The 69,402-nt window shown below is 41.7% G+C and overlaps 8 protein-coding genes and 1 long non-coding RNA gene across 13 annotated transcripts in view; 2 read left to right on the top strand and 7 right to left on the bottom strand.

Annotated features, from left to right (window-relative positions):
- The window catches only part of LOC133899957 (sister-chromatid cohesion protein 3-like), a 13,714-nt gene extending 1,303 nt beyond the window's left edge, over positions 1–12,411 (bottom strand). Inside the window, exons 1-19 of the mRNA XM_062341005.1 lie at positions 12,251–12,411; positions 11,994–12,144; positions 10,980–11,092; positions 10,802–10,894; positions 10,460–10,623; positions 10,144–10,380; positions 9,716–9,860; positions 9,442–9,620; positions 8,164–8,309; positions 7,943–8,067; positions 7,664–7,837; positions 4,655–4,816; positions 4,369–4,569; positions 4,160–4,297; positions 3,867–4,067; positions 3,482–3,626; positions 3,222–3,328; positions 2,929–3,069; positions 1–7 (exon numbers count right to left, since the gene is read on the bottom strand). The exon at positions 1–7 is cut by the window's left edge and continues 259 nt beyond it. Of these exons, the coding sequence (XP_062196989.1) occupies positions 1–7; positions 2,929–3,069; positions 3,222–3,328; positions 3,482–3,626; positions 3,867–4,067; positions 4,160–4,297; positions 4,369–4,569; positions 4,655–4,816; positions 7,664–7,837; positions 7,943–8,067; positions 8,164–8,309; positions 9,442–9,620; positions 9,716–9,860; positions 10,144–10,380; positions 10,460–10,623; positions 10,802–10,894; positions 10,980–11,092; positions 11,994–12,144; positions 12,251–12,283 (2,662 nt within the window). The 5' untranslated portion in view covers positions 12,284–12,411. The remainder of the gene's footprint in view (positions 8–2,928; positions 3,070–3,221; positions 3,329–3,481; positions 3,627–3,866; positions 4,068–4,159; positions 4,298–4,368; positions 4,570–4,654; positions 4,817–7,663; positions 7,838–7,942; positions 8,068–8,163; positions 8,310–9,441; positions 9,621–9,715; positions 9,861–10,143; positions 10,381–10,459; positions 10,624–10,801; positions 10,895–10,979; positions 11,093–11,993; positions 12,145–12,250) is intronic.
- A 2,279-nt stretch (positions 12,412–14,690) lies between these two features.
- LOC133900333 (sodium/hydrogen exchanger 1-like) lies at positions 14,691–20,176 on the bottom strand. Its single transcript, XM_062341423.1, has 13 exons — positions 19,552–20,176; positions 19,348–19,466; positions 18,780–18,877; positions 18,642–18,701; positions 18,316–18,557; positions 18,198–18,244; positions 18,001–18,067; positions 17,800–17,900; positions 16,883–16,990; positions 16,641–16,779; positions 16,495–16,557; positions 15,511–15,594; positions 14,691–15,281 (listed from the first exon to the last, which is right to left on the bottom strand). The coding sequence occupies exons 1-13, from the start codon at positions 19,705–19,707 to the stop codon at positions 14,940–14,942; spliced, it is 1,626 nt and encodes a 541-aa protein (XP_062197407.1). The 5' UTR covers positions 19,708–20,176; the 3' UTR covers positions 14,691–14,939.
- Positions 20,177–31,743: 11,567 nt separating this feature from the next.
- Positions 31,744–35,638, bottom strand: LOC133900840 (kinesin-like protein KIN-14O). 5 transcript variants are annotated; one of them, XM_062342091.1, is made up of 12 exons: positions 35,174–35,638; positions 34,968–35,031; positions 34,533–34,763; positions 34,352–34,435; positions 34,117–34,278; positions 33,940–34,046; positions 33,656–33,843; positions 33,401–33,565; positions 33,094–33,300; positions 32,915–32,952; positions 32,682–32,809; positions 31,744–32,595 (listed from the first exon to the last, which is right to left on the bottom strand). In XM_062342091.1, exons 3-12 carry the CDS (start codon positions 34,642–34,644, stop codon positions 31,969–31,971), a joined length of 1,818 nt encoding a protein of 605 aa, XP_062198075.1. In that variant the 5' UTR covers positions 34,645–34,763; positions 34,968–35,031; positions 35,174–35,638; the 3' UTR covers positions 31,744–31,968. The 5 variants fall into 5 exon arrangements, with proteins under 5 accessions (XP_062198075.1, XP_062198077.1, XP_062198074.1 ...); XM_062342093.1 differs by having other exon boundaries at positions 34,533–34,760; XM_062342090.1 differs by having other exon boundaries at positions 34,533–34,746.
- Positions 35,639–48,650: 13,012 nt separating this feature from the next.
- On the bottom strand, positions 48,651–49,209 carry LOC133901004 (uncharacterized; the record flags this gene model as incomplete). Its single annotated transcript, XM_062342297.1, has 3 exons — positions 48,651–48,690; positions 48,848–48,959; positions 49,047–49,209. Coding segments are annotated over 3 exons (315 nt in total), but the record flags the coding sequence as incomplete, so codon positions are not given.
- On the bottom strand, positions 49,210–49,978 carry LOC133900966 (uncharacterized). The gene is made up of 3 exons (XR_009906630.1): positions 49,690–49,978; positions 49,339–49,424; positions 49,210–49,251 (listed from the first exon to the last, which is right to left on the bottom strand). It is a non-coding gene; the product is annotated as an uncharacterized LOC133900966 (long non-coding RNA).
- Positions 49,979–53,635: 3,657 nt separating this feature from the next.
- Positions 53,636–55,250, bottom strand: LOC133900680 (CASP-like protein 1U1). Its single transcript, XM_062341891.1, has 2 exons — positions 54,940–55,250; positions 53,636–54,859 (listed from the first exon to the last, which is right to left on the bottom strand). The coding sequence occupies exons 1-2, from the start codon at positions 55,110–55,112 to the stop codon at positions 54,622–54,624; spliced, it is 411 nt and encodes a 136-aa protein (XP_062197875.1). The 5' UTR covers positions 55,113–55,250; the 3' UTR covers positions 53,636–54,621.
- A 4,382-nt stretch (positions 55,251–59,632) lies between these two features.
- Positions 59,633–60,623, bottom strand: LOC133900905 (CASP-like protein 1U4). The gene is made up of 2 exons (XM_062342186.1): positions 60,368–60,623; positions 59,633–60,264 (listed from the first exon to the last, which is right to left on the bottom strand). The coding sequence occupies exons 1-2, from the start codon at positions 60,553–60,555 to the stop codon at positions 59,877–59,879; spliced, it is 576 nt and encodes a 191-aa protein (XP_062198170.1). The 5' UTR covers positions 60,556–60,623; the 3' UTR covers positions 59,633–59,876.
- Positions 60,624–62,898: 2,275 nt separating this feature from the next.
- LOC133900707 (lipase-like) lies at positions 62,899–66,439 on the top strand. Its single transcript, XM_062341924.1, has 10 exons — positions 62,899–63,089; positions 63,841–63,920; positions 64,237–64,302; positions 64,412–64,459; positions 64,552–64,619; positions 64,855–64,927; positions 65,032–65,193; positions 65,527–65,721; positions 65,829–65,917; positions 66,006–66,439. Exons 1-10 carry the CDS (start codon positions 62,924–62,926, stop codon positions 66,193–66,195), a joined length of 1,137 nt encoding a protein of 378 aa, XP_062197908.1. The 5' UTR covers positions 62,899–62,923; the 3' UTR covers positions 66,196–66,439.
- Positions 66,440–68,002: 1,563 nt separating this feature from the next.
- LOC133900868 (glutaredoxin-C10-like) lies at positions 68,003–68,564 on the top strand. The gene has a single exon (XM_062342126.1). The coding sequence runs from the start codon at positions 68,060–68,062 to the stop codon at positions 68,378–68,380; it is 321 nt and encodes a 106-aa protein (XP_062198110.1). The 5' UTR covers positions 68,003–68,059; the 3' UTR covers positions 68,381–68,564.
- Positions 68,565–69,402: the final 838 nt, after the last annotated feature.

Raw genomic sequence — 69,402 nt, 5'->3', positions numbered from 1 at the left:
CATACGCCTATTTGGATGCAAAATAAAGAATGATTTACACAAGAACAATCACAGTTCAAAAACATCAGTTAACAGAAGATAAAGTAACAAATGCAAAAGCGAGCTAAAGTCAACCTCTGTTAGCCTGTAACATTCATAAATTCATTTCAGCAAATATCTAAAACATTGTAAAAGATGAAACAAGAGTAAATACTCCCTCCAGTGACAATAACGAGACAATGGAGGCATATGCAAATAACAAATCAATAAGATGAAACTTTACAACTATTTTTTTTGTATATTCCACAAAAGTTGAAGTGTGCGCCTCATCAAATATTTACACATATCATTTTCATATATCCGAACTACATATTCTAGTCAATATATTTGGTGAAAATTAATACAGTTTGGCTGCAAACATTGGGTGTCAGTTATTTTTTTACTGCAGGAAGTACCTCATAGGCTCATAGACAATCAACACAACAATTTTAGTGAGAGATCGACTTGTTTCTTGGTTCCATTCTTCTGTTTTCCTGGTTTAGATGAGTTAATTTCCAATCACCAATGTACATCCCCAAGTTTACCTGGCTTACAATCAGTAAAGTTTCAATCACTAATGTATGTCCCTGACAGTGCCGGAAGGGACGGATTTTCTGATATTGTTATTATGTAATATTTATTCTGGGAAGTGGGAAGTGCTACTGATTATACAACAAAACAAAAATGACTACTCATGCAGAGAAGACACATTATTAATAATTAATATCAGCCTCACACGGATTATGAATAACATTGTATGCATTGAAATGACAAAATATTTATGTAATACTGAAGTTTGAAAAAGAAAAAAAAAGAGAGAGGTTGACCAGATCTTTGACTTTTTAATCCGTCGCTCGGATGACCGATCGGAGACCGCGGTTGCGTTCATCTCGTCGAGAAGAACCCATTTTGCTATTCATATGTCCGTTCCGGGCACTCTGGAACCCGTAGCGAGCCCAATAAATTTAGACCGTCCGTTGTTTTGGAAAAAAAAATAAAAAAAGAGGATAAAGCCGGATGGGTCGGTCGTCACCCCGACCCATCCAGAGTATTCGAGCCGTGACTCTCTCTCTCGTTTGTCTCTCTCTCTCACGAACACTCTCTCTCTCTCCTGCCGAGCCGCGCCCAGCTGCCGCGCCGGCTGCCTGCTCCGGCTGTCGCAGCCCGCCGCCGGCCACCGTGCGCCAGCTCCTGCTGCCGCGCCGGCCGCCTGCTTCGGCGCCGCCGCAGCCCTCCGCCGCAGCTCGCCGTCCGCCGTGCGCCCGCCGCCGCCGGCCGACGCTGCTGCCGCCGGCCACCACCGGCCCCGCCGCCGGCTGCCTCCCCCCCTCTCTCTCTGTTCTGCCGGGCGGCCAGAGCCCCGCCGGCCGAAGCGGCCAGCGCCAGGCAAAGGAAAAAGCCAGGAAGAAGGAAGAAAAATAAAAGGAAAGAAAAGAGAAGAAAAGAAAAGGAAGAAAAAAAAAGAAAAGAGGAAAAAAGGGGGAAAAAGTTGGAAATTTTGGAATTTCGTCGGATTCGTCGTCAAACTTTCGAAGGCGAATTCTCGGTAATTTCTGGACGTTTGTGGTTGGATTAAATCAATCAGTTAATTCGTGTCGTATCATTTCATGTGATCGATAGTTCGATTCTTTTTTATAACCGAGGTTGACTCGAAGATACGACATTTGAGTTGCAGTATTCAGTTCATCGAAGTGCAATCCAAGTAATGAGGATTTTAGTTCAACCCTAAATTGGAAATAGTGTATCATTTCATGCGATACAGCTCTCTGTTCAGTTGTCTTAAATGTCGGCGTAGACGCGACATTACCCGACGTAGGGTTGACGTTTCATATTTTATGTGCTTCAAATGTGTTTTAGTGCTAATAACATACCTGTACAGGTGGTACCTCTTCTGGGCGTCCGTGATTGCTTTTGCTTCATCGCTTTTGGTAAAAGGCAAGTAACTTGGGGGTGTGGTTCTATGCTATGTTTATATTCATGTCTTACTTCTTTTGCAAACAGAAATTGAAGTATATGGTTTTATTTTCAAATCCATTTAAATTATGGATGTCGTTGCTTTTGAATTATTTAAATCAATGTTTTTCTTATTAATCTGGACTGTACCTTTATCTTCATGAAATCAGTTTGTCTTCATGAATCAATTGTGGTTTTCATCATGAGCTATTCAAAAAGAAATAAAGAATTAACGTCAATTCACATGCATACATATGCATTTGTGCACTTCATATGGTGATAAAGGCCGATCACTGCCATCGTGCGTGATTCGTACCGGTACATGGAGTTGCATGAGATGTTGGCATCGTCCAACTCTCAAATGGAGTTGCATCATGGCATTCATACATTTTTTTTATGATATTTGGAGAATTCAGCTTTCTGGGAGTTGAATGCCATATTTTGTGGGAGACTGGGGTTGAAGTTTGTCGTTACTGTATCGACAAAAATTCTGAAATAATAATCGCTTTAAAACCATGGGGTTTGTTCGGATTGCTGGAGGAAGAACGTTTTACTCCTAAATGCTTTCAAAATGAAGTGAGATGTGTTTATATACATAGCTGTTACTTGCTGAGCTCGTCTCACCCCCCTGTCAAATCTTTTACAGGTATGTTTGATTGCTGACGTGCATGTCGGGGGATGGTTTTTGGTAGTTGCACGCACGCCCTCATCACAAAGCCGATAGTCTCCCGGTGTTTGAGTTGAGCTTTGTTGATGAGTTGTCGTTTGTTTTGGTATATGTTGTGGTGAGACGCTGGTAGCGTCGTGAAGGTGATATATAAATGTTGGTTATATCTGTTTTTGGCTGCCTGAGATCTTATGTTGTGGTCAGTTATACCACTCTACAGAGGAAATTCTGCCAAAATTTCCTATTTTCAGATGATTAGGCTCAGTTGAAAGTAGGGTGTTACAATTTACCCTTCTCAATGCCTCAAAAAACAGAGAAGCAATGTCAAAGATTCCGTTTTTCTTTAGTGAGGCAATTAGATGTTTGATTATCTCCATTGTACTTGCTCCATGAGATACATAGTGAGAAACAATCTCAGGGCCAAGATAACCCTGTGACAAAAAGGAATGTTGAAACTTCAGTTGTCTCTCAAAATAAGATTTCAAAGTAACCACATTTGGTGGAACACATGATTAGTCTGCAATACTGTAGTTGGAAGAATATAGCTTGAGAACCAATCACAGGGAGAAAATGCAGCACAAACCTTTGATACTGTATCAGCAAGCACTAGCTTTGCTGCTGCAATCATGACAGCATCCCTGTTTGTGTCTTCAATATATTCTTCGTTTGCATCTTCATCTTCTGTTTCATCTGAGGATAAACAGTTGACCAATCTCAATTGTTAGAAACAAACAAGAAAAAACAAAATTAGAACTGCTAATATCATGAGAAAGCTCTATTTAGGAATCCGATAACTTATCATCTATATACATTTAAAGTAGAAAAGTGAGTGTGCAACAAGACCTGATATATTGAGCTGTTGCTCACAGAGTTTCCAAAACTTCTGAACGATATCTAATTGTGGGAGATAACCCAAACTTTCTAGTCTTGTTGAAGAATACTTTGATTTCTTAAACAAGCACCACATCTCTGCAGTAATGATGCAGACCTAAAAAAACAAAATAACAAGTCAGTTCAATGTAATCAAGGTACTCATCCAAGGAGGCATACCAACATTACAACAGCAACAGCAAACAATGATACGCAGCTCTCCTACGTGTTCGAGGAAAAAAAAAACAGCAACAGCAAAGCCTTCTGTCCCAAGCATTTGGGGTAGGCTAAAAGGCACACCACATTAAACAAAAAAATATATTCCTCTGTTTCTTACTTTTTAGTTCAGAAGACTCACCCTGCAAGAGAGTACAGTGGTGCTCCTTCCCTCTTTCTGGTAAGTAGGCAAAACCACCAAATAATAATAGAGTTGTTCGAAAAGAGAGCTTTGCTTGGATAAAAGTTCATCGATAGATGTTTCAGATGGGTTTTCACCATCAATTGCATGCAGGCACCATGCTACTTGAAGGTGCATATTGATGAGGAGAAAGCTCTTTACCTAAAATGAGTAAACTAGTAGCTCAGTATGTTATCAACAGTTGATTCCGCAGAGCAGATTAAAGTGCTAATAAAATGAAAGAGGGTTGATACCTCATTATCCATCTCTCTTAGATGACTGAGAATTCGGTACATATCCTCAAATAAACCGTCATTTTTAACAGGCTTTGACAGCTGAAGTTCATAAAGTCGCTTCAAATTAACTAAGAGGGAGTATTCATCATCGCCTGCCTGTAATGGTAATTGCACCATATTATCTTCATGGCTTCAGTAGAGAAACAAAAAACATGAATAAGACATACCTCAACTTCCTTGATTGCATTTTTTACTTTCAAAACCAATTCATCCTCAAGATTCTTAAGTTTATTTTCAGCATAATCTTTAAGATCAGCCTGGCACTCAGTGCAACAGAAAGTAATTGCCTTGATGCAAGATCTCAGGGTATCCTTCTCACCATGTTTGAAGAAGACATCAAAGATGAGATCTATGGCAGCCTTGAAATGCTAAACCAAGATACACATGAAATCTTTTAACAAGTTATAAGCAAAAGTATATGCAGAAGAACACAAAATGGCTTTTGCAACTGACCTTCTCTTGTCTTTTGTATGAGTACATCTCAAGTTTCAAAAGAATCATCATATCAACTAGGGGTGATATCTTAGCTTTGTCAGACATGTATTTTCTTAGAAGCTGTGGATACCTCGTCAGCAAGGCAGTTGTTATTTCACGTTTACTATTTTCCAGTACTTCCTGTAAAGCTTTTATGCATCAGCAATAATGCAAGAAACAATTGAACAATGTCAATTGTTCAAGAAAAATAAGCATTGATAAACACCAAATAGACATGAGCAACATTTAATCGAGAGTTGATCAAGAAATTTAAAGATCATCACAGATACAAGATGAATAATTCAAGGGAAAAGGGTACAAAGAAGAAATCTAAGATGGATGTATAGGATTTAGATGCTTTTAGTAAGTAATAGAAATTTTCCCAGTGATAAAGAATATGCATTCAATAAATAAGGTAATGTGTTTACTCATCCCATCTTGCAAACACAACCCAATTAGCCACATGGAGCTATATTTGATTGCCTCTCAGCATGATTTCTCTGGCACCCACGCTTCTCTAGTGAGAGAAGCTTACTTTGTGGGAAAACTCATCCCCTACTATTTAGGGGAATTCTTTTAACATCTGCACTGATGTTCCCAACAGCACAGCTTCCCCAACAATTAGTGCCTACTCTGGTGGTCGTGGCTTCATGACAGCATATAATTACAATCTCCAGTGGTGGCAGCAGCTTCCTTGGCACTGGGCAAGATGGAAGACGGCACCCTTGGTGCTGGTGATTTCATCACGTATGGGCTGCAAAAGGTCAATCAAATTTTTGTTGAAAGACTGCTTATGCTTTCCGTTTCCAAATGGAGCATTTCATACTTTTGCTTCTTTTTTCTCTCCCTTTTTCTCCTTGTGACTACATATTCGACAAAATACCGAGAAATGTCATGTGGTGGGCCTTGGAGAAACACAAAGTCCCAACAAAGTACATTACCCTCAACAAGGATATGTACAATAACGTTGTGACAAGTGTTCGGACAAGTGAAAGTGTCACCGATGACTTCCCGCTTAAAATAGGACTACATCAAGGGTCAGCTTTGAGCCCTTATTTATTTGCTTTGGTGATGGATGAGGTCACAAGAGACATTCAAGGAGATATCCCTTGGTGCATTCTCTATGCTGACAATGTGATGCTAGTTGACGAGAGTAGGATAGGGATTAATAGGAAATTGGAGTTGTGGAGATATAGTTTAGAATCGAAAGGTTTTAGACTTGGTAGGACCAAACCAAGTATATGAAGTGTGATTTCAGTGATACTAGGCATGAGGGAGAAGGTGTTAGTCTCGGTGGAGAGGTGGATCCTAAAAAGGATACCTTTCAATATTTGGAATTGATGCTACAAAGGGATGGCGATATCAATGAAGACGTTAGTCATAGAATCAAAGCCAGATGGATAAAATGGCGCCAAGCTTATGGCATCCTCTGTGACGAGGGTGTCACAAAAGCTGAAAGGTAAGTTCTACGGAACGGCGATTCGACCCGTGATATTATATAACGTCAAATGTTGGCCAACTAAAAGGCAGCATATCCAACAGTTAAGTGTAGCAGAGATACGTATGTTGCGATGGATTTTGTGGCTATACAAGAAAGGATCGGATCCGAAATGATGATATATGTGATAGGGTAGGGGTAGCGCCAATTGAAGAAAAATTTGTCCAACATCAATTGAGATGGTTTGGGCATATCTAACGGAGGCCTCCAGAGTCACCTGTGCATAGCGGGATACTGAGACGCGCTGATAATGTGAAGAGAGGCAGGGGTCGACCAAATCTAATATGGGAGGAGTCTGTAAAGAGAGACTTGAAGGAATGAAATATCCCCAAAGAACTATCAACGGATAGAAGTGCGTGAAAGTTAGTAATCCACGTGCCAGAACCATAACTTATACTTCAGTCTCCTTGTACCGTTATTACTTTATTTTTTACTATTACTAGTATCTTTATTATCGTTATTATTTTCTCGTCGTCTTTTTTAGTTGGATCTTGTGGGTTTCATCTCTAGCCTACCCCAACTTGCTTGGGACAAAGGCTTTGTTGTTGTTGTTGTTGTTGACTACATATAGACTATTCTTTTTTCTGTGAGAGGCCAGAGCTATTAATTGGCTAATCTAATACTCCCTCGCATTCAAGAATGTAAGGCGTATTTTGTTTCAAAAAATAAAAACTTCATAAGTTTTGACCAACAATTAGTTAAATTATATGCATGTTTAGTATACAAATTTTGTTTCAATAGGTTTGTATTTTAAAATACTTTTAATATGATTGATTTTATAGCAATTGACAACATATTATAATAGAAATTAATGGTCAAAGTTTACCTTTGATGACTTTTTCAAAACAAAATACGCCTTACATTTTTGAACGGATGTAGTAGTTCTTTTGAGAAGAAATCTAATAGGCCTTTAAGTAACGATTAAATGCAGTTATGGAGGAAACTGGATGGTGCATAGGTGCTGGCCCATTTGCACCACTGAAAAAGCCGAATTCAACTGTCCCAGCCAGGCAGGCAGTTCAGTACAACCAACCTGTTTTGCCCAGCCAAAACTGGCTAACCTGGAACCAAGGACTCCTCTAGGTTGGTTGCATACCCACCCTAACCAGCACAAACTGGCCCGTGTACTCCCCTAAAAGTAGCCATGTCGAGCCAAGGAAAACCTAGCAGATGTTCTGAAGTTCAGAAAATAGGTTCAGGAGTGCAATTTACATAATTAAATATCAGTTACAAAAGCATGGCTTTTAATGTAAGTCAGGAATCTGTTGTTCTGGAGCCAACATAAGATATTGCTAGTATTAAATGAAATGAACCTAGTTTCTGCACGATATCTTGGAGATTTAATATCTCACAAGCTGGAACTAGGAAATATTATTAACTTGCCCAACGCCATCATTAATTAGTGACACATGTTAACAGTCAAGAATGAAGCTTCTATCATTGACATTTCGTGGAAGCAATATATGATACCAAAGAAATGACATTGACACCTTTTGGGTTTTATTGTAGTACAGCTTCCTGTTGTCCATTGCAGGAACTATTCTTTCCCCGACAGCCTTCTTCGCAGAGGCTCGCAGCATACAAACTAGATTTGTTCCATCCATGTCAGTAAGCTCGATCGCCGGATTTTCATCCAGAAGCATGGAGACCATACACCTCCAGTCCTACAAAACAAAATATTGAGGTTGTAGCAGTAATGGACACTGATAGCAACATATGATAATTCTATCAAAACAAATAAAGTTAATAAACTTGTGGAGTATACCTACCTTCATGGCCTTCATGTCATCCCAAATATCATCAATGACGTAAGAACTGAGGACTGGGTCATCCGTAAATTCCCTTAGGATTTGCAGCATTCGACCAATGTGAACCTCAGAGGATTCATCCTCGTCTGGAATAAGCTAGTATAATTTATGATTAAACTAACCAAGTAGTTTGATAGCAATGTATGGTCGCACAAAAGTATAATACTTCCATAGGAAAGTACCTCTAGCTCCGGGATGAGAGGTCTTGATGTTTTGTGCTATTAGATGATCATAAACTAATTCTCCTATTGCACGCCTAATCATTGGAGGCTCATCAATTAGCAAATCATATAGTGGACCCAAATCGTCGTCACTCAACAGTTGATGCCTGCAAAAGAAAACAATGTATTTTCTGTTCCAAGCACAAAAAGGCTACGTTGTTCTCTTATTCACTTGCGCAAGATGATCACTTCCCCCATTCCTTTCCAACCTAAACTCATTATCACTCCAACACTATCGTATCCTCTTAGATGCAAGCTTTAATCCTAACCCTATCCTCTAAACTAGCATCGCAATTATCTAGTGTCCCTGTAACTCTTTCTACCATTCTGTACAGCACTTACTGGTCTCTGAACAAAATAATTAATGTGGATTTTTATAATAGTAAACTTGTTTGTTTTTTTTCTAAAGCCTTCTTTAGTGATAGGATAGTGGATGCTGAATATAACAAGCAAAGTTTTCTCAGTGTAAGTTATTAAAAAAGACTAAATAGTTTCTTTAAACTTCATTTTCTACAAAACAAAATTAGTGTTGAATTGAACCTACATGTACTGTTTTCCATAAGCATCTATTGTTATATTTTTTTTAACACCGGGCCCCTTTACCCGGGGCCTTCATTGGAGGCCAACACGGGATGCGACGCCGGGGGATCGAACCCCTGCGGGCTCGGCTCCACCACTGAGCTTTGCCACTGGGCTCCTTACCCGTTCGCATCATGCTATTGTTATTCAACAAGGTATGTACTAGTTGTTTCAAAATCCCAAGCTTCGTGCGTGTGCATGTTGAAAATATTTCGATAATGGTGCAATTAACAGATATTTCTAAATAGTGAATGTTGAAAATAGTTTTGAATCATCTATGTTGAAAACAATTCTAGAAATGTGTAACATTATGTCCAAAGGCGCGTAGTAATTGTGTAATACTCAAGTTTAATAGGCAGCACTCCCCTGCTCCAGAAATGAATTATCAGTGCTTCCTTTGTAACATTTGCTGATATGTAAATTTAATGAATTTTTTCACCGTCTTCCATAATAATCCATTATGCAAAAGATCCAAAAACTGAGTAAGCAGACTGCACAAATGAAATTTAGTTTTTTCAGGACATACAAAGAGCTCACTAGCAAGCCTTACATTAAATGCTATACATCTCAAACCATTGCCTGCTTAGGACCGCTGGCAAAATAAGCAAGTATGCCCTGTAGTGATCTAGAGAAGAAGGGCAAAAGATCTCGTCGACTCACCTCAGTAATTGCTTGATGAGTCCTATAGCTGACACAGCTACAGAAATATCAATATCATCAGCAAGGTTGATCATCCTTCTGTAAAACCTCTCAGTAAAGAGACCTAGAGAAGGTATGTTGTCATCCACTTCATATAGACTTTGCAAGGCAAGAACAGAAGTTCTTCTAACTCCAGCATCCTAAAAAAATGAAATGCGCAAAATAAAGACTTCTTGGTCACAGTAGAAGGTATAATAAGCTTAAAAGGATAAATGATCTAGAAAATGTATGTTACTTTGTCATTTAGTGTCCATCCAAGATACTTCAGATAAATATCTTGCAAGAAAAGTGATGGATATGAGACAACCCAAATACCAAGAGATTTGATGCATGACATCCGGATCTCAGGTTCAACATCACGATAACGGTGCATGAACAACCTGCAGATTGTAAACAGAAGTTGAGTAGCCAACTAAAGGGCATAAGAGCCAATTGATTTTTTGCCACCGCCAAGAAGTGGCTCCGCTTATGTGCCACTCTGGCCCACAGTTATTGACTCAGATGGTCCCACATTTCATTGACATTAGTAGCATCATAATCAAGGTGTCAATCTTATCAATGGCAAATCATCAATTTATTCGCAAGAAATAGTTTGAAAAGTGCTGCAAAAATGAATATGCACAATAAAGTACAAGTGCAAGCGATTTGTAAAGGAAATCTCACCCACTGAATATCTTCCGCATCAATTCCTCCAAGTAAGTAATGTTTTCATGAGTAAGAGCTAATCTTTTGTTGAGAGATCCAACAAGTGGTCCATCACTCTGCTTCTTCTTCTCTGCATTCAACTGTCTTTGAGTGGTCTCACGTTGTCCACTGAGAGTCTTAGCAACAGATATGAATGATGTTACAAGCTGGAGCCCAATTAATGAAGCTGTTTGACGATACACCCTTGGAGGAGTACTGAGGGACAACAAATCAGCATATTACTTACATGCGTACAAGACAGAGAAAAGCAACAAGGATGGAGAGGCTAAATTACCACGACAAAGCAACCACATAATCCTTTATTTTTTGGAATAAGGTATTATCAAACAATGGGCCATTCTGACACTCAAGGACCAAGTTATCCCAAAAAGAAGCCAGGTTCTCTTTGAAGTTCTTAAGTTCCTTCTGTTTTGAGTTGTAATTATCTTCCACCAGACCCTATTTTGGCGTTAAGGTCCAACAATCTCACTCAATAATCATTAGTCAATACAAAGCATACATCTCATTTTGAGGTTATGACAACCTATATGATCTAACATGATTGATTTTTGGATGATCTACAAGACTACAGATAATGATTATCCATTCATTCTTCTGAACTAATACAAAAGGATACTTTTCTAGCTAGCTCAACAAGGGAGAAAACAACTTCATCCACATCTGACTCATGAAGGTAGTCTGGATAAATCTCATGCTTGGCACCACAAGCCTGTCATAATAAGTTTCACAGGTTTACGAAATAATGCTGCGGCAACCAAACCAAAAAAAAAAAAACATTAAGAAGCTAGTATTACCTCAAACAGCATAGTCAATATTTGAAATGTCACAGAATTTTTCTTTGATTCATAATCCTCGACCAACTTTTTGACAGCATGGCTTATCAGCCTGCCATTATGTTTGATAATATCTGCAAGTTGCAAGATTGTTAGAACTAAGAACGTTTTCCAATGATGAAAGATAATATATTTGCTTAAAGAGAATTTAATTCTATTAAATGTTCAAATGGCAAACAGCTAACAGTTCAGCTGAAACCTTCTTACAATCCCCAGGCATCATGTTGAGGTGAGCAGCGGCAGAACTAGCGCGAGGCCCACACCAGATGGTGTCGTCAACATCTTCATAATCCTAACTACCAGTCTCCAACGCAATCCAAGGAAGCCTCACTATTGTTTTCTCTACCGTCTGTTATTATGCTTTCACATTCAAGCAGCATTCAACAAATTCTAATTTTACTACGAGTAAAAGGTATATGTACGGAAACTATTCCTATGAACATGCTACAAAGAGAACTATGAGTGTGATCACTGATCACCCACTTAATCATGCCTAATCAATGCACGTGCCTGTTTGAAACCAAACCAAAACTAATTAGGAAATGACAGCTGTTGTTCGTGGAGCTTTCATACAAAAAATTTGGTACATACGCAGATAAGACAGCTAGGATCAAACTAAAAGTTGTACTGAAATCAGGAGGCCACAAATTGAACACTGGCACTGCCTAGCAAATGGAGACAACTAGGTACCACAACCAGAGAGCTCAACAATTAAACTAACCCAACCACAGGCCAAGCAGAGGAACCACTAATTCATCATGCTGAGAGGCAATGAGACTAACGTATCCCGATCATAGAAGAACGCACTGCGCTTGCCCAACCATAAAGGCCAACTAGATCGCAGCACAAGGGAGGCTAGTTTTCCTGAATCCACCAGCTAAGCTAAACCCTAGCAGCAGGTTTCCAACCATGGCACCCCACGCAATTCAGAAAAATTGAAGAGAGAGAGGGAGAGAGAGAGAGATGGTCACTAACCGATGAGTGGCTGGTCCTCAAGCGCCGCCGCCGCGGCGGCGGAGGCCGCGCGCTTCCGCTTGGATTGGGGCGGCGCAAGCCCTTCCGCCTCGGCCTCCTCTTCGAACTCCGCGTGGTCCTCCTCCCGCGGCCGCGGCGGGCGCCCGCGCTTCTGCACCGACAAGCCATCACCGCAAAACACAGAAATCAGCAAAAAGAACTTGCCGGAATCCGAACAAACCAAGGGTCCAAGGGAAGCCCACGCAGTGTGTGATTACCGGGCGGCGCAGGGAGGCGAGCGTCTCCTCCATCGGGGCCTCGCCGGCTTGAGACTTGAGAGGAGCAAACCCTAGTAGAGATTTTGGGGGGTGAGTTTGGGAGGGAAATGGAATGGAAAAGGAAGGACGGGAAGAGAGGGGAGTGACGGAGGGTGTGAAGGCGTAAAGTGGCTCAACCCGTCTTGCCATCACGGATACGGAACCTTAATTTTTTATTTGAATTCATGCGCCGAAAATTCGAATAAAAGTTTTAAAGTTTGAATTAATGCGCCGAAAATACGAATAAAATTCCGGCCCAGTCCAAGGACTCGTAAAGGCCGTATGAGAGAATTTACCAACGTGGTGGACTCAGCCGATTAGAATATAGTGGGCAACAAAAGTTAAATAAAAGAGAAATTTCTAAACTTGCTGGAAATTTAAATATGATGTTCACTTCAAATGGATATAGAACTCAGAAAAAAAAGTTCAACATATTTTCTACAATAAACTATAGTGATATAGGCGCAGTAGAGCATGAGATCAAGTCAGAAGATATGTTGCATTTTTAATTAGGAGATAAGTTTGGTAATTTAGGATTTAATTTGTTTAGAGATAGAATTAGCTAGGAGATAGAGTTGGATTCGACTTAATAGTTAGTTATATTAGGATTGACACTCTTTAGTTGTTCGTGGAGCTTTCATGAGTCTTCTAGGAGATAGAGTTGGATTCGATTTAATAGTTAGGTAGATTAGGATTGATACTCTTTAGTTGTTTATGGAGCTTTCACGAGTCTTGTTCCTACGTCTGTCTCCATGTCTCCGTCGCCACCGCTTCACCAGCCCTAGCACACCCTTCACATTGTCGCCGCCCTCCTGCTACACCACACCGCTGCCGTCAACCTGTTGCGCCACTGTCACTGCTGCTCCCCACATCGTCACTACTGCCGCTATTGTTCCGTTTTCCACTGCTGCTCTACTCCATGCCATCTGCAACCGTCACTCCACCACCATTACTTTTGCGCCGTCGCTGCTCACACAGCCGCCCTGAACTCTCATCATGGATGATAATGCCTACACCATAGAACTTATCAGCAAGATGATAGAGAAACTTTTGACGAAAGTTGAAGCAATTGAGGCTCGTCAAGATGAATGGGAGAAGAATTTCAACATCTCAGGTTTGGCTTTTTCCGCCACCTCAGGTTCTTTAAAAGGCAAATTAGCAAGCTCAAATGACGATCATACTTGGGTTCTTTTAAGGGCAAATCAGCAAGCTGAGATGACGATTGGCGTGCTCCTCGCTTTCAATAAGCTTACCTTTCCCAATTTCGATGGAGAGGAAGATCATTTGCCTTGGTTGAACCGTTGTGAGCAGTTCTTTCGTAGGCAACGAACACTAGAGAATGACAAGGTATGGCTAGCTTCTTATCACCTGGTTGTCAATGCTCAACAATGGTATATGCAGTTTAAACGAGATCATGGCACAGTAAAGTGGTCTGATTTTTTAGCATTACGTCAACACGCGTTTCGATCCTCCAATTGGCAGCAATCCATTGGACGAGTTGGCTTCTCTCAGAAAGACGGATTCGGTGCATGAATATCAGAAGAAGTTTTTAGCCATTCTTTCTTGAGATACTCCATCTCTCGTATCCAAGCAACAAGTCAACTTATTCATTATGGGACATAGAAAACCTCTTAGTATCGATGCTGAGTTTCAGAATCCTTCTGATCACGAGGAAGCCACGAGTTTGGCATGTGCATATGAACAATGCCTCTGCGAAGAATCTGAAAACCCTTCTCTTCAAGGCTATTTTCGTCCAAGAGCAGTAGCAGTAGCAGGAACAACAACTACTACACCATAAGCAACAACAGCAATAACAAATGCAACAGCTAGCTTGCAGTTATCTCCAGTAGCCCATCATGAAGGTCAGCAATGTCGTCAATCCTCTCTAATTTTTGCAGTTCCTTCTTCCACCTCCACTCTTGGACAACATACTCCGTCTAACTACACATGAGATGGCTGATCGCCAAGCAAAATAGCCATGCTTCAATTATCCCGAGCTATTTTCTAAAGATCACCTATGTCAATGAAAGAAATTTAGTTTATGAAATTAGAAGAAGATATAGATGCATACCAATACAACGATAATGGTTGATTATTAGACGCAATAAATTCAGCTTGAGGATGAGTTGTTTCATGGCAAGGAGGAAAATGATATAGACACAATAGAGCATTAGGAGATAAATTAACTTTTTAATTAGAATATAAGTTTGGTAATTTAAGATTTGATTTGTTTAAAGATAGAATTAGCTATGAGATAAGAGTTAGATTTGATTTAATAGTTAGCTGGATTATGATTGTGACTCTTTAATTGACCACATATATAATTAGCAATAACTATACATTAGTGGAAGCAACTAAGCGAGATGATCTAGTTATCCTAATTACCATTCTACAATGTACAGAGGCTAATTTATCATCGTATAGAGAGGAAATGTAAAATAGATACAAAGTAGTTAAGAGTGTGCTTTGACCAGTGTGATTGATATATACAGCCATGCACAGGTCCGGCAACTAGGCTATATCAGCACGTACGTACTAGCTACCAGGAACACTACTACCTCAGATATACATGAATCATGCTAAATGAAGCTAATTTACAAAACTTTTTTTCCTTTTTTTGCTGGATTTCCCTCCCTTTTGCAACAGTCGTCTAGTTCTCAGTTCCAGGAAGCAATGGCACACTGCTTTCAGTAGGCGATCCAGGGACAAAGGGAACGAAGCCGCGGCCACCAAACACCGGCCTCATGAAGGCGTCATCGAACTTGCGCCAGTAATGGTGGACCGACCGTGAAGGGCCCTGCAGGAGTAGCCGGAGGCTTGTTGGGCGGCGTAGGCTCACGCAGTTCTCAAGATCGGCGTCGGGACTGTTTGCGATCAGCTGCTCAAGGAAGGACTTTGGGCTAGATGGTTCGGAGAGAGCGCTTGGCTCCCTTGATAGGTGCCTTGCCGGGATCAAGAGCCTGATCAGTGGCTTGGTCAGTAGCCCAAAGACCTGAGTGAACAAAAGATAGTTGATTGAATCAGAACAGGGTTGTAGCAGGAAAACAAAAATTGCCTATCGTAAGTCACGTTTGTGTGTTTGGTACTTGTCCGCGATATCAGCTTGAGTGCCAGTTAAGAGACAGTTTGTCATATTACGGTTTTGTTGGTAATAACCGTTTCTTTCTTTGTATGGAACTATGGAAGGATGTGACGGCATTGGAGATTGAGACAGAACTTACAATTGTACTGAAAAGAACAACACTAATTGTGCTGGTGATCATGATAGCATTGCTTGGGAGCTGAGTATGGCCTGAGCTTGCGAACTGCAAATGAGAAAGCTGCTGGTTAGATCAAAGCATGGATGGAAAACAACATGAACTCTTAACCTTCAAATGAGAAAAAAAAAGGAAAAATAAACGAAAAGAAAACCAAACTTTGAGGGAGCAATTTAGTTTACAAACAAGCCACCTGCATGTGCTGCTGTCAGAAACACATTAATTAAATTGCTCCAAATTTAACTCGAAATACTACATACTACATCCGTTCTTTTTTACTTATCATTTAGAACATCGACATGGTCTCCAATACACATGTTCTAACATTACCTTTTGTAATTATTTCTTAGTGAAATTTGTTAAATATATAATCACATGAAATTATTTTTCATGCTGAATCCACTCATATCATTTTCATGTGTCGAATCCTACCAATTTTGTGTGTATTAATGGTTAAAGTTTTTTAAGTTTGATGGCACGCATTCTAAAACGACATCTATTTGAGAATGAAGATAGTACCTATGAAGCGACTGTCTGAAGGTTTGAACTATGAATTGATGAATAGGTCGAGTGACCGGTTCACTCACTAACATCTAAGGATAATAACCAGTCATTATGGAGTTGAGTTGACATGACTACATAGTTTAGAACGCCTGAAGCAACTTTTCGCGGCAATCTGGTTGGCAACGAGAATGGGACAACTTCTATATAAGGGAAAGAGATTAAGTTAGGCAGATGGCTTGCATTAATATGTCTTAGCAATTTTGGTCCGCATTCCTAGCTAAGCCAATGACAATGGTACAACTGTTCCTAATATGCTCTGATAAATGATATGGCTTGAATTAGCATACAATATCAAAGCATGATAAAACTTCAATACTATACAAAAGCAGTCAAGCATTTACAAGTCAATGTTCAAATCAGACGAACTGGACACAAGGTTTTTACCTTATTGTAGGCCAACGCAATGGATACAGCACCTCTCATGAGACCCGCCCACCAAACAATGACCTGAATGACCAATATCATGTATGGAACACGAAAACTGCTGCAAGAGGACATAAGACTCTGATGTTGCTCAATAATATACTCACTTGCTGCTTAATAGAGATCTTCCCGCCTGGAGTTTTTTTGGTCCAATTTGACAGAAATGATAGCGGGAAAACAAAAGCAGCTCTTGCAACCAGTACCAAGGCTAAAATAGTGGAGCTCAAAGCAATAGATTTCATCGGGCTGCACATGATAGAAAATGTGTACAAGACTCAGAAAAATCTACTACTTGAGCAATGGGGTTATGCATCGCGCGCGGATACAAAGAGGGAGGGAGGGAGCATGCCTGTATGTTTCACGGACAATCTTCCACTTCTCTATATCCAACGCATCCATGCCAACGTAGAGAAAGAGAAAAGTCTCGGAGATAAATGACAATGTGGCAAAGGCATGCCTGACGTCCATAAAATAATATAAGCATCACCGTAGTGATCAATATAAGGAGAGTAAATTTCGCAAAACTATACTACAATCGTCAAAACTATATTTTCCCCTTCCTATTTCACAAAACCACACTTACTTTACATCACTTTATCACAAAACTATACTTCTTTTGGTTTAACTATCACAAACTACACTTTTTCCCCTCCTATTTCATAAAACCACTTACTTTGTATCACTTTATCACAAAACTACACTTCTGTGATCATATCTGACAAGATGGGCCCACGTGTCATACTTTGGATGGCTAAATGGTGCCATGTCAACCCCTATCAATGCCAATTTTTCGCGACTAGAAATTCAACTCGCACCAGATCGGTAGCTTCCAAGAGAAAGAAACCCAAAGACCATGTAGGATCTGCTAACTTGGCAAGCAATTGTGACATGATGTAATCGGCCACGTCAGCAAACGGTGAGGGCTGATGCATATAAGTATGACGTGTGGACCTATCTTATCAGATCTGTTCACAATAACATAAGTGTAATTTTGTGATAAAGTGATGCAAAATGTAGTTTTGTGAAATAGGAGGGAATAAGTGTAGTTTGTGATAGTTAAACCAAAAGAAGTGTAGTTTTGTAATAAAGTGATGCAAAGTAAGTGTGATTTTGTGAAATAGGAGGGAAAATGTGTAGTTTTATGATAGTTTTAACGATCGTAGTGTAGTTTTGCGAAATTTACTCTTATAAGGATAGACACGTTTAGAACCACGAAAGTTTAAATGAATGATCAGAGATTTGTTGAGAAACCATTTAGATACTTACTTGGTTGTGACCCTGGAGCTTTCTGTTACATTGTGCCAGGTATAGTGTGACATTACGATACCACAGAAGAACACTGTGAGAATACCACTCAAATCAAGCAGCTGCCATACAACGCAACCAGTCAATAACAATTACAACAGCATTTAGCTGCTGCTCTGAAATATGCAATATCTACGAGAGCTAATAATACAGGGTGCTCACCTCAGCTAGCATGTAAGATAAATAAGCCATAAGCATCATAATGGAAACTTCACGATCAGTCGAGTGCCTGAAACGAATGTTAAATTAGAGGAACAAGTTGTAACAGAATGGATAAGAAATTATAAACATGTATGATGAGTTGATGTCTTGATGAGACCAATATCAAGTACACAAATCTAATTGTGTCAAGTATAAACCTGCCAAAGTACAGCTTCTTGATGACATAAGCACTGAGAAGTCCAGCCTGTAGTCATTACATACTTTAGTAAAAATAAACTTTGGCAAATGTTTTGGCGGGTGCAGGAAATAACTTACGGCTACTCCAAGTATGGTGCTGCTGCTGAACAGATAAAGGAAGCTGCCAATAAATTTTAGTAATTTAGCGCTACTGATACTGCCGAGATCAAAATTCTGGATAGCATTGAACAGCACAACCGATGTTGCATCATTGACAACACCTTCACCAAACACCAAGCTGTACAGGAAGGGTGTCTCATCTTGGTTTAACACCTGTAAGGTGCATACAGAGTCCGTTGCCGAGAATATTGCCCCAAGTGCTGAAAGTTTCACATGCAGGAGTCAAAAAGCAAGAGCTGCAAAACAAGCAACGGAAGCACTAATATTTTAGGTCAAGAACTGACCAAGATAATCTCCAAGCTCAAGCGAACCAATGTTGAGCCTTGATATTAGTCCAAGAGCACCTGTGATCGAATGTGCAAGTGAGCGAGGTGAACAAGAAACAGCATGCTTGATAAAATTTGATGAGGGAGTATGCCTACCCAGGGATATCACAGTAAAAGAGATCAAGGTCCCAACTACACCAAACAGCGTAATAGTGATAAAATTCCGGAAGAACTGTTTCTTCTTCACTTGGAACCTGGCTTAGGGAAAGAGAAAAAGAAATAGTGAGAAACATACACCACCTAGGTTTTTAATGCCAAATATTCAATTAAATCACTGCTGGTATATTTAGTAGCACAATATCCATGTTATTTAAGGGGATTTTTTTTGGGGATTTTAATTTGACCAGGCTCCAAAAAAATCGCTCTATCTAAAAAGGACTCAAAAAAGTTATCAAGAGAACCTAATATATATAATAATTAAAAGTGTAAACGCATCTAATAACTGCTGCTGCCTTAATTACAGAAAAAACAATTTCAAGCATAAGTGTGGTAACAATAGATCCCCTTGAACTACAATTACTAAAATTTGAGCTATTCTCTTAGCCACCAATATGGTGCTCAATATATCGCTTAAATGTTGCACTGCTCTTAAACGGTGATCCTTTCTAGCCATAAAAGAAGAGCAACAGTACAGTACTGCATATAACTCGCACAAGTCGCATACCCTGCGTTAAAAATGATCGGCGGGAGCAGGTAAATGAAGAAGAGATCCTCGCTGAACACGAGTACGTGTGAATGCTTCCCGCTCGACGCCAGCAAGATCATTGTGCCGGTTCCCAGCCCCTGCAAGCCACACACATCACACAACTCAATTGCCCCCAATTTCCAGCAAACAGCACAATCCCAACACACATGGAACTGGACTCACAATGAAGAGGGCGGTGGTGGACTCGTTCATCCACCGGTTCTCCTCGAGGAGGTGGCCGACGATGATGCATACGCACATGAGCGCCACGAACAGCCCCACCGCCGCGATGGAGTCGTAGTCCGCCTGCGGGTCGCCCAGCGCCACCCCCATCCCCATCCTCACCTCCGACAGTCACTCAACCTTACCACCTCCCCACCCCTTAAACAATCGACCTCCCCCCTCGCTTGCCTTCGAAGAAACACCACCGCCCGCCCGCACGCAACGCACCAAAAAAATAACCAATCCACACCGAATCTCGTACGAGGAAGAAGAATGGATCGAGCCACCAGGCCGCCGGAACTGACAAAAGCTGGCGCCTTCAGTCGCACCAGCGGTCAAGAATCAGCGCGCTCGAGCGGAGAAAACCGGGGGAGAAGACTTGGAGTTGGAGACTTTTGGCAGGGCGGCGAGAATCGGAGGAGTTCGCGCTGGGAATTTGCCAAATTGACGGGCTTTATCGGCGGGGGCGGGTGACAGGAGGCGCGCCACGGCGAACTCGGAGACGAGGAGGAGATTTGATTCGAACGGGATTATGCTAAAAAAATCTATTTTTTTTCTGTTTTGGGTTTGATTTTGCTTACTTCTGGAGGCGACGGGAAGGGGCAGGGCGCGAGGGGGAGGGCGGACCTGTGGTTGGGCCCACCGGTCAGTGGGCGGGGTAGTTGCTGCCGCTCGGGAAGGGAGCACGTGGCTGGGGCCCCACAGGACACGTGTCGCTTGGGCGGTGGGACCCAGGTGCCACTGGCAGCCCCAGCCCGAGCCTGCCGCACTTGGGCCTGTTTGTTTTGGGGTCCCACAGGACACGTGTTAGTTAAAATTAGAATGGTTAAGCTTATGATTTGGCTAACTTTGTTTTGAAGCTTAAATTTAGTTGTGTCTAAAATTTTGGCTACCAATTAAACGACTATTTTTTAACTAAATTTGGCACTTAGGCCATATAACCAAACAACACCTCGCTGCTGACGTGCCCCCTCGCCGGAGCTAGGATCGCGGCCGGTTGATTTGGGGAGATTTCTAGCCGGATTCTAGTTGACAACATGGATTCTACAGAGCTCTTTGATCCTTTTCTGAGGTCGTGTTTGTTTTTTTGCTTCTGTTTTTACTTCTACTACTGACAGAAGCTAGAAGTCAGAATAAACGGGTTCTGGAGAAGCTAGAAGCCTGCTAGAAAAATAAACTAAAGCTGAGAAGCTATGTGCTAAGAAGCCAAAAATTTATTGTAGAAGCTAACAACCTATTTCCAAAAGCAGCTTTTCAAACAAACCAAAAACACAACTTTTCAGAAAAACTCAAAAACAGAAGCTCAAATAAACACGACCTTAGTCACATTGGTTGGGTAACCAAGTGTTAAACACTTATAGCGCTGCACAGTTATTCATAAGTGTTTTTTTTTTTAACAAAAGAAGCTTTTACATAGCTTGAAAGCACATAACCCAAAAAAGAAAAAAGAACCAGACTACAACCAAATGTTGAAACAAAAGAGGCTACACATGGTCTAAATAGTAGCATCAATCCAAAATCTAGACTTTTATTCAAACTAGGTAAAAATCTCTTTGACCGCTTGCTCTATAAGAGTACATGTCACTGTCACTATATATTAATGCTTTTATTGCTGCAGTACCGCCCATACGGAGCAACCGGGTTAGAGCAGTCAACTCTTTTCTCCTCGAAATGATTCTTGATGTTGCATTTTGATCTGCACTTGGGAGAGGGCACGGGGTACAGCGAAAGATCACGCAACTTGGACTGGCAGGAGGATCAAGGCATTGTCTTTTTCAAGTAATGTGTGGTGCCGTTGGTCTAGAATGATAAGGAATGCGTGGATTTCTCTCTCTCTTTTCTAAATAAGGAATGCATGGAACTTGAGAATGATGCGTCAGCCTTCTGAAAGGATTTTGACCGAATTTTGACTTTTTGATCCGTTGCTCGTATGGCCGATCGGAGACCGTGGTTGTGTTCATCTCGTCGAGACGAACCCATTTTGCTATTCATATGTCTGTTCCGGGCACTTTGAGACCCGTAGCGAGTCCAATAATTTAGACCGTTCGTTGTTTTGAAAAAAAAATAAAAAAAGGATAAGTATCGGATGGATCGGTCCTAGACCCGATCCATCCAGATACTTCGGGTGCTCGCATTTTTCCGCTTCTCTCTCACGCCCGCGTCTTCTTTCTCTCGCGTCTCTCTCTCTCTCCCCTGCCGTCGCTGCTCCGTCTGCGCCGCGCCACCTCCTGCCGCACCACTCCTGCTCCGGCGCCGCCGCACCACCTGCTCGCCAAGCCGTGCTGCGCCGTTGCCGTCCGCCGGCCTGCGCGCCGCCGCTGCAGCTGCTCACCGCGCCGCTGCGCCGCGCCGCCGCCGGTTGCCTGCGCCGCTGCTGGCCGCCGTGCATCACCGAAGAGGCAGCAGCAGCCAACTGAGCAAAGAAGAGCCGAAGCAGCTTGGAAGAAGAAGCCAGGAAGAAAAGGAAGAAAGAGAAAAGAAAGGAAAAAGAGAAGAAAAAAAAGGAAAAAAAGGGGAAGAAAAAAAAAAGAAAAAAAAAGAGAGGGAAAAGTTGGAAATTTCAGAATTTCGTCGGATTCGTCGTCAATATTTTCGAAGGCGATTTCTCGATAATTTCTGAACATTTGTAGTTGGATTAAATCAAATCAAATAATTCCTGTCGTATCATTTCATGTGATCAATAGCCTGATTCGTTTTGATAATCGTTGTTGATTCGAAGATACGACATTTGAGTCGAAGTATTCAATTAATCGAAGCCAAGTCTAATTAGTGAGAATTTTGGTTCGACTCTGAATTGGAAATAGAGTATCATTTCATATGATACAGTTCTCTATTCAGTTGTCCGGAATATAGGCGAAGACGCGACGTTTTCAAGCGTAGAGTTGACGCTTCATATTTTATGTGTTTTAAATGTGTTTTAGTTCTAATAGTATGCCTGTACAGGTGGTACTATTTTCGGACGTTCTTGATCGAATTTTCTTCATCGTCGGTAAAGGCAAATGAATGTATTGTATGACTATGCTTTAACCTAATATTGGGTTGCCTACATTCTTTAATTACAGTGCATTCATCTAATCTGAATGACTGATTCTGGACTGAGTACTATGTTGTTTACGTTTCCAGAAGTTTACTCGATGATTGATTTATGAAGTGCAGTAGGCACGATATGCCATTCTGCAGTTGTTCATTAGTGTTGTATGCAATGTTTTTTTTGAAGTCTTAAGCATATTCCGGAAGTTATGTTGGTTATGCTTGAAGCACGTCATACATATACATCTCATGCATTGGAAGTTTGTCGTCGTCTTCTGGCCGCGACCGTACCGGTACAGTACCGTATGTCACCCGAGGAGGGGTACGGTGCACACCCTTACGTTACCCGAGAAGGGGTAAGGGTGAGGAGAGCATGTCATGTGCATGGTTATGTCTTCTTGTGAAATTCAATGAATTATTCATATCAAATCTTATTTCCTTTAGTTAGCGTGTATATAGATATATATGCGGCTCTGAAGGCTTATACCAACCGAATGTTAAAATGTTTAATGTTATCGTTGGACTTGCTTAGTCATAATTGTTCCTCCTAGTGTTGGCGGTGTGTTTCATTACTAGTTTCTATTTAGAATTGTTAGCACATTCAACTGTGGCTAAATAGCTTTTTGTTAAAGTACCTTTCACTTGCTGAGATTTTTGAATCTCACCCGTGTTTTCTTTACAGGTATGTTTAGATGTTGACGTGCATTTTGGGGATGGATCTCGGTAGCTGCACACACTAACTTATCACGATGTCGATAGCTCAACCGGTGTATACAAGTGGTGTGTCTGATGGTCCGTCGTTTATTTTTGTTTATGTTGTGGTACGACGCTGGTAGCGTCGTGGCGGACTCTATATATATGCTGGTTATATCTGTTTCTGCCTGCCTGTGATATTTCTTTTGGTCAGTTATACCTCTCTATAGAGGAAATACTGCCAAAATTTCTTTTCTTTTTATAAATAGACTTGGTTGTAAAGTAGGGTGTTACAACTTGGTATCAGAGCCTAGGCTTTAAGTCCTAGGTAATTGAATGATGAACCTGACACACTTACACAAATAGGATGGGTATGGGATGCATTTCATTGCACACGCCTTGTTTATCTTTGTTCGCTTATGTTCACTATCTCAGATAAGTACTATTGAAGTTACATCTTTGATTGTCCACATATTCTTTAGTGTTTTATCATTGATATATATTGTTAAGTTGTTGGAGTCAGTTCCGTTGGAATGGTGTTTTTGTCAGGGCGTTAAAATAGTTACCTTGGTCATTAGAACCTGAGAAGCTTCAGAGGATCAATAGCATAACTGTTGTATGGCACTGCAGATGGGTTAAGTGGAGGGCCCCCATAATGCCTTTTCTGCATTGCCAGGTGAGGTTGACCAAGAGTTAGGTTTGTGATCCAACTATCCACATACAGACCAAATGTTTTGGGTACGAGATGGACAGGCCCTCATATCATTGACCCTAACTATTCGTTCTCAGAATGTCGGAGAAATGGATCGATGTGTGCCTTACCATAGAAGATAAGGTGATAATGTTTTCAACCTAAACATTAGAATGGTGTAGGAATTTCTTTTCCCATGGAGTCGGGGCGATCTTTTTGTCGATTGTGTGAAGATGTGTTGATAGCGAGAACCTAATAGGGTTCTGGGAGTTTTTTTTTCTAATCTTTTGCTAGACTTGTACCCTAGTTGTTGATGTTATGAGGGTTAGTTAACACCTCGTGTTTAAGTTGAAATGTTTACATATCTTATGTGTCAGTTTCTTTAATATCTGAGAATAATCTTTTATGGTTGGAATATCTATGCATGTTTTGAAATGATTATTTGAGGTAGTTATTTTGGTTAAGTTAGCCTTTGTGGAATAGTCCACTGGCTATGGGAGTTGGAGATATCGATTGCGTTGATACAACTGATTTGTATCGAAGTGATGTTAATGGAGCGACACCTTCCTTAAGGATGCATCAGTTGTTTCAAACCTGTTTTGTGAGGTTTCACGATTGGAATACCTAAGGTTGGCTCTTGCGGGGCTGAGGTAGAGATTTTGGTTGAATCGTGTTATGTTTCTGATATCGCTTAGTTAAACCTGTCATCTTTGACATGGGGATTCGTTTGCTTTGAAGCTTGAAGCCAAGAATATACTTGGGTTGTAGGAGCATTGGCGTTGACAAGGGTTTGCTGAATAGTCTATGACCTATAACATCATGATAGGATGCTAAGTTGGTTTGTCACCATGGGAGCATTATCAATTGAACCTGGTGAGTTTTGCTCGTTGAAGTGAATGTTGAAATTTAAGGTCTTCCAAACTTTCCCTGACCTAATAACCAAAGGTATTGTTTGGGCTTGTCGTGGTATTTTATTGATAGATTTTTAATATGATCCATTCTAGAACTTTGCTTTCTATTGGCTCTTGTGGAGTGAATGAAGTTAAAGAAGTAATTGACTAATTTCTGACGTGAGAGTTTTGGATTTCTGTTGGTGACCCAGTTTTCTCTAAGGATGGAGATTTGATTGAGAGATGTCTGAGTAGGTTTACATGCTAGAAGTTTGTCTCTATTGGGAGTAAGTCTATCTAAACCCTGGTTCAAGGGAAGAGTGGGGTTCATTCCGAAATTTAAGTGCTGAGATTAGAGTTATGTTTAGGAGCTAAGGGTTGCTCCTCTGTTTAAAGGAGTGTTGTGAAAGAGGATGAACTATTGGGGTGTATCTCCGTAGTTTTGTTGCTGTTCAGGAGAGGGTATGCCTTCTAAGGACCTGGAGAGAAGCATTGTATGCTAACGCTCAACCCGTTGACAGTAAACTGGTGTTGCGAATGGTGCTTGCTAAACTAAATTCGCAAAATAATTAAATTAGAGTTGGATTAGCAGGGTTGAGTTTGTAGAAGTCATATTTTCAACCCTCTCCATGAGCATTCCGCAGTGATCATCTTGTCGGTTAGATTAACCGATGTCTTTTCAACTTTTGAGGAGGATGTGTTTTTGCATGCAATTTTACTTTGAAGAAGTTGAGGCGTGGTTACCGATAGTATGACTATCCTAGGAATGTGAGCAAGATGTGAAGTTCTTTAGTATGCCAGTTTGGCATGTTTCTGAATGTACCGATCAACACAGCTTACCTATTGGTGCAATTGCCTTTGGATGGAAGTGTTTTGGTATTCAAGATGGAAAGTGCAAGTCTAAACTTGTACCATGAAGGACAAGTCGTTAGATGTTTTGGAAGGATTGAATTAGGCAAGTGGTTGTAATCTCCTGATCACCCTTTCTAGACTTGGTGATATATCGGGATGAGAATGACCAACTAGAGGTTTATATTCCTATTGGGGGTTTCGACCCGAGTTTGTGGAGTTAGCCAAACAATATTTTTGGTGTGATTGCATCCACCAAAAAGGATGTTTCTAGGCAACTAATGCCTTGGTATTAGAACTAGTCGAAGAGAGTGTCTCATAATTGGCTGGTATAGTATTAACAGAAATGTTGTGTGTTCTTGGATTCATTTTCCCTTCTAAGAGTGAGAAGGCAACGAAATGGTAAAGTTCATCCAATGTAACAGAGATTCGGAGTTTTCTTGGATTCGCTGGCCGTTACTGACATTTTATACAAGGTTTTTATTTTATTGTAAAGCCTATGATTAGACTTACCGAGAAGTGTGTTCCATTTGTATGGACTGATGAATGTGAAGTCAGTTTACAAACATTAAAGAATAAGTTGGTGAACGCTCCTATTTTAGCTTTGCCCGAGAGTGGTAAGCGTTTCACAGTTTACACTGATGCTTCTCGGATTGGACTTGGCTGGGTGCTTATACAAGAAGGTCGGGTAATTGCATATGCTTCCAGACAATTGAAAACTCATGAACAGAATTATCCCACTTATGACTTAGAATTGGCTGCAGTGGTTTTTGCCTTGAAGAGTTGGAGGCATTACCTGTATGGTGGGTCATGTGATATTTTCACTGATCATAAGAGTCTCGAGTATATTTTCACTCAAAGAGATCTGAATTTGAGACAATGAAGATGGTTAGAATTAATCAAAGACTATGATCTGACAATTCAGTATCATCCCGGAAAGGCAAATATGGTAGCTGACGCCTTAGCAGAACAGGTGTACCTAAAGCAATAATGTCTTTACATTCGGATTTGGATCGGATGGGGATATCTTTTTTGCTTTGCTGGCACTGTGCAGAAAGAAACTCAAATGATCATCCAATCTGCTATACCTGAGTGTGTACGTGAAGCTCAACAATATGATCGTCTTCTTTTAGAAGTTCGAAAGAGGATTTCGATGAAAAAAATTCAAAGGAATTTACCATTGATGAGAATGGTGCAATACGCTCTAGAGGACGTCTCTGTGTACCACAGAAGGCAGATGTGAAAATGGATATATTGAGAGAAGCTCACCGGACTCCTTATACAATTCATCCGGGTGGAACCAAAATGTATCGAGACCTAAAACAAAATTTTTGGTGGAAAAGGATGAAAGTGAATATTGCTAAGTATGTTGCAGCTTGTGGTGTCTGCCAACAAGTAAAGGCTGAGCATAAAAGACCTGCAAGATTAATGTAATCCTTATAAATTCCAGAATGGAAATGGGAACATATCACTATGGACTTTGTTGTTGGGCTGTCTCATTCACCTTGAGGCAGAGATGCTATTTGAGTTGTCGTGGATAGGCTTACAAATCCGCACATTTCCTTCCAATGAAGACAACCAGTTCGGCACATGATTTGGTTCCCTTGTATATCAGGGAAATAGTGAGGTTGCATGATGTTCCAAAACCGATCATTTCAGATCGGGATTCTAAATTTGTATCCCAGTTTTAGCAGAGTTTGCTTATAATAATAGCTATCAAGCTAGTATTTAGATGGTTCCCTTTGAGGCCTTGTATGGTCGAAGGTGTGTTTCCCCTTTGTGTTGGGATTCCGTTGGAAAGAGATCACTACTTGGTCCAAATTTGGTCCAGCAAACCTTAGAGAAGGTGTACCAAATACATCAGAACTTGTTGACTGCTCAGAGTCGATAGAAGAGCTATGCAGATATTCGGAGACGAGACTTAGAATTTTCAGTTGGTAACTATGTTCTTCTCAGAGTGTCGTTAACTAAAGGTATTGTACGTTTTGGTATCTCTGGGAAGCTTAATCCGAGGTACATTAGTCCATTTCTAATCACAGACCGAGTAGGCAGTTTGGCATACCGTCTTGATTTACCAGACTCAATGAGTGGAGTACATAATGTCTTCCATGTTCTATGTTAAGAAAATATCTGAGAGACCCTGAGCATAAAATTGATGTTGAATCAATTACGATAGAGAAAGATCTGACCGTAAAGTGCCACCCAGTACGTATTCTGGATTCCTCAGAGCGAGTTATGAGGAGGAGGACTATCAAGTTTGTGAGAGTACTTTGGACAAATCAAACAGAACGAAAAGTTACTTGGGAACTTGAAGAACGAATGCGCAAGGAGTATCCTGAGCTCTTTGAGACTGGTGAGTCATAAGTTTTGAAATATTTTACCTCCATTCCATAGTTGCTATGAAAACGGCAGAATTCGAGGACGAATTCCTTTAAGGGGGGAAGAATGTAATACCGAATTTTTGGAGGAAAGAAATGAAAGGAATTTGACCGAATTTTGACTTTTTGATCCGTTGCTCGTATGGCCGATCGGAGACCGTGGTTGCGTTCATCTCGTCGAGACGAACCCATTTTGCTATTCATATGTCTGTTCCGGGCACTTTGAGACCCGTAGCGAGTCCAATAAATTTAGACCGTTCGTTGTTTTGAAAAAAAAATAAAAAAAAGAGGATAAGTATCGGATGGATCGGTCCTCAACCCGATCCATCCAGATACTTCGGGTGCTCGCATTTTTCCGCTTCTCTCTCTCACGCCCGCGTCTTCTTTCTCTCGCGTCTCTCTCTCTCTCTCCCCTGCCGTCGCTGCTCCGTCTGCGCCGCACCACCTCCTGCCGCACCACTCCTGCTCCGGCGCCGCCGCACCACCTGCTCGCCAAGCCGTGCTGCGCCGTTGCCGTCCGCCGGCCTGCGCGCCGCCGCTGCAGCTGCTCACCGCTCCGCCGCCGGTTGCCTGCGCCGCTGCTGGCCGCCGTGCATCACTGAAGAGGCAGCAGCAGCAGCCAACTGAGCAAAGAAGAGCCGAAGCAGCTTGGAAGAAGAAGCCAGGAAGAAAAGGAAGAAAGAGAAAAGAAAGGAAAAGAGAAGAAAAAAAAAGGAAAAAAAGGGGAAGAAAAAAAAAAGAAAAAAAAAGAGAGGGAAAAGTTGGAAATTTCAGAATTTCGTTGGATTCGTCGTCAATTTTTTCGAAGGCGATTTCTCGGTAATTTCTGAACATTTGTAGTTGGATTAAATCAAATCAAACAATTCCTGTCGTATCATTTCATGTGATCAATAGCCTGATTCGTTTTGATAATCGTTGTTGATTCGAAGATACGACATTTGAGTCGAAGTATTCAATTAATCGAAGCCAAGTCTAATTAGTGAGAATTTTGGTTCGACTCTGAATTGGAAATAGAATATCATTTCATATGATACAGTTCTCTATTCAGTTGTCCGGAATATAGGCGAAGACGCGACGTTTTCAAGCGTAGAGTTGACGCTTCATATTTTATGTGTTTTAAATGTGTTTTAGTTCTAATAGTATGCCTGTACATGTGGTACTATTTTTGGACGTTCTTGATCGAATTTTCTTCATCGTCGGTAAAGGCAAGTGAATGTATTGTATGACTATGCTTTAACCTAATATTGAGTTGCCTACATTTTTTAATTACAGTGCATTCATCTAATCTGAATGACTGATTCTGGGCTGAGTACTATGTTGTTTACGTTTCCAGAAGTTTACTTGATGATTGATTTATGAAGTGCAGTAGGCACGATATGCCATTCTGCAGTTGTTCATTAGTGTTGTATGCAATGTTTTTTTTGAAGTCTTAAGCATATTTCGTATGTTAGTTATGCTTGAAGCACGTCATACATATACGTCTCATGCATTGGAAGTTTGTCGTCGTCTTCTGGCCGCGACCGTACCGGTACAGTACCGTATGTCACCCGAGGAGGGGTACGGTGCACACCCTTACGTTACCCGAGGAGGGGTAAGGGTGAGGAGAGCATGTCATGTGCATGGTTATGTCTTCTTGTGAAATTCAATGAATTATTCATATCAAATCTTATTTCCTTTAGTTAGCGTGTATATAGATATATATGCGGCTCTGAAGGCTTATACCAACCGAATGTTAAAATGTTTAATGTTATCGTTGGACTTGCTTAGTCATAATTGTTCCTCCTAGTGTTGACGGTGTGTTTCATTACTAGTTTCTATTTAGAATTGTTAGCACATTCAACTGTGGCTAAATAGCTTTTTGTTAAAGTACCTTTCACTTGCTGAGATTTTTGAATCTCACCCGTGTTTTCTTTACAGGTATGTTTAGATGTTGACGTGCATTTTGGGGATGGATCTCGGTAGCTACACACACTAACTTATCACGATGTCGATAGCTCAACCGGTGTATACAAGTGGTGTGTCTGATGGTCCGTCGTTTGTTTTTGTTTATGTTGTGGTACGACGCTGGTAGCGTCGTGGCGGACTCTATATATATGCTGGTTATATCTGTTTCTGCCTGCCTGTGATATTTCTTTTGGTCAGTTATACTTCTCTATAGAGGAAATACTGTCAAAATTTCTTTTTTTTTTATAAATAGACTTGGTTGTAAAGTAGGGTGTTACACCTTCACTCTCATAGGTTCAGCTTGATTAGATGGGTTTTTACCGAAGAGCTGGCTATTTAGAAGCCAAAGCAGATTAACGAAGAGACACACTGAATTTACAAGTAACAGTCTGGATCGGTGGATCCTAGGACATGCAGCTCGTTTTTTTTAAGGTTCTGAACACAACTTGTCAACTGCCCTGACAGCATGCGAGCAATTGACTGGATCATGTAATCAAGTAGGGGCAAGCTGCTGGTTCTTATGCTGCAATTCACATGGACAAGCTGTAGCCACAGTGCATGCCTGTTTCGCGGCGGTTGCTCGTTTTATTTAGATCGCTAGTTACTTGTGAAATAAGCACCTACGTTTAGATCCTGCATAATGGTTAACTATTTAGAATGTTGTGATTCTGTTCTGGCATGTCAAACAAATTCAGGTCCCATGATGATTCGTCCAATCTTGCAATAACATTTATCTGCTACTCAATCCTATATGTGATTATGATGCAGTAAAAGCAAGAAACATGACCAGCCTATCAGGACAACAATGTCATTCTAACAATGAGATACCTATTCTCTTGGTGATTTGATTTGAGGACACAAAACCATGCCAATTAAAGATTTCCTATGATAAAGGCAACATCGGATTATTCGCCTATCTGTTCTATTTATGTTTGCTTGGTTAACATAACTTTCAAGGTTTTCAGTTGTGTATGACTCGTAATAGGGTGTTCTAGAATCAGACTTGTCAATGGTCGTCGTGTATGATTCACTGTTCCTCTATCTTCTTAATATAAAGTTACGTAGCTCTCCTGCGTATTCGAGAAAAAAAACATGACTTTCGAGCTTCATATATTGTCTCAATTCTGAAATTTGAGCATAAACTTCAGTTGATTGATTTATATGTTGCTAAAGGAGTGTGTCCTCGTCTATCAAAAGATTCAGCCTTCTGAACCACATTAGGATGGCTTTTGTCTGCAAAGCTCCAAACGAGAGGTCATTTGGTCACCACATTTCTGGAACTCAAGCTTCCTACTTACTGCATATTTTGGCTGTCACCTAGTTCACCTTTTTATTCAGGTTCTTTGACTCCTTGTTTCAGGATTTCATAAACATTGACATTACATAAGAAACACATTCAGTAGACACTATGGTACTGTCCCAAAAACCAAGTTCAGGATTGATCTCCTGCACATGCTAATGGTATACCTTCTTTGATACATTTCCATATTCTAGTTGCCTGCAGAGGCCACAGATGGTTAAAATAGTTAAATCTAAAGAGTGAGAATGCGATATTTGGGTTGATTCTACTTCTTTTTGTAGGCGGAAATCGCAAAAGTAATTTCAGGATGTAATAGTTATGATGCTGTAGATTTTTTCTTTGCCAAAATTACGAAGCCATAGCAACAAAAAGCATCAGTAAATCCAATTACAATCCCATTTCCATCTACCATATACCTCACACCCTTTTGCCCTTCCATTTCAAACCAAAAACAGCAAAGGAAGGGCCTCCAATAGTTACAGCAGTCAAGCACTATGAAGTTGACAAACATAACATCCAACACCCACAATAACTTTCAGAAACATTTCACCGCTAAATCAACAAGTTAAAATCAGAACTGTATGATCAGTATTTATGTAAGGTTTAGGTTAGGCTAGACATCCTTCTCCTGTGCTGATGTAGGGGGGCTCTTTGAACCTGCCGGGAGCCGGAGCTTTCCCTCCGCCGCGGTGCTGATGCCGCAGTCGAGTCGATGCTGTTGTTGCTTATGTTGATCTGATCAGACTTGACTGGCAAGCACTTCAACTTAGGCACACTGGATGAGAATGCCACCGACCTAGCCTTGGCTGCGTTCTTGCAGCTGGAGTAGCTGAATGACTGGCTCCCACTGATCTCACCCGGATTCCTGCTTACAGATTTAGTCAACCTCGGCTTACTGACAGAATGGCTTCCCGCGCTATGTCTTTGCCGGCTGCACACTGTCGAGGACATGAAATGAGGTGCTGAGCCATGAGACACCCTGCTCTTTGCCTTCTCGGTTGCCTGTGGGCTCTCTATGGCATCAATGTGGCCTACCACTAGAGTGCTTCTCGGTGATCCCTTCTCGTCACTGAGAGCCTGACAAGCAGATGACGACAGCTTCTTCTTCTTCTCTTCAAGCGAGATCTCAGCTCTCCTTATTTGCTCATTCAGAAACTTGAGCTCTTCCTCGGCATCACATATTTCCTTGTCAAGCTCTGCGAGTCGCTTCTGCTTCAGCATTTTCAGACCCTACATCACAGAAAGGCGAACCTTTCAACTTATTGAAAAACTTTTGCCAAGGTGGTAACAATTGCTCATTCCATTTGCACACTTACTTCTGAAATGTCTCTGTTTGATTCGATTGACCTGGCTCGTTTTGCAAAGCTCAGGGAACAGACTGTGTCACTAACATCATCCTCTGATGGGCTGATGTGCACCACCATGAGAACCTTTGAACCATCGCCTGTTATTTAGATATTCAACAGAATAGTGTCATATTATCTTGTTGACAGGGTTTAAGCCCTTTTTTAAGAAAATGCTCCAAATTGATTTAAAAAATGTTCCGTACCAAGCGAATCACTGAGAATCTGGGTAAGTTTGCTGTTTCTGCAGAAGTTCAAAAATAAGGTGAATGTACAAAAGCACCGATGAGTAACCGTATGTAATCGAAACGTTAGAAAACTATTTTTTTCCTAGCAAAACACTAGAAAATGGTATGATAAGTTAGCTGAAGAATTCAGCTGTTACCTGTAAGGAACATGACTTCTCTTTCGCCTAAGTGCAGCGATGACGTCTCCAAATGCTGATAGGGAGAGGTTTATGGCCTTGCCCTCGTCCATTGTTAACCCAGATGCCCCAGTCTTCAGCAACCGCTCACTGCCACCAAGATCGATGAGCCAGAGCTTGCTGACTTCTTCAGTGACTCCATGTCTCCTTATGGTAATCCTTGTCAAGCTACACATAGACAGAGCTAAGGCACATAAAATTGGGTACTGTTCAAGTTACCATACTCTAGCAATTGAAAGTTTGCGATTGGAACAGATCATGAACCCACCAGTGTGATCGGCTTGAGACATCATTGACATTTGTCCAAGATGTAGATCGGGCTCTCCGTCCTCTGCAGTACCACTGGTTGGCTTTCTTAAGGTCTGGTATTGAGACATCGGTCAGCCCGTCAACTTCCACAGCACCACTTTTTGTTGCTAGTATGCTGAGATTACTGAAAAACGCAAAGAAATTGAGCATGAAATTTTCAGTTTGAGAATTGATGTTCTGATTTCATAATTTACAGGTGAACTGGTAGTCTTACCATGGTGTGCTGCATTCTGTGGGCCTGAAGAGAGGCTGCCTTGGTGCCAATAAGTCCCTGAGACTCCCCAAGTACACCTCAAGCATGCTTATGGAGAAAGAATATGTGGATGAACTGTCTTCTGAAGCATGAGAGAACAGTTCTTGAATAGCTCGAGGCACAATACCGAGCTTACCATCAGTTCCTTCCTGCAATCATTTACACCTTCATTTATCAGAACTTCCAGGGGAAGGTAAATGAAATAGAATTTAGCTCAAATCTGTTCAGAACAATCACCAACCAACCATTGTGTAGGTTTTTCCTGTCCCGGTCTGGCCATAAGCGAGAATGCAGACATTGTGCCCGTCAAGTGCAGATCTGAGGATGGGTTTTACTTCTAGGAAAACATCCTCTGGATGGGCCACAATGAAATGAATCATACTGTGTAAAAAAAGTCAACAAGTGAGTAAGACAAAGATTACCTTGTGTTGAATCCTGGTCAAAAACTCTATCAACACTGAACTCTTTCTTGATCCCCACATGTTGGACTGTGATCTTCTCTTGTTCAATGGAAACCGTTGATTTCGTCTTGAAGTTGTTCGTTGAGATCAATGGTCGTACCCGGCAGAACGCCCTGATACTTCCTGAATTTCGGCCAAGCTCAGAACCTTGGAAATTCAAGCACTAACAGCTGCTATCTAGGATCGAAGACTGTACCTTTCAGGTCTATGAGCTTGTCCAGTGCCTCTCGCCTTCTCCGATCAAGAAGTCGCTGCCTTGATCGCAGAGCTGAAATCTCATCTGAAACAACGTTGGGTTGAGATGACTCTATCAGTTTTCGATGCAAAGTCACCATCACATCAACAGGAAATTCACAGTACATCGATGCTGCTTCAACCTTGCAGAGCAGAAATGTCCTTGTCGTAGCCCACTACAATTTCCCCATTTGGGAGCTCCAAGCTCAAGCTCTCCAATGGCACCATCACTTGACCCCCCATGGCCTCCTCCATGCAATGGAAACAAGAGCTGTTCTTCTTCAGACAAGGTGATCAGAGAAGAAGCATCTCAGCCTGCCTATGCACAGCTTCATCTGCTTTTTCCTCCCAATGGAACTGAAAAAAGGCACCTGCTATCAGGCTATCAGCATGCTTGTGTGATGGAATCTAAAACAGCTCAGGGCAAGAAAAGAATGAACACAGCAGAAAGAATCTATTCCTGCACTTTGCAATGATTAGCCTGCACTTCTGCACGGCTGGAAGACAGGAAATCCGGTGCTTGATATGGAATATTAACAGCTAGTTAAAGCACAAACAGTAACGAACTTCTCCAATACCTTGCGTAAAATTACTGCATCTAGAGATCCTCTGGCCCCTTAATCTCCCTTTTCAATACAACCTCTGCAGACCAAACAAGAGAGAGAGAGAGAGAGAGAGAGAGAGAGAGAGAGAGAGAGAGAGAGAAGGGATTGTTGCAAGAACATCAAGAAGAGGATTCCATCAGGACAGAAAGAAACATCAAGAAGAGGATTTGCATTGGTACCTTGAGAAGAATCTACTGCTTCTTGAGGCTGTTCCTCAACTTGACCCAATGCCAGAGCAAGAACAGCTATGAAGAAGGAGGGGGACTGAAGGAGTGAGACAGCAGCCAAGAAGAGAATTGAAGGAGTGGGACAGCAGCCAAGAATAGAATCTCTGCAATGCAGGGAGCTACTAATGATTGCTGCCCAAAACTTTTGCTCCTGATCTTTCTTGGATCTTGATGCCGAAAGCTGGGCTGGGGAAATCATCAAAGGAGTGCAGGGATCCGAGAGAGAGAGAGAGCATGCGGCACTATGGCATTAGAATAGCACTACATGGCAGTCCCGGTCCAGCTAAGAACTAGCAAAACAGTTAGGTGGTGTGGAGGTTGCTTGGATTTAGAAGATCCAGGGCGGAGGTCTGGTGGGATCATGCAGCCCCCACCACTCGTAGAAAACGAAGGGGCAACGCAAATGGTGGGAGAGGTGGTGGCCGGATCGTTTGCGGTGGACAGTGTGTCTCCCAGCTTTTTGAGAAATACTCTGAGCCTGCATTTGCTTCGTTGTCTACTGGTTTGATTGTTAGCAGGATGCTTTGGTTGCTGACAGTGCAACGGATTTGCAGGACACTGGCCAAAAAGGGATACAAGTAACGGTTTATGTGCTGGGAGCGTGTTGGTCTTAATGATTTTAATTTGTCTTGAAAAATTGACGTGGAAAGCACTATTAATTGAAATATTAGAAACAGAATATACCATGGTATTGAGACGAGGCATCATCTGCTTTGGTAACGTGTCAAAAGCAATTGAAATCCTGAACAAATAAGCTATTGCCGTACTCTTTACCGGCAGTGGTTAACTTTGAAATTGAGGCGACTCGGTTGCTGTTTTCATGATACCGCACGTCGCTATTTGTTTTACTTTTCAACATAGTATTTTGGTTTTTTAAGGGACACATTTCATACCGTACTTTCAGTTAACAAGACATTCCTGGTCCTTTAAAGTATGTATTTTATGCCTGCTTTCAGTTTCAGCTAATAAACATGCTTGGCTTTTTGTTCTGATAGTTTTATAAGCAAGATACCAAAGCATTTCATCTGTTCAAACTAATGACCATGAACTGAACTTAGTATGTTAGTCCACATACTGTATCTTATTGAAGTGGCACAGAAAATCCGGGCAAGCTTCCATGATAAAGTATCTATCTTTGTGTACTCCAGTGGTGAATCATAGAGATGGTCCATGAATTTGACTCTGGAACTTGCAAAACTACAAATAGATCCAAACTTTATTAGACTTTAGGAGCACAATCAATGAGATCAAACTGAGTAGATCTTACTGAGCAGTTAGAAGCTCTTTTTACTATTAGAGGGTGATTGCCGCATTCAGAGATACCGGCTCCGTGAATACGTATAATCTCATAGAATAATATATTTGGTGGTTCACATATACTGTTTTAGCCTGACCCGATGAATGCAAGTGTACATCCGCGGTCTGGCTCGAGAGGGAAGCTAATTGAGCTTCCCTTCGCTACATAGCTAGGCGGATGTAGGCTGCGACGCCGTTTATACAAGCGGGCTCACTTGTTAGTGTCACAAAATCACCTTTATATGAGTAACCAATCAAGATCTCAGCTTTTACATCCGCTTATGCGATCTAAAATTCAATCAAACAAACAGAAACTCAGTTCAGTCTGTCGAGACAGATACAACCAACCAAACACTCTTCTCTTCAACACTCTTGCATCTGCTCAACCTGCGTATACAGTCTATACAAACAACAGGATACGGGAACAACCAATCACACCCTTATAAACCCACTGCATATAGCAGAATTCTTCCTCTTTACATGAAGAAAACAAAAAGCTATTTACAGTACAAGAAACTCGTTTTTCCCCTTAGAAAAAAGCTACTACAAGTCTAACCAACGAGACCATAGATTATCTCTTTGGATTACAAATACGGGTATGAATTTTATAAAATTCTTCAGAAATTTTCCATTCCAAGCTGACCCTGCATATGCATATAGTTGAACAAACAAGCTCCATTTTACCTTTTACATGTATCCAAATCACCTTAGCACTGAACTTGGCAACAAGCCAAATGGCATCCTTTGTCATTTGATAAGCTTTGAATGCAGTGCGTCATATGAAAGCACATTTTGCATGACAAGGGACTGGTACAGAAAACAAGAGAAGAGAACCTTCATCATCAAAGTTCTCCTTTCGAAGGAAATATCCAACGACTCTAATGTATTTCATCTAAAAAATTAAAAAAATCAAGAAGTCCAAGGATAAGGTCAGCACAATTCAGTTTCTCCTGCAACCACAAGTCCTTCTCTCCCTCTTTTTCTTTTTTAAGCTTTAGATCAGAAGCTTTAGATCATGAATACATGGATGTAGGAAAAAGTCCTTGGATAGAAATTCAGTTTGGTAGCAAGTCCTTTCATGCATATAGCACTTGTTTGGTAGCAAATTATATTCATAGTTCATGCTAAGAGCCAAAATCATTTCTCTCTTATCCATGTTGTATTCTTGTGCGGTATCTTTTGAAACATGGTTAAATAAGCTAATCTTTTGGAAGGCAACTTCTCTTAAACATTTGTGCCACGTTTAGGTTGTTTAGCTACTGAACTCTCATGCTCACCTGACAACCTGCTTGATACTGCTAAAATAACAAGATTTAATTTGTTTGCATCTCCTGTATGAAAAAATAAAGTAGGGTTGTGTTTTGCAAGTTAGTGGATGCCAACTATAAAATAAAAGGGGTGATGCCTAGTCATAAACCACGATTTCAACTGATTTAGAAATGGACCAAACTGTCTGCAACTAACCACCCCTATCTTTTCTTATCATCCCAAGTGCATTGGATACCACGTGCAGGCATGTACTTATGCTTTTGCAAGAGATACATATATTCATCATTGCGTTTTTAATCTTGGAAACAGTGGTTAACTGTTCACAAAATCTCTGATCCCAACCCAACTTGCTAACCATTGAACTTGCCACTTTCAGGACAATCCCAACAACTGATGCATCATGGGGTGGCTTTCACACACTGATGATAGCAATAAAGTACTACATTAGATAGATAGTGTCCCTGCTGGTGATCCTCTTGTACTTGAAAAGAGAAAACAGCATTGGTACCAGCACTGTACCAAAATTGTGATAATACAAGATCTGAATTCCGAAGGGAGGAAAAAAGAGTAAGAAATTGTACCAGATCAAGAATCTTTTTCAGGACTCAGGCAGAGTCACAGCTCTGCTCATCAGTTACCACTCACCACCACAGTGCAAACTCCAATACTACTTTTTTACTCATATTGTTCAGTGGAGTAAATGTGGAAACTCAAAAGGAAAATGGAGGATTGGAGGGAAATACTAGAGGGACAAGCTTGCAACAGTTTCGAGCCCTCCCATGTGGGTGTGACTGTGAAGTCACAGTGAGCCAGCCATGTTTCAGCGTTGATGCATGCATGGTTTCTGTATGGGTTTGATCAGTCTCTCTCTGCTCCCTGCGTACTGTGCCGGCAACAGGGCTGTGTGCGTGTAGAGCTAGTTCCAGGCTCTAGCTTGGAGCCAAAGCCAAACAAACCTTGAACAATGATGTGGCCACACTTCAGCTATCTCACCTTCTGCTTGCCCCAGCTACTGTAAAAAGTCTTGCTTGTGTTTTATTTTTCACTTGGAATAATCTGATGACCTGTTGCTCAGTAAAAAAGCAAAACTACATTGTAGTACTGCTCGGCTCACTCTGCCTGTCAGTGGTAAACCAGAAATTTACCTGTTGGCATGTGCCCTTGTGATCCATGCGGCTGGATCAGGGATCAGGATAGGGTAACACTGCTGACTTGCTGAGTGCATGATTAGGCCATGATCTGCGCATTATTCTTTAAGAAAAGGTCCTTGCCTCGGAACTCCCTAGAACTACGGTGATTAGCTGTGAGAGGTGATCAGTAACCCAACCAGCCTTTTCTCCCTGTGCTGTGATGATGGCTTCGTGATGCCCTTCTGGTTCCTTCTTCTCAGGTGCCGGTTGCTTGCGTTTGTAGTTTTCACTGTTGGATTGGATGGCTTGCAACATTGGGCAAGGTATCTCTGGAACAGTGGCGTGCGTTGCCATTTGCTTGCGTTGTGGACAACCATGGCATGATGAGCCAGATGACACTCCTTTGAGAAGCCTCCACATGGATTCTTCTTATAGATAGTTGAGATATATTAGAAGAAATATCCTTCATAGAGTGGGTTAAATACTTAAATTGCACTGGAATTTGTGGATTGCTGAGTTTTCACGTGAAGCACGCCTTTGAGTTGAGTTGAGCCGTCTGATTCAGAGAGTAGTAGCACAGAGAGAGAATAGATTCGTTTTTTATAGCGAAATTAGCTCAGTATATTTAGAGGAAAAATCATCAGCATAGAGAAGATTTTTTTTTATTTTTTCAAACGCTATTGAGTTGTAATGCTGCAAGTTGGACAATCTCATAGCCTTTCTTTGCTTTGCTGTACTGCTAACTGATACTGCCCGCTATCTCTGTTCTGTTTGGAAACCCGTAAGTGACAAGTGAGTGTGGACTCTTTTGGGAATAGGGATGCGTTTCTTGCTTCCTTGTAGACAGTTCTGAGTTCTAACTGACGTAGGGGCTTGGGGCGGTACTGGATACTCAATATGCAACTAGTCGATGCTAGATTGTTGATATAGTAACCTAAAAAAGCCTAATCTTCTTTGTCAGGAATGTATGGCCTATGGTGATTGTGGCAAATCACACGGACAGAACACTTAGAATTACAAGTACACTGATAATTTGAGGGGGATATTGTGCTCTGAAGTGTTCCTCGGTTGATCTGGTGCACGAAGGATTACATTAGCCACTAGACAATAAGCAAAAACATGGCAATGACCAGGATTACATTAGCCATGAAACAATGAGCAACAACAAGGAGAGGATCATGTCACAATGTCACACCCGGTTTTAAAAACAAACCTAATATAAGTTATATATATACCAGAATCAAGTTACATATATATAGTGACATAATAAGTGAATAATAGAAATAATATCATTTACTTAAACGTACCTTCATTCTAAAAAAAAGGGACCAACGAGAGTTGATGCTGCAGCGGAACTAAGCATAGCCTCCATCTCCAACTAAACGACTCAACATGCAATCGGCGGAAAGCACACCTGTGATAGCCTAAAATCCTTAATCCTATCATTAAGCATTCATGAGCATCATTATAATCATAATTGAAGTTTTGAGCAAGTAATTAATGCAATTAAAAAATAAACATAAATTGTTAACTTTAATAATAAGTGGTACATTGTGAAGGAACTCGTAAATTTCTATGCAACATAGGGTTGGAAATAATTTTAGAAATTAGTCCATGTCACATGAAAAATATTAGTGAATTTTCTCAAACTTTTGGGATTCAAATTGAGGCCTTAAAGATCTGTGCAATTTGTAAAAGGTAGCAACTTTGGAGAATTTTAATTCAAATTTAGCTCAGGATTTTTGGGTCAAATAAGATAAAATAGGTTGCATATGAATTATAGTTTCACACAAAAATTGTCCCACAAATTTTTGACCTTGGGAAGACCTGGTTTGGATCAGATCAGAGGATGGGAGATTTCTCACCGATGGCTACTGTTCACCAAGGGCCCACTCATCACCCTCTTCGCTCTCACTGCCTCTCAGCCGCTTTGCTCTCTAGTCGGTCGCCGTTTTTGTTGACCGGTGAAGTCGGCCAACACGCTACGCCTCCGAGCCACGTCACCAGCCACCATGGTGCTTCGCGTGAGTTCGGCCACTAGCTTTACCCCCCGGCCCTCTCTCTCTGCTCAGTCTCTCTTCTCTCTCTCTCTCACTCGGCCGAACTCCAAAGCAGAGCAGAGTGCAGCACAATAGTACACCACCGGCCTAATTCACCGTGCCTGAGCCCTAATCCGATGAGCCCAAGCTCAATTCGACTAGGACCGAGCTCCGTGGAACCTTCCCCGAGCTTTCCCCTCTGGATTCGCCGCCAGCCCGTCGTGCCACCCCTCATCTTCCTTAGCTCCGGTGCCATTCTTCGCCCCTCATCGTCGATCCGCCTCACCAACACGTCTCTAGCCTAACCGAAACCATGGTGAGCTTCCCCGTACCCTCTTCTTCCTTCCTCACATGTAGTTTTCCCTTCGGCCTGTCGCCGGCATGGTCACCCATGGTGACCGAGCCACCGCCGCCCATATGTGCTCGTCGCCAGTTGAGCCGCAGCCGGGCTCATCGGCTAATAGTCATGCAGTTGAGTTCGTTAGCACGTGTAGAAGCTCTAGGTGCCTTTGGCCGAGCCGTTTTAGCCGCCATTCGTCGCCGGCAAGGCCAGGTCGAGCCGTCGACTGGCCGTGTCGCTGTATAGTCGTGGCCTCAAGGCCGTTTTGATCGATTCAGCTGGCCCCTGGCCCCACTATCATGTGTTGAGCTAGCCGGCTATGGGTGCAACAAGTATTTAGGCCCTTTTTAATTCAGTTAATCCAGAAAGTGCAAAATTGATTTATTGTTCAACTATTACATCGGGTGAAACTTGTGAAATGCGTAGAAAAATGAATATAGTTCCCAAAATAGTGAAGCCACTTTTTTTAGCTTTATATGATCATGATCTACTTTTTAGAAATGCTAGGAGCCATGAAATACGTGTTGGTATTTCTTTGATTGATAAAAGGTGTTTAAGCTTCATTAATTCATAATTAATCAATTTTGTTAAACTTTTTATATTATGCCTTGGTCATTAAAAATACTGACACCCTTGTTAAACATAGTTAACTTTCTAAATTGAATTGAGCTTGGTTTAAGCTTTAAATCCATAAATTATTAAATGTTTAACAATAATTTAAATTAAGAAAATCCTTAATGATTTAAACTCGCGTCGTGAAGCATTTCATCTTCACTGTTGTCATACATTGTGGAGCCTCTTTCATTGCATGTCATCATACTCATTATGATGCATTGTCATCTTTATTTAGAAACTGACGCTTCAGAGTGTCGCATGGTTGAAACCACAAACAAACAAGCGGAGTTCTATGAGTGTTGCACAGGAAGCATCAGGGAAGCACCAGGCAAGCATCTATCATATCTCTCCTATGTTTTTTGGTGAATAGTTGGTCAATCTGTTAGATTTTGCTAGATCTCGTAGATGCATGTGACAATGAGTCGATGTCAGAAATCAGGTAGCTCCTATTTGTTGCATCGTATCTACCTTGACAAAGTTGTTAATCCCGATCCTTGTAACCTGGGTATTTTCATAACATGGTCCAACTTAAAAATGATACGGTAATTGCTTAGCCTTGCATAGGTCCTCGATAGAAGTTGAGCGATAGATGTCACCATCGTTCGCAAATTACAGGAATTTCAACTAAAATTACAAAGGAATGATAAGTTGGGATGGTGAGTTGGAAAAATTGAGACGAGATGTGAGTGGGTGCTAGGGGCCATTCGGGAGAGGAGAACTGGATGCTATAGATCGTTTGCATCATTTAAGCACCAATCGTTGGTGTCGTTGGTTTAAGCACTTTCCATACTTCTACACGTCGATCTAATTGTAAGATAAGCCGATTATCATATGACGTGCTAACGCTTGCCTTGCGTAACTATGAAGTGTAGAAAAAGTGTGAGAAGATGTAAGGTGGCGGGGAGCCGAAGGTGTCTGGGACATGCTCATGGTAACCCCAGCGCCATAGGGGTAAGTGCAAGTGGGTAGTTCCAGGTATGAGAAAGGTTGTCTCGTGGGCCAAGATGATGGACCTGAGTCATGTGGATAAAGATGTACCACTGCAAGGTGTAAGAACAATTTAATTTGCCGCGCTCTCGGTCATGAGCATGCTTAAGTTTCATTGGACAATCGTAGAGTTTCGTTCAGTTTGGGAAAAATGAAGGGAAAGTATGTGGGCTTCTGGGAGAAGCGTGGGCTGATACTTATTTAAGATGAGCAAGTTTACTTTATTGAAGAGATGTTTGTTGTCAGTCAATGAAAGTTGTTCATATCCGTATACTGGTTAAAGTACTTTTCGCTGAGTCAACTTAACTTTGTGGCTATTTCTTGCTATTCAACTCAATGCATTATCCTTGGAGTCGATAATATATATACCCATATTGTGTAAGTCTTGCGAGTAACTTTGTACTCAGGGTGCTGCCCTTACGTTGATGCAGGTAATGATGAACTCATTTACGGGTACTTTTATTCCGCCGATGTTGGAGATGGCTAAGAGTAGAGATCGAATGTCTGAGCTAGTTCATGTGGTGCCTTATGGGCAATGGTACCACTGGTCTTTTATTTTATTAATATTTTTCCGCTGCATTAGAAAACTCTGATCTAAGTAGAAACTGGAACTTGGAACAAGGTTTATAATAAAAGTTAAAACTTTTATACTCTGTTCATATCTTGTGATGAAACTATGTTGTAAACGGTATATGCTGTGATCTTGGGCTTTGTTGAGCATATATCGGGACTGAGCAATATTATTTGGATGTAATTTGGTCGGGTCTGACAACACCTTAGATTGTTGCATCCTCTTTGAAGTCCTCAACATCTTCCCGACTGAGCAATATTGTTTGGGTATAATAAGTGTGAGTACATAGAATACTCAGCAAATGTGAAAAAGTATGATAGGAGACCAATATCAAGAATGGCTTAACTTAGGAGTTTATTTGCATAAAGGTCATTTTAGTAGTAATATAGTTATAAAAGCAATATATTTACTATGTGAAAGATCTTTTAAAAATTGAGTCAAGGTTTCAACCACCTTTCTCCTCATCTGAGGTTCCATCCACCTCTAACTAAAACCAAAGTCCAATCATAGTTTCCACCACTGTGATCTACTCAAACCAATCAAAGACTTCGAAACCATCGGACTAATCATGTAAGGAGTTCGTGCCGCTCACGACTGTGAGCACGATTGATATATTAGTTTTTACTTTGCAGAGGTCGTACACTGTACTCACGAGCCATGATCCGCTCTTTCGCCAGTACTGTCGGTGACATGGGAACCAGGGGTCCCCGAGTCCCGAGGCCAGGACAACAGAGTGCCATGTGACGCCTTCCCTCGGGGATTATCTCCCCGAGGTCCGAGAAGACCAAGTCCCGGGAAAGGGTGCTCGGGGCCATGAACAGTGGTCCCTGAGCACCCGAGTTCCCCGAGGACTCGAGAAGACTAAGTTCCAGAAGAGGGTGCTCGGGACCATGAATAGTGGTCCCCGAGCACTCGAGTTCCCCGATGACCCGAGCAGATACAGTTTTGGGAGATAGCGCTCGGGGCCATGAACAGTGGTTCCCGAGTTCCCCGAGGACCAAGAAAGGGTATATCCGGGAGAGAGTGCTCGGGGCTATGAACAGTAGTCCCCGAGCACTCACAGTTCCCCGAGGACCTGAGAAGTCCTTCGCCGGTAGTCCCTACAGGGGCTCAGCGGTGAGGTGTCAATTGGTGAGAGGCCCGATGCTGCATTTAAGAGGGCGCGTGGCCTGTCACTTCCAACCACTCCCCTCACGCCTGCTATCAGTCCCTGCCACAGCCTGGCAGGGAGGCGTGGGGACATTTAATGCGGCGGGTTCCATCGCGCGTCATCCGGCGCGCCTTGGGATATCATCGCAAGGCTCGAGGCATATCGCCTGCCTCTCTGCTGTGTCAGGCTCGCTCTGATCGGGCGGGCACACAGGGTGCTCGGTGGGCCCTCCCCGCAGCAACCGCTAAAAAGCGGGATGATGACGACATGATCGGACGGGGGCGCGTTTCAACCCCCTATCACATCAAATTGCAGCCCATGATGGTTGCTTTCTATTTATAGCGCTTTGAAAGTCGCACCATCCTTTCTGGGCACGCTACCCGCCTCGATGGGGGTATAAAAGAGGGCGGGCTCCCCGGAGAAGGACAGCTCTGGATTGATAGACCGAACTGAGAAGATCGAGACACACAGAAGACAACGGCTTCTTCAAGACCGAGACAAGCTCACGAAGCTCTAGTTTTAGACAAACATCCTTGTAGCACAAGAGATCCTCAGAGAGGCATTCCCTGAGCATTTATAGCATACACACTGGAGTAGGGTATTACGCTCCGTACGGTCTGAACCTATCTAAAATCCCCTGAGCATTTATTTCCTCCTACATCTGATCATCCAACCCACCTGCATCTCATTTACTCCCATTTATTTCACGTACGAGGTAGATTCAGAATCATCCCCCGGCCGAATCTCAAAGGGGTCCCTCTGGATCCCCGCTTGTGGAGTTCATCCTCCGACAGGTACCCATCAGTGCCTTACACACTTCCGAGGTGTGCGCTAAGAGATCACTACTAGACCTTTTCAAAGATTCTCCCAACATGTACTCGCTCACTGAGGTTTCTCTACTGTGGGAGTACACCCTCAACTCCAGAAGTCCCCTCCTATGCTTGGTAGTTCCAGGAAGTAACCCTTCCATCCATACACCTCCATCTGACTCACACACTACTGGGAGAACTTCTAATTACTCAGCCAAGCCGTACCCATATAAGCCTCGTGGTTGTACTATTTTCATGAGTGGTCACTCCACGAATTGATCCTTAACATGGTTTGGATAAGACCACCATCAATCAACGCAAGGAGATAACCAATATCCGACAAGGCCAACATTCTTGCCTAGAACACATCCACAGGCTAACCATCATGCCAAACTTGCCTAGACCCTACTTTCCAAGTCTAAGCATTTTTACAAAGCTATCATCATAATTCACATTATTAATCAGAAGTCATCATTTGCATATGCTACCCATGAATAAGCAATACTAAGCATAATCTACACATAACACTATAACCAAAACTATGACTATAAGGAATATTGGTGAAACTAGTGAACCCTAACCATGAGATGTCATATTTGACCATCATGCAATTTGTAAAACTAGGTACATGATGTTCAAGGGCACTTGCCTTCTCCGAAGTACTGCTCAGAGTCACCGAAGTCTTGATCTTGGAAATTCTCGAACGGCTCCAGGACAGGATCATCTACACGTGAAGAGAACAACACATTAAGAACAAGCGCCAAACAAAGCTAACATAACAAACAAATACTAAGGCTAGCTAGGGCACGATTTTAGAAAGATTTGGGTGCAAGAACCACCCAAATCGGAGCCATGAAGTGAAAGGTAGGTCTAAACAAAATTTAAATGACTAAAAATGATTAAAAAAAAGTATTTTATGCAATTAAAAATATTTTTAAAATGCCTAAAATATTTATTTACAATTTTCTAGAATTATTTTTCAACATAAAACTAATTAAAACCATTTCATATAATTAATTTACATTTTCTAGAATTAAAAATAATTTTATATGCAACAAAACATATTAAAAACATTTATTTTATCAAATAAAACATTTTTAAACTTATCAAAATTAATATATATTTTCTAAACTATTTTCCAAATTAAAACATTTATTCTAAAATTTTTGTAATAATTTTTACACTAGAAAACATTAAATAACATTTATAGAAATAAAAACAGAGCTAAAAACATTCATAAACATTTTCTATTTTGGGATTTTTTCTAAATAGAAAATCTATTTTCTGGAATAATCTATTTACACAAATTATTTTCTAAAGGGACAATCGGATTACTGTGCAACGATGACATCATCGTTATGACTGGGCTGTTGACTTGGCGAGAAAGCGCTGACTGGACCGCCACATCGGGCAAAGACATCGACGTGGCTTGGTGACATGGCATGTTGACGCGGTCGAGACCAAATTAAATCACACGCGTACATCGTCGATCCAGCGGTCTAGATCTACGGGGCGAATTGGTATGTAAACTTGTAATCCTACCCACCTAATCTAGATTGGATGTAGGAGGATGCTAGCTCAGCTCCGATGCAGAACATGTCGACGGCGAGCTTAGCGCGGCGGAAGATGGTTGGAGAAGGGCAGAGCTGTCGTTGCGGTGCTCGATAGCGACGACAAACAGCGGATGACGACGAGCTGAAGGTGGCGAATCCATTTGACGGGTTAGACGATGCCGAGGAAGACTGGAACGGCTCGGCTACGGCTGGGCTTCAATGGCGAGCTTCGACGGCCTTTGGAGCTCGATTAGGACGGTGGAACTCAACAGCGAGCGGTCGTGGATGTCGAGGTGCGGACGAAGAATGATGTCGTGAGCTCAGGTGGTGTCAGGGCGGATTGGAACGGCATGATGACAGTGAGGATGGCTCGGCGGGGTTCGACCACGGCGCAAGTGCTCTCAGTGGGGGAAATTCGACGTGATTTGAGGTTTTGGGTGCAGTGAAGCGAAAGGGGTCTCGGCCGGGGGTTCTGAGCGGCTTAAGTAGACGGGAAGGTGAGGTTGAGGCTAGTTAGGGCTTTAACGCGGCGGCGGGATTTTGGCATCGGTTTCCTTCGGCTGAGCCGTAAATCCACATGGAAACGGTCGTGGACTAATGCGGTCGACAAGCGGTTTCCAAATGCGGCTTCAATCGACGTTTAATTGCAGTGATTGGGTGCGAGATCGAAGGGGGTTTGGATTTGAATGGAGCGGCTGGCGAAATTGAAAGGGGATCGGGGAGGTTGGGGACGGTTATGACCGGTGGGCCAGGTTGGTAGTGAGAGAGAGGAAAAAATTAGGCTGTCACACACAATAATCCTGAAAAGGACCCTGCAACCTAACTGACCTGCATCAAAGTATCAGACCAATGTCCTATATATCTTACTAGATCTGGAGCCCGTACCAGGAGGGCAGATGTGCTGCTTGCACACTGTGCAAGCGTGCGTTACAGAGTATCAATCTGTATTTTCTTTTAAGAACACATAGAAGACCTGCAGATTTTCGTATTAATAAGGAAAATAGTTCTTACAACTGTACTGTTGCAAATCAGACAAACAAAAACAACACAAGAACCGGATAACAAGGTGCTGCCTACTGCAAGCAACCTGCACCCCAATCCTCCACTGCAAGGCTTCTTTCTTGATACTCATCGCTAGTGCAGAGTGTGACTGTTCCTCTTGCCGACACACTTGTCTGTTTCTCTCTTTCCAGATGTGCCAATGACAAAGATCACTAGTAGCTCTTTTATTGCTGCAGAGGATGCGTCCATTCAAAGACCATCTTCAACCATATTTTCTTTATTTCATTTTCTTTCCTATTTTCATTCTCTTTATTTTCTCTCATCTCTAACAGTTTTCCTTTGAGAGGAATCGTGAAAGAAAAGAAGAGAGAATCCCGTTCCGGAGAGAATGACCTTGAGAATCTATTCGTAACGAGAACCGTAAAGGGAAACCGTTAGAATGCTGAAGAGAACAAAAATCCCATCGTGAAGGAAATCTGGACGCAAAAGGAAATCCTTAGAGATAGTCTTAGGGTTGCTATCCTGAACCTAGCTAAAGCCTAACTTTCAGCGGCTTGCCAAAGTCCGGCAATGAAATAAACAGATGGGCTTGAGTTCGCGAGCAAAGTCATTAGCATGGTTGGTAGATAGGAAATGAAAATCTACATATGCAGACATGAAAAACCATCTCAATCGAAGCGAAGATCCACGGACAAATGAAGTGTTTCACTACATCATAATAACACTAGCACAGTCTCAGTACCACAGGCAGAAAACAGAAGTACGGCTGAAAATAAATTATCATCTACGGATTCTAGATCCTGGATTACAAGATTCGAATCCATCAAACCTAATACTACGTCAGCATCGTCATTCATCTGTATACCATAGATTGCATGGTAGATTGCATGCAGGAGCATCAGGCAAGCCCATGTCAAATCCACCCGTGGCAGGATGTTTCAAATATCCCACTCGGTTCTTGCACGCATAACAGTTACCTAATGAAAATAATATCCGAGAAACTTGTATTATAACATTGTAGATACATCCATACAATATTTGATTCATCTTAGAAGAATAAATACCATTTTCGTTTGGCTCTAAAGGACAGCAGAAATAGTATTTTCTTCCAAAGATTTCCTTCACTTCGGCAAAGAATAACTCCACGATCCAGTCAACTGAACTAGGCGTCTTCATCCTAACCGTGAAGTTATAATGGTGGATAAATTTGTCGTAGCTCTCCACATGAAAATACTGGTGACAAAGTTCATTCAGCCGGTACTCAAGCCCCTGACAACAAATCAACTGACAGTTAGTAAAATCTTGAAAAAGCTATGCCGCAATTTGAACCACTAAAATACACAAAATTATACATACCGCGAGATGTGCACTTCTCTCAACGTGTTTCTTAAAACACAGCATCACCTCCTCACCCATCCATGTCTTTTCGTTCTGAACAATTTCTACTATGGAAGCTTCACGCCTACATTCACAACTAATTTGAGACCGACATTTCACATTTACTTCTAAGATGGAAATCAAAATATGATAAAACCAATTCCAATAATTATTGATAAGTTTTTTATAAGCTTCTTGCTATTTTTATAAACATTTTCTTCTCAGATGGAAATCAAAATAAGGCTTCTTGCTATTTTTAGTGCATTACAGACTTTCAAATAGCAAACAATTAAATACCGCGTAGATTAAACAAGGTGAAATTGCGCGTACTCCTCGTCTGAATATGGCTCCAGCTGTTGCAGCTCATCTTTTGATACAGTTTGTAGTAGAAATGGAGTCACCCAGTGACAGCAACATGAATCTCGACAGACCTGTCGGTTGGTGAAAAAAGAGTGAAGTCTGTCGAGAAGAAGTTCCAGGCAGCCTGCGAAGGTGGGAAGATGCTAAGATCGATTTACCAACAACAAGGCAAAACGGTGCTATTTGTTCAGTTCTCTCTGTAATGCTTTCAAAGAAAAAAGCATTAGTTTCAAGGGTTCACGGGGAAAAAAATAGGCCAAAACCATGTAACTTGTAATGCGTGATTTTGTCGAATCGCACTAGTCACATGTTCTCTGTTGTTTCTTTTTTTAAAAAAAATAAAAATTATTCTGGTTTTTTACATCTACGATGCATACATCCTACATCATTATTATAAAATTTTGACTAGTAGTCAGCAACAAAAAGAAAGTAAAGCATGGTAAATTACGTCATGCACGTATTCTATATCTACAATACCACTCATGCTTTGCGAATATGTCTATTGTCACCACCTCCAGAGTGTGCCACACATTCAAAATATCTTCCTTTTAATCTTCCTTTTGTAGTAATATTTAGAACCTTAGTCAGTAGATTCCCTTAAATATAGCCTACATAAATGATATATTTGATTTTTTATTAAACACAATATCAATACAACAAAGCTAGATAGCTAAAGATTTAAATTTCACTGGAGGTAAACGAACAGCAAGATATATATATGTACCAATCATAATCATCATCGGACCCCTCTTCGGCTTTTTAGGGGTCAAAACTGGGGTTTCACTCAACGACAGCGCCTCAAATGTTGGTAAATCTGTAACTGCCCTACCAAGCTCACTGCTGCTCACCTCGCTGTTATGCTCCTGAGCCCTGATCAAAGCATATTAGAAAGTAAAGATGATCAGTGCAAAGAATAGCCAAAGGAAAGACATTATGGATTTGCTATTGTATGCAAATTTGGTTGTAGAAACTAATGACGCGCAATGGTTGTTTGTAAGCAAATGAGACAGTTGCTTCTTGAGGCACTTGAATTAGAGTTCGAAATTGCTCCCTTAACAGAAACCAATTATAAACAGGCAGCAACCGTAAGGCGATATTCCCTATAATCTACTCATCAACGAAAAAATCGAGCCTTTCGGGGAGCAAGAAACAACAGGATATTCCGGATTCAAGTTCCAACATTATAAGCTGGGAAGGGGAGCTAAAGACACAATCACACAACAGCAATTTTGCAGTTTAGAGTGTAGGACTGAGAATATCGATCAGAGGAGGTAAATAGATGTCTTACTAATTTTTTTCGAAACGGATGATTTTTTTCTATTTTATCACCCAACGTACTTCAAAACTGAGAGCGGAAGCAAATCAAGAGAGAATCAAGTTGCTATAGAAATCCCTAGAAAAACACATGACTCTCGTGGATATTTATAAACCATAGGTTATATTAAAACTCATCTCATCAGTCACCGCCACAAAAGATAGCAACTTGAAGAAAGAAACATTCGAATCAACGAAAAAATCATAGGAATAAGAGATTTTACAAGTTTATGATCTAGAGATAAGGGAATTCAAGACTCATTTGTATATATTAGTATGCAAATTTTATGCATCTAGTAACAAGAAGAAGAACTTCCTAAGGTGAGAAAATTTCAGCTCAACAAAACAGAACAAAAATCGCAACCAGAAAAGGAATAACCTGAATGAGCCAATAGAAGAAAACTAGAATGAGATAAGCATAAGCACGAGGGGAACAAAAACATCATTTCATTAAGAGGACATCCCTATTTTTGGTAGAATTACAAGATATTTTACTCACAAAACTCTCACCTATTACAAAGACTAAGCTCTCCTCTCTCCTTTCCTTTAAAACATAGCACTCAAAGCTCCAATGACAGGCTCAACTCTCTCACACAGTCCTACCTCTCTATTTATAGACCTAGGGAGGTAATTTAGCTTTTAAGTTTTCTTGTTTCCAAAATACTCCTCTCTTCTAATAACCTCTTACCGACCATCGGTATATTTTGGTCCATTTTTTCTTTGTCCATCGAACGGTTATGGTTTCTTCATGACTTAGTTTCATCTCGACGAAAGTTTCACGATGATGTCACGTGTATACCATCTGTCCATAGTTTTGAGGCCAAACCGTAAAACCGTCTTGCACACATCTCAAAGTGTGACTCACTGCCACTTGCTTAAGCCTTAAGCAAGCATCCTGATATCAACGCATATACTCTGTCTTGTGATCTTGACCGCCGGCAAGTGTCTCTCGCTCCCAATCCCTCAGGTCGCCTTGTCACTTGTACCAACATCTCATTCACTTGATTTTGTCAACACACCATTTTCATCCACCTTCACACATTTTGCTTGACTTCTACATGCATAGCTAGGATCACCCTCGACTTCGCCCGACCTCCTCGATCGTCTGGCACTAAGCACCTCGCTTACCCCCGATCATCCTATCATCAATCGCTAAGTTACATCCACCACTTGGACAACATAGGAAAAGCAAACATGCATCTTCAATACCATTATAGATTAGCCAAAATCAAAATCCTCAATTGAAAGAGACATTACACAGAAAAATATGCACACCGAATGATCCGGCGTTCCCTCCTCCTGAGCACCGGACCATCCGACGTGTTCAACTCCTCAATTCGTTAATTTTGCATCCTCTCTGAAAATATTAGTCCGGCATGCCTACCATCTCATCACCAGACCATCCAGTGAGTGCATCTCCACCAAACACCCATTTCGTAACCTCTCTGCAAGAAATAGTCATGCGTATTCTCCTATGTTCACGTCAGCCATCACCGAACCATTCGACGTGTGGTATTCACCCCAGACACGTTGCAAGCTCTCTAGACAAATTAGTTTGACGTGTAATGCTACCCAACGTCAGACCATTCGGCGTGCACTTCAACTTTTGCTTCTGAGTTAAAAAGCTCCGGTGTAAAGCTCATCTGAACACCATACCATTCGACGCGTTCAATTTTCAGAGCGTCGGATCATCCAGTGTGTGCAATTTTTCTGGACTTAGAGAAAGAAACGCCAACTCTATTTTCTCTGCAACCACTACAACAAATTTGCTATTCTGTGACCATAAGCTTTCATCACTGATTATTGAATATTTATCATGGCATGAAATTTATGACAGTTGTATGACGAAAATTTGTTTGTCACCTTTCTTACGTCTCTAATCAAATTCAGTTATGAATGAAAGCTTTTTTGTCATATAAATTATGATGATATTGCATCATCGTTACTTTCATGATGTTATGCATCTTCACTGTTGAAACAAAAAATATCACAAGTTGATGGCTGCGGTGCTGCCACATGGATAGCGATCGTCATAAATTATGCAACCTAGTGATATGGATCTGACATGGCAAAATATTGTGACGAATTATGGATCGAGAAACCAAGTTAAGATGTGCCTTGATTTGATTGTGATGAATCATCGACAATGTTGGATTTGAGTAAAACTTGGTTGGCATGAATTTGGTTGTGTGTGATTTTGTTTATGGCTAACCCAAGTTGGAGTTAAAGTTTTTGTTTTGGGTCCAAGAAAAATGAACTCACCAAAATATCCGGTGTCTGGGAGTTAGCTTCACCGGATGGTCCGGTGTGGTGCTGAAGTTGACTTCGGAGCAATTCTATGCTCAAGCAAAAATGAAGATCAAGGTACCGGATTGTCCGGCATTGGGCTTAGAGAGCACTGGATCATTTCCTACAGAGAAGAAATTTTCGGTGAAAAGTGAAAGATCTCACCTGATGATCCGGTGATGCAATGCTAGTAGCGCCAAAGTATTTTCTAGTGCATGGCAAAATTTGAAATTTTATTTTAGCGCCAAATCTGAAGAAGCCACCAGATAGTCCTGTACGACGTCATTTTGTCGCATGTTTACGCCAGTGTACATATACATATAAAGAGAGAGAGAGAAAAGAAAAGGAAAAAAAAGGGAGGGCCTCGGCCGGCCCCATTCCTCTGGCCAGCCCAAACTCCCTACCAGGCCGGCCCAGCCCGGCTCCCTCTCCTCCTTACCTGCCTGCCTTATCCCCTCACCCGAGCCACCCCTTATCCTTTTCCTCTGGCAGTTGGCCTCCTGTTCTTCTTCTCGACCCCGCCGCCACCTACTGCCTCGCGCCCGCGCCTCTTCCCCGAGCGCTCCGCCTTCTCCTCCCTCTGCTCCCTGGGCCTCGCGCCTGAGCGCGCGCCTCTGCCATGCTCGCATCGTGCCTGAGCCGCTCGCCCCTCTTTCAAGCGCACCACGCCTAGCCCGCCACCTCTGGCCGGTGGACCGTGCCGCCTGATCCGTTCCCCAAATCGATTCATCCTCAACCATGCCCGATCAAGACTCTTCTTCAAATCCCTAACAACCTTGTGCTTATCTTGTGAGAGACCTGGGCCGCCTATATAAAAGCAGGGAGGGGGTGCCCGAGGGGGAGGGTCAATTTTGCTCTGGCCGAAACCCTGCCGCATCGAGTTCGTGCTGCTGCTATCACCGAGGAAAAATAAATCTTTGGGGAGGAAGAAGGGAGAGAAATTCTGAGGAGTTGAGTGGAAACTCTGTCGCGCCGTGAGTTCATCGCTGTTGGATTCGTGTCGATGTTGCTGCAGCGGCCCACCATTACACCGACGTGCCGACGCTCCTGCTGGTTGCCATGGCTGGCTTGAGCCCTTCTGTTGCCGTCCCTCAAGGTAAACCCTAGCCGTGACCCTCCCTTCCTGATCCTCTAGGATGACCGGCCTTCGAGCCGTGGTGCTGTTTCTAGCTCGACCGCGGTCTGTTTGTGCGTGCCATCGCGCCTCCTTGTGTTCGCCGTGGACCGGTGATGATAAAACTAAGACCCCGGTTGCCACGTGCTCTCTATCTGTGCTGTGCCATGCTGCTATTCTGCTCACGTTTATCCTCGGCCTTCGCGTCGGCGTGCTCTTGCTCGGCCACAGCACCCTCCCCAGCTCTGGCGAGCGTCCTTGGCGGCAAGCGCCGCGACGGCGACGGCCACGGCCGCGGACGCGCGGACGGCCGCCACGGTGGTCACCCTGCCGCAGAACGCGCCGGCGGGCTTGTTGTGAACGGCGGACAGGTAGAGCGCCACCGCCGAGCAGATGGCCGAGACCACGCCGGCCACAACGAAGTACCTGCGGCCACGCGCGAATCTCAATCCTCAAGGACCGTAGGTGACATGTAGTAACTGCGAGTGTGTAGTCTCTTCTCTTACACGAGAGCGCTGTAGTGGCTGTACGAGACGACGTAGCTCGATGGTCCGCGGCCGCCGTCGACGACGACCAGCTGGCTCGCGGTGCCCATCACGACGGCGGCCGCAACCGACAGAGCGAGCGCCGCGATGCGGAAGACGAGGCCCACTGCCTCCGCGCCCTCCACCTCGGCCATCTATCGTCAGAGAAGGCAAGAACAAGGCCATCAAGAACAAAAGCAAGCTATATAACAGATCGAGTCCAGATGCTTGTAATGACGGTAAGCTCTGAATGCACGCATGTAGCCGAGCAAGCAACTAACAATTAATCCATCCTTGCTCATGTCAAATTAAGATTACGAATCGCCTATTGCAGTTCAAAATATATTAGCACTGAATTCCTCTCCAAGCTAAGGAAACTTTCAGATGACCACATCGGTTATATAATTATATTCATGTTGTGGTTACAATAGTAGTGAGAGAAGAGTCTATGGGTGAGCAAGACACTCTAACAAATGCGTACAATTGTCTGGCAATGGCCCTAATAGTTTTGAATTGCTTTTAGTTAAATCAACAATGAAGATGTGTCGCGTCCGAAACGAATTCAGAAATGGTTTGTTCGAGGTCCGAGGCAAGACAGTGATCTTTCTTTCTTTCTGATAACTAGTGTGTCAAAATGAAAAACAAAGTTTTCTTCAAATTAATTGAACTGTTCCAAAACGAGCAGGTGCAGTGGGTTTGAGACAAAATATATTGCAGCCTTTTATGTACAGTAGCAAAACCATGTACATCGTCAAAGAAGCAACAGAACATGGCATCAACAAATGGGGAAAATTAAATTCAGGTCAGGTCAATGCTGACAGTGTCATCAATCGATTCCCACAGCTTGGTTCGACTTTGAACTTCTGTGGTTCTTCACACCTACTGAACATTGTCAAGCTCATGTGGTTACTGCCTGAATGTTGAATGAAATATTTGATTCGGAGAGTTCTAATTTTTTATAAATATGTGTGTGGTTATATTATATATTTCCGCTTTAGATATTCAATAACAATTTGATGCGTAAGATTTCAGCAAAGTCAACTGAACTACATGTAAATTGAACTGAACTGTCGAGGAGTCATGTTTTGGATATGTGTAGCTATCTGTTTCTCCCCTTGTATGATAATCAGAATATGTCATAATTTACTCCAAGTGATTAGTATTTACAGGATCAACTTGCACCTTTGTCTAAACAGGTCATAATTTACTTCAGGTAGCTATCATTTTTGTCTGCGAATGTACAGAAACATCGACGGCTTGTTTTATCCGTTTGGTTGTGAATTTGTTTTTGGAAAAGGATTGATAGTGACATTCGTTAAGTACAAAAAAGGGTATCTTGATTAGCAATCTCACAAGTCACAACATAAAAAAGGTGATTACTATTTGTGAGGCGATTGAAAGTCGTACAATCGGACGTTCCTCAAGGCGACCATCCATTTACGATCAGACGGCGCTCGTCTGTCTTCCTCCTCTAGCTTGTGCAGTGCTCCCCGCCCTACCCACCTCCGGCATTCTCCAACGGCTCTCCTGCTGCCGGATCCGCACCCACCACCCACCGCTGGAATCAATCCAAAGCAGGAATCAATCCTCCAAACAAATTGCGACTGGCACGTCCTTGATGCTATGCGACACGGCCTGGGGAATGGCCGCTGACATTGAGACGGTCCTAGACACACGGACCCATTGGCAGAGCTCGCTGGCGCCCTTGCGTACGCCACTTATCAGCCGGCTGCACGTGCGGAAGTTGTCCACTGCAAGAAAGTGTTGCCGTCGAGCAGATGAGAGTCTGCGTAGCCGCTCGACCAGCAACTCGGCCAGCAGATTGGCAACCAAAAAAAACTTGGAGGAGTTGTCGTATCTCTAAGAGACGTTGCTTGCTGAGCGCGATCGCCACTGGTGGGTTGCATTGGTTCGCCGAGGGCATCATGACCACCAACGCCACCGATAGCGCCACGGTGGCGATGTGGAGGGTGAGGCTTGCCGCGCCCAACGACGACCGCCTGGACTTGCGAGAGCCATGCAACCACCTACCACATCGGCATGGAGCTGAGTCCAGACCAAAGAAAGCTAGAGGTAACTATTGAAGTATAAGTGAATTGTTCGTTTTTTCTTATCAGCTTAAGTTTTTGGATGAACTGATTGGTGCATTAATATAGTATCAGAGTCAGAGGTCTCGAGTTCAAATCCTGACAGATGTAATTAAACAAAAAATTACAGCCGACTCCTATTTTCACATCTGTGACTTGAGGTAGCCTCCATGTGAGAGGAATATTGAAGTATAAGTAAATTATTAATTTTTCTTTATTAACTTAGATTTTAAATGAACTAGTTGATGTATGCAGCTTAATAGTAACGTCACATGCCTGAGCAAGACAAACTATCGGTTATTGGACCAAACTCCTCAAATTGACGATAGATTACTTAAAAAATCCTCTCTTTTTCCAATTGATTGTGCATTTATGCTGGTATTTAGACGCTTAATAGAAAGGTAATAATAATTAGCAAATGAGGTTAGGGCCACATAATGATCTATCAAAGATGTCATGTGATTGCTCTCGATCAGTAGCAACTTATAAAAACTCAATTTGCAGAATGATATATAGGGAGGTAACTAGCTAGCTAGCTAGTGGATCGATTGACTTGGACTCGGTATATATATATATATATATATGACACCTATTTTATACTCCTAGGAGTATGTACTCCCACATGCAATATACCACCTAAACAAACATTTTATACTCTTTTATCATTTTTAGTATACTCTAATACTAATTCTAAGATACTCCAATATGAGTTGTATGAAAAAAATTCAATGTTAGCCTTTCATTTTTGCTATATACTCTTTTTTATACATAAAAGAAGTATATACGCAAATTATGATAAAAAATCATGGAATTTCATAAAAAAATTCGTGAGATTTGTATTGCAGTATCTTATAATTACTAATGAAGTATATTTAAAGTGATAAAGAAGTATAACACACGTGTAAAAGTGGTATATGAGAGATAGGAGTACATACATCCAGAGTACATACTAGTTTTCCTATATATATATATACATGTGTGTGTGTGTGTTCCAGTAAACACTGCATTCTCCTGATTCTGCCGGGCTCATCATTTATAATCATCTCGTTAATCTTTTTTATAACGCAACTACCTGCTGGAATATTTATGTTTTAGATTTCCACATCAACGTAGTTTAGAGGATCCCATTAATGATTGGAAAGCATTCTTATCCATTGTTAGGGACTGATTTAGTGATTTGTATTGTTCATGGTAGTACGTGTGTACATATATGTATACTTATATATACACATATATGTATACATACATATGCATATATATACACCTACATACATACATAGATACATATATTTTCAAAAGGGGGCCACACACCCCAGCCACAAAGGGACTGAGGGGTGCCCCCGGGGGTGAGAGCTGCGGATTGAACCCAGGTCTCCCACCTGAGGGCAGCCATCAGGAACCACCTCGGCTCGACAGTTATGTTAAAATATACATATATATTGGTTAATAACATAAAATATCTCTTTTCTCGTAAAAAAAAAGGGAAAATTGAACAAACTTGGATGGCAATTAAGAATTTGAGGAATAAGTGCGCTTGATCGGACCACACCTACGCAGACTCAAACCTGGATGGCATCTGCTTCTTAAAAGAACGTCCGAGCTCCTATATTACTACTTCGAATATACAATTTAGAAATGTAAGGCTATATATTTGACACTTTGTGTGTTCTTGTCACTTAGAGACACTCCGAAATCGTGGTTTGGCTAGAAGACGTGCACTCTAAAATATTGGTGGCCATTTTTCACAATACACAAGACCATTTAATTCAGGCAAGATTTTTATGTTCTGAATAATTACACCGTAATATCATGTCATATGTGTGTGAATTGACTTCTAACAGAAGTTTATTGGGAGGTCTTCGAGCAAAACATTAATACACAACCTGTACAAGCTGTTCAGTAGGTGCAAGTGTCTTCCAAATACAAAATAAAATAACATGTTACGTACGCAATGCAAGTACCCTTAGAATATGTAGTACAATGAAATAATTTACATTACACCTCACATGCTACTTTTCCTGACACTCAACATTCTTGCACATGTTAGTTTGATCTTGGCTAATCCTAACGACCATGATTGAGTCCTAACTCATCACGTGCCTATATATACACACACACACACACTTTGCTTCATAGAGAGGGTTCAAAGATTTTTTTTGACAAAACACAAGTGGATGATGAGAGACGGTCAAATGAGAGTGTGACTGGAGGAGGCATGCTCAACTACCGTTAGCTAGCACGCTGAACCCATCCCTGATTTGTTTTCTCCCTATTGAATTGTCATCTAATCTCACTTCTTTCTAGTTGTTACACATTTGGAAGATCGGGTACTAGTTTACTCAGTTATTAATTTTTTGCTAGAGGGTGTATAGGATATTAGGTAATTTTTTGTTTTCTATGATCTATTATATGTACTTATATCTATATAACACTCTTAGTCTAACAAGTGGGACACTCTTATCTCTAATCTAATAAATAGGATATTGATTATTTTTATTGTAGATCCGTCAGTGAGTGTCTGATGATATAGAAGAGTGGGGCTGGATGGTTGTAACATGCCACTGAACTCTTAATAAAAACCTCTCAAATCTTACGCTAAAACAAGTTCATAAAAATTCAAAAGGAACCCACCGTAGACAACTTAACAATGTTGCAACAAGTTCACGATGAAAATGTGTACATACAAATGGGCCACCAAGTGGCTATTAATCAAGAAATGGCAAATCAAATTACCTAATCACACTTTCGCACAAAAAAATTACTTAATCACACTAATAAAAATAATTATAGCTCTTGATTGATAAAAATAAAAGGTAATAAAAAGGACACCTACTAATGCTTGCAATGGCAACAAACGGAGTCCGAGTCGGAGTCCGAGTCCGACCCGCCGTGGTTCCCTTGCAATGTCGCCCACTCGGCGGCGGACACCACGACGGCCGCGCCGAGCGAGAGCCACATGGACGCGTGCACCCGTGCGCAGAAACCGCCACTATCGTTTCTGCCGCAGACGCTTAGGCGCCGGCCGTTGGCCGCGCAGTAGGATATGTCCCAGCCGACGGCGATCGCCGCGCCGGCTGACGAATAGAGGAGCGCCGGTACGGCCACGGCGAGGACAGGCAGGAGCTTCCTTGCCGTCTTGTCCTTGCCCTTCTTCCACGCGCTCAGGAAGATGGCGATCATCTCCAGGGTCGCGGCGATGGCGGTCGCCACCACCAGGTACCTGCATTGACATCGCATGCATGATGGAAATATATATGTAAGTATGCAACGTTAATGCTTCCATCATTCAGGTCGCATGATGTGGATCGAGTTGTTTCACGTACACGAAAGCCGGGAAGTCTCTGAACGTGACGGTGCGGGGGCGCGCGCCGTAGGCAGCGTAGACGGTGCACTCGCTCGCCGCGGCCATGACCGTCGCGGCCGCCACCGCCAGCGCCATGCCGGCGATACGGCCGATGAGGCTGGCGGGGTGCGGCCAACTGGGCCCCGCCGACTTCTCCTCTTGGCACATGATCAATCGATCGAGCTAGGTAGATGCAGAGATTCTACTGAGGAAGAAGAATGTAATTAAGGATTTGATGACGTTGACTTGCGACTTGAGACTGGCTGCCTACATGTATATATAGGCGGCACATATGCACGGTGCCGACGATGATCCAATGTAGATGCCGTAGCATGTGGAATCTCGGGAAGAATCTTGTATTATCTTAATATTTGAGGTGTAAAAGAAGCTTCCAGGTTGACTCTCGAGACCACTTTATTTTATTTAGAAATTTCAAATACTCTTCATAGATCTAAGAGTTATAGCTCTGTCAAATATGATCTAACTCAGGATATAATAGGTGTCTGTATAATTTAAAAAATATAGTTGTATAATTACTCATACGTGTCATACATACACGGTTACTTAGTATAAGAAAATCCTCCTTTTAGGGTAGGCCCAAAAACTAATATTTTGCCTTTTTAGGATTAAAATAATATTTTGCGTTTTTCTTTGAGACGAAGGAAGCGATATTATCGCACGACAATAATACACTCAGGCCCAATTAATGTGGCGCCTAAAGACCAGTATTTGGAATCCATCGAGATAAGTGAAAAAGCCCAATTGCTACGAACGAAAATTCGTTATTTACATGTACCTAGTTAATGGGATATTCATCCCTGCCTCTCACACTGGAAATGCACATTAACTACTTTTTTTAAGTTCGAGAAGTAAAAGAAAATGTGCATTGTTTTCTCCTCATTTGGTTCTTCTTGTCATTTGCTTGTACGACGAGTTACCCAATCATCCCGATTAAGTTTATAAATTTGGATTAGTCAAAGGAACTACATGATGTACGCTTGGATTTCGTGGTAGATCCCTCCAGAACGTGGTGGAACTCCCCAAGGCATCCACCGTTGACCAAGCCGGTCCTGCGCATGACATGTGGGGCCGATGCAGCGCCGCTGACTTGACGCCAAGAGATGAAGGCCGTGTCCTTTTCGTCCTCCACCTCTCCTGCTATGGCGTGCTGGACACTGACTCATTCCTATACTTTTGTTTTCATCAAATTGGAATAGTTTAAAGGCTAAACTGGAAAAGTTTTCATTACTCTTCGTGGCCGGGCGTTGCTGGCTAGGGCTTTGCCACGGTGAGTAGTAACCTCTATTATATAATGTGCCTTTGATTATCGTGTTATCTCTTTTTATTTAATAAAAAATTATAAAATCTAAATAATTATCTATTTTTTATTCAGTTTTCTCGTCTCGTTACCGCTACGAATATTAAACCAGATTTACTAAAAAAATAAATAAAAAATTAGAAAAAAATTAGTAGATAATCTCATTCTTTTTCGGATCCTATTTAAAATCAAACTACAATATTACTCGTGATTTATTCGTTCAGCTATGCTTCCATGATGCATACATATCTTCATATATTGAATTTTCGTTACAACACGCGGATACTTAGCTAATCCGAGGTGTAAATTGTAGACGCGTTCGAAGATTTTTTTAAAATAATATTATTTTATTAAAAATTGCAACAATAATATTTAAAATAGAAAAGTCACAGAAATATATACTAGTCGACACTTCAATTACCAAATAGCTACGTATCGATAGTCAGAGTACCAACTGAATAGCCAACATGTATTTCTCCAAAGACCTATCGGCACTCCGATTGAAAATAGGTCACTTGTCCCACAAATGATATTTAAAGAAAAAATTATAACTTTTTCATATGATCTCAAATAGAGATGGTCTTTATATTAAAATTGTACATCAATGATATCTATAACTTTATAGTTGAATACTTTTATATTTAAATCCGTTTAGGTATCCAAAAAGTACCTGCAAATTCTAGATGTAGTTTTTCAGATTGAAATTTATAAACACTTTTTGGTATATGATCTTTCGATATGAAATTTATAACCATTTTTAGGTGTCTAAACTAATTTAAATGGAAAAGTATTGAACTATGAAGTTGTAGATATCATCGATAGATATAATTTTCTATAAAAATTATCTCCATATAAGATCATATTAAAAAAATATAATTTTTTTAATACCATCAGCGGAATGCATAACCTGTCGGCAATTAGAGTATCGACATACCTCCACTTGTGTACCAAATGAGATATTGGCATTCTGATTGCTGATAAATGGCTTGTCGGCAATTAACGTGCCAACTGACACCTATTCCTATAAAATTTCAATTTTGAATAATATTTTACAATTTTTTTAATAAAATAATATTATTTTAAAAAAACCGCGTCCGAGTCCCTACTCCCTAACTCCCTATCAACTACTCCTTTTACTCTTTTATGGAACAACCCTCGGCTCATTCTGTAATTTCTGTTTTCTTTATTTGCGTCGTCCTCGAGTCCGTCTTTCTCTTTATGGTCTTACGAGTCTCCATTGGGGGCGAGGGGGGAGGGAGAGAGGCAACGGCGATGGCGTCGCTGCGGCGGATGGTGCAGAGCGCGGCCGTGATGCTGCTAGTTCTCGCGGGCCTTCTGCTCTCCGCTTCTCACGCGGCGGCGGCGGCGGCGGAAGGAGAAGGAGGTGATGATCTTTCCTTTCCCCGTTTCTCAACCACCGGTTTCCTGGTTCTTCCAACCATGGACGCGTCGCTTCGTTGCTACGCGTCCCTGGTTCTTCTTGCGTCATCGGTGCTAGTTCCGGACGGTTCCTTCTTGCTTGGGAGGGAATGATTCGGAGGAACCTGTAGATACGAGACGACCGGTTAAGGGAGCTGATTGATTGTGGCGGCGGTGTTGGGGTACCGGGAGGATGTGAATTAGATGGGGCTAGTGAGGGGGGAAGCTCAGGGAAGGTGTATTTTTTAGTACAGTGGCTGCTGCAGCTGCAAATTTCTTCGGGGTTTGATGGAATGTGTGGGGCAATTTTGATTGGGAATTGGGAAACGGTAAAGTTGCTACCTTTAGAGCAATGATGCTTAGTTTGTTATGAGAGTCAACTGCTATGTACAGTTGATAGAGAACTGTGATGCCATTATTGCCGTGCTTGCAACTCACAAGCAGTAGTGCAGCACCGTTACATCGGAATTAGGAAAGTAGAATCCCTTCTTTGTGCTTGGAGATGCAGATACGGCGGTGAGACGAGAATGATGCAATCTTGAAATGAGTAGTGCGCTACGCTTATATGCTTCCTTAGTTTGGTAATGCCATGGATATTGCAGCACTGAAGTATGGTCTCTGACATGTTGATTTCATTTACTACGATAGTGCTATTATGCCACTAAATCAAGTGTAGAATGTTAACAGATTGTTTACGCTTTTATTTTCCAATGCAGTACTCAGGATGAGGCGTTTTGATGGTGGTTATTCTTACAATCATACTCTTGCTCATATTCTTGTTGAATATGCATCCGCTGTAAGTTCCTGCTTGAACAATGTGCTAGTACTTGGTTCTGTTGGCAACTGTATAAATTAGTTCATCCAACCAAACTTCCTATTGTACTAGCTAGGGAATTTCTGTGATGAAAATTTGTTCATGCCATTTTTCCCTCCTAAAAACCCTTCATACATTTTTCCACACCTTGCCATTCCCTCACATTTCTACAGATCATAAGTCACCAATTTCTATCCTGTTCTATGATGAAACTTACTTCAGTGTTCTTTTCTTCATCTTTTTTTCTGAAAAAGAAAACACTTTTTTTCAAGACTTGGCTTATGTGAATATGTTTCAGGTTTATACGTCTGACTTAACATCACTTTTCACATGGACCTGTCCAAGGTGCAAAGGTCACACGAAGGTAACACCCTTATGAGTCGTTAAATTTGGTGCTTGCACTGTTTGTGCAAGTTATTCTACATGTTCCTTGGTATCTAATCTAATTGTCTGTTTTTGCATTGTTGATGCAGGGTTTTGAGATGATAAAGATAATTGTAGATGTGGAGAACTGCTTACAGGTTCATTATCTTTTAGTGTTTTTGCAAGCTTCTTCTTGCATTCAGTGTAAAATGAAAAATTCTGTTCAATTGTTTATTAAAAAATTGAGCAGGCATTTGTTGGAGTTGCCCCTGATCCACGAGCCATAATCATCGCATTTAGAGGCACTCAACTACACAGGTACAAACAAATGTCCCATTAAATATAGCGTATTAGTGACGAAGACTTGTACCATATGGACACATGCTCTCAGTCATCACCTTCTTATCAGTTTCTATTAACAATGTATTTTGATTTTCATTTCAAGTCATAAAAGTGCTTACTCTTTCAAAACCTATGAAACATTATACGCTATCAAGAAGCATTCCATTTTCACATCTTTTTGATTGGTTGTCTTGGAACTTTACTTGCAAAGTGTCACAAATTGGATTGAAGATCTCTTCTGGAAGCAGCTCGATGTGACTTATCCAGGCATGCCTGATGCAATGGTAACTCCACTAGTCAAGGTTTTTTTTTTATATATATTTTAAGAGTTCTTATTGAATTAGCAATAACTCTTGTTTTCTTTCTTCTTGTCTGTCTCATGTTGCAGGTCCATCATGGTTTTTATTCTGCATATTATAATACAACTATGCGGCATGAAATCCTGAAATCTATTCAATGGGCAAGGAAAACATATGGAACACTACCCATAAATGTTGTGGGTCACTCCATGGGAGGGGCTTTAGCTACGTTCTGTGCCCTCGATCTTTCTGTAAGTACTTTTAAGCCACCTGGAGTGTTACTTGGACATATATAATCCTCAAATCTGGATACTTTTGGTTCTTTCATGAGGTGTTATGGAAATGCATGCAGAATCAGGTTTTCTCCAACCACACCATCAGAAACAGATAAATTTCCTTTGTGATCTAAGTTATTTTATATATCTAATGTAGTTCTTGGTTTATTGCATCAAATGTTAATATGTGCTCTGCGATCCTAGGACTGAACCTATGCCTCTTTCATTATAATTGATAAGATTGCATGTATTATAATATATGTAGATTGTTGGATTCAATGAACTGATGTCATGCCTTTTCTTTTACAGGTTAAGTTTGGATCACAGGAAGTTGAGCTCATGACTTTTGGACAGCCTCGGATAGGCAATCCTGCTTTTGCTTTGTACTTCAGTAAACAAGTCCCACAAACAATCCGTGTGACCCATCAGAATGATGTTGTGCCACATTTACCACCATATTATTATTATCTAGGTGAATGGACATATCACCACTTTGCAAGAGAGGTATGCATTCGATACTTGGAAAGAATTTACAAAGGTGCATACACATACTGAAGTTTATCCAGACCACTGTTATGTAATCCATTTCTTCTGCATTTGTTTCTCTTCAGATTTGGCTTCATGAGACCATAGAAGGAAATATAGTTACCAGAAATGAGACAATCTGTGATGATTCTGGTGAGGATCCAACCTGCAGCAGGTATATCTATCTTCCTCTCACAGCCTTACATTTTCTGAACATTTATGTTCTTCCTTGTGTTGCTTATTGTTTGCTTTTGCTTGAAAAGATCGGTCTATGGGATAAGTGTAGCAGATCATCTTGAGTACTACGGTGTTACACTGCATGCTGATTCAAGGGGAACCTGTCAATATGTGATTGGTGCAGCCAACTCAGCATACAGTTACATTCATGAAGTTGATGGAACCGTCATCTTCTCAAGATATCCGCAAGAACCACACGCCCTAGAATCTATGTAACTTTGTATGCCAGGAAATACACCCATGTGCAGTATTTTTTTTTCATCTTGTGTACAGCTCATGAAATGTATGACATATTGGGCGCTCCAGGAGCTCTCCTGAGGATAAGGAGAGGTTCAGCTTTTAAATGTGCCCCCTTTGCTCAAGCGACAATTGTACATGTAAGCTCCGTAACATTGTAGACACACCTTAACTGTTGTACATAAAATGTAATAGGCTTAAATAATGAAAATATTTGATGGTACCTCTTGTTTGATTATTCACCCATTGTAGCTCTCTCAGAGATATTTCCATATTTTCTCTCGGCATTTCACTTTTTGCCCCGCATCAGATATGCATTTGCACACCAAAGAATGTAGCCCCTTGCAAACATGAGGAGCCAAGAACTGATCAAATTCAGGAAGGAATCCCAAGATGCAAAGTTGTATTGATGGTCAGCACTGCCAAGGCAGATCTTGAGGATAAGGATACATGTCTATCCAGATATTCTCCATTGTCATCTGCTTGTCACGGAGGTTTGCATCATACATGAGAAGATGCATCGCCGCATGTCAATGGTAACTGTTCCATAGCATCCTTCACACAGCATGTTCGAAGATATGTAATGCAAGATTGCACCGTCAGATCACCGCGCCATACCAAATGCCTGCATCTGTGATAAGTCAGATTGATGTTGTGGTCTGGAATTGTGGTGAAAATCTTCAGAGAACAAGATATAGCAAATTGGGCGCATTTATCTGATACGGTCCGGCAGATGATTTTATCAGCAAGAATGGTGAAACTGTTCAGAAACAACAAGAAATTGCAAATGGGACAGATTGTGCGCCGCGGATAAGGTCAGAAGAGAGAGTGCTACCGTGTGAGAGACTGGATGAGACTGCAGGCTGTCTGTCTGAAGATGCTATTCTGAACCTGAAGAGGAGCTTTATCCCTCCTATGGAAATTGGCTGCTCTTGGCCGGAGGAATCAGATCCTGCTGTCATACTGTCATGTTACGAAGCGAGGCCATGTTGTTGTCGGCGCCATTTGCTTTTGTTATGGACATCTGATATTTACATTCAAGCTCAAAGATCTGAACTCTCAAGTTAGCAGTGGTGCAGGGCATGTTTCAGACTTTCACATAACTGAAGAAGAACAGTAACAACTAATACTAGTTTCAGGAAATGGCATGCATTGCACCAGAGATTTTCAGTTATTACAAGTTTCAGACTACCAACAAGAGCAGAACAAAATTGCACTGGTGCTAACAACTTTTGAGCTTGTCAATACTATGTTTACATGTGTACTTGAATCTGAATGTGCAACTGCTAATACATGCACGACACATTGATGCTTGTATATACTTTCAAGATTGTATGCTTGTAAAGTGTAATTGAACTATGTTTTTATACCCCGAAGAAAAATCCAAAAATATCTATACAATTCTATCATCATGCCTTGTGAAAAGATCGATCCTTCTTTTTTCAGGTTTAGGCATTGGAAATTTTGCAAGAGGTCAACTCGTGTGAGTCGTGACTCATGAGGAAAGATCCCAATGTTCCAAAGGGCCCTCATGCACGAACATAACATGGATTCTTTTCCAAAATTATCCAATCTTTAACCAGCACTGGATCAGAAGAATCATTGTTAGTTATAGAAGAATAAAATCTAGCTATGTCTCATGCATGTATACTAACATGTTTAGGAAATGCTATCAATTGCTGCTGCTTAAGAATCTTAATCCACAGCAAGTAGGTATCAACATCTTTGCCAGCCTATAAAAAGGGCAAGCAATGCACCCGGCCAGCAGCAACAAACCACACATCACCTAAGGAACTAGAAGCCTCTAGAACCTTCCGGGCACCATAAGCGGAAGCTACTACTAATGGACCTCGTGGCGAAGCTGGCGTCGGAGCGTGCGGTGGTGGTGTTCACGGCGAGCGAGTGCGGCATGTGCCACGCCGTGACGTCGCTCCTGTGCAACCTGGGCGTGAACGCGGCCGTGCACGAGCTGGACAGGGACCCCCGGGGCCGGGAGATGGAGCGCGAGCTCGCCAGGAGGCTTGGCGGCGGCCGCGGCGCCCCCTCGGTGCCAGCGGTGTTCGTGGGCGGGAACCTCGTCGGCGGCACCAACAAGGTCATGGCGCTGCACCTCGCCGGCGAGCTCGTGCCCATGCTCAAGAGCGCCGGCGCTCTCTGGCTGTAGGATTGAGATCGTCCGCATGTATGCATGCAGTGCGTGCATGGCTAGCTCTTTCGTCAGATGTGTGTGGCAGTTTTTTATGTCCTGTGACCTATGCTGATGAGAATAATAATTAACTAAGTGGAGTAATGTTTTTTATAACTTTTATTGACGTTGTAGATGTACTCTACATAATTTAGATAACTCTGTTGACATATATTTGGTTCTTCTGAAATCTGATCTGGAATTTTAAATGGATGTGCATGTCCTGAATCAATGTGCAGTGTGTACGAAGCACTGTTCTTTTTCATGGTGTCAAATGCATAAACTTTGTTCTTGCTCATAATCTTGCATTCTCGATACTAATAATACGTAGGGATCATTCTTGTTTGCATTTTGTGCCTGCTCCAGCTTTCGCTGTTTGTGCATGCTTGGATAGGAATATATAGGATTCCGATATTCAAGCACCCTGATTTGACTTGTCTTCATTTTCTTGATTTCCTTATGAATTCGAGCTGACTGGATCTGAACGTTCAACATGCTGCATGCCATCACCTAATTGTTCTTACTTCACGTTCTCCTAATGTTTTTGACACACGTGTTTGTCGCAGCAACCTAGTATAACGTAGCTTATGGTAACAATCATTCCTAAGGCCGATGGTGATGAGAAAACAAAATGTCAGATTGTCGCTCGCCGCCTCCTAATCTCTCTCTTTCTTAACCTAATTCTAACAATGCCAGAGCCTCACCGGAGTTAGAGAAGACATACTGAGCATGAATCGCGACAGATCTGCCTGCCAGGAATTCTTGTGTTGGAGGGGGGAGAAATACTCGGATGAGATTTAGCATATCCAAAATAACTTACGGTGCAATATGCTGACTAACACATTGAACTCCTGCGATATAACTGAGGCGTGCACGAAGCCACGTACTAGAAGCTCAAGGAAAGGAAATTTCACTATAACTACAGGACATATGATTTATCAGAACTATTTATTTATGTTTAGATTCGTAATAAAGAGGTAGATAAAAAAAATCATAAGATA

Source organism: Phragmites australis, chromosome 19 (genome assembly GCF_958298935.1).
Source record: "Phragmites australis chromosome 19, lpPhrAust1.1, whole genome shotgun sequence".
Taxonomy (NCBI): domain Eukaryota; kingdom Viridiplantae; phylum Streptophyta; class Magnoliopsida; order Poales; family Poaceae; genus Phragmites; species Phragmites australis.
This window is presented reverse-complemented; position numbering and strand designations above follow the sequence as displayed.

Coding starts and splice junctions, on each gene's coding strand:
- LOC133900333 (XM_062341423.1), bottom strand. CDS start 19,707: ATGGGGATGGGGGTGGCGCTGGGCGACCCGCAGGCGGACTACGACTCC. Junction 17,901..18,000: donor TATCTTACATGCTAGCTGAG/GTGAGCACCCTG, acceptor GTTGTATGGCAG/CTGCTTGATTTGAGTGGTAT. Junction 16,558..16,640: donor AGATCTCTATTAAGCAGCAA/GTGAGTATATTA, acceptor TTGGTCATTCAG/GTCATTGTTTGGTGGGCGGG.
- LOC133900840 (XM_062342091.1), bottom strand. CDS start 34,644: ATGGAGGAGGCCATGGGGGGTCAAGTGATGGTGCCATTGGAGAGCTTG. Junction 34,047..34,116: donor TGACCAGGATTCAACACAAG/GTAATCTTTGTC, acceptor TGGCCCATCCAG/AGGATGTTTTCCTAGAAGTA. Junction 33,301..33,400: donor GTCTCAAGCCGATCACACTG/GTGGGTTCATGA, acceptor GTCTATGTGTAG/CTTGACAAGGATTACCATAA.
- LOC133900680 (XM_062341891.1), bottom strand. CDS start 55,112: ATGGCCGAGGTGGAGGGCGCGGAGGCAGTGGGCCTCGTCTTCCGCATC. Junction 54,860..54,939: donor AGCCACTACAGCGCTCTCGT/GTAAGAGAAGAG, acceptor GCGTGGCCGCAG/GTACTTCGTTGTGGCCGGCG.
- LOC133900905 (XM_062342186.1), bottom strand. CDS start 60,555: ATGTGCCAAGAGGAGAAGTCGGCGGGGCCCAGTTGGCCGCACCCCGCC. Junction 60,265..60,367: donor AGAGACTTCCCGGCTTTCGT/GTACGTGAAACA, acceptor ATGTCAATGCAG/GTACCTGGTGGTGGCGACCG.
- LOC133900707 (XM_062341924.1), top strand. CDS start 62,924: ATGGTCTTACGAGTCTCCATTGGGGGCGAGGGGGGAGGGAGAGAGGCA. Junction 63,921..64,236: donor TTGTTGAATATGCATCCGCT/GTAAGTTCCTGC, acceptor AATATGTTTCAG/GTTTATACGTCTGACTTAAC. Junction 65,194..65,526: donor TCTGTGCCCTCGATCTTTCT/GTAAGTACTTTT, acceptor TTTCTTTTACAG/GTTAAGTTTGGATCACAGGA.
- LOC133900868 (XM_062342126.1), top strand. CDS start 68,060: ATGGACCTCGTGGCGAAGCTGGCGTCGGAGCGTGCGGTGGTGGTGTTC.